This window comes from Schistocerca nitens, chromosome 8, assembly GCF_023898315.1.
Source record: "Schistocerca nitens isolate TAMUIC-IGC-003100 chromosome 8, iqSchNite1.1, whole genome shotgun sequence".
Lineage (NCBI taxonomy): Eukaryota > Metazoa > Arthropoda > Insecta > Orthoptera > Acrididae > Schistocerca > Schistocerca nitens.
Window position 1 is genome coordinate 552,415,699 of NC_064621.1, and position 72,089 is coordinate 552,487,787.

Here is a 72,089-nt window from a genome sequence, read left to right on the forward strand (position 1 = left end):
AGATAAAACAAATTATTCAGGTAGTGAAAGGACACGAAAATTTAATAGTCATAGGTGACTGGAATTCGATAGTAGGAAAAGGGAGAGAAGGAAACATAGTAGGTGAATATGGATTGGGGGTAATAAATGAAGGAGGAAGCCGTCTGGTAGAATTTTGCACAGAGCATAACTTAATCATAGCTAATACTTGGTTCAAGAATCATAAAAGAAGGTTGTATACATGGAAGAATCCTGGAGATACCAGAAGGTATCAGATAGATTATATATTGGTAAGACAGAGATTTAGGCACCAGGCTTTAAATTGGAAGACATTTCCAGCGTCAGATGTGGACTCTGACCACAATCTATTGGTTATGAACTGTAGATTAAAACTGAAGAAACTGCAAAAAGGTGGGAATTCACGGAGATGGGACCTGGATAAACTGAAAGAACCAGAGGTTGTACAGAGTTTCACGGAGAGCATAAGGGAACAATTGACAGGAATGGGGGAAAGAAATACAGTAGAAGAAGAATGGGTAGCTTTGAGGAAATAGTGAAGGCAGCAGAGGATCAAGTAGGTAAAAAATCGAGGGCTAGTAGAAATTCTTGGGTAACAGAAGAGATATTCAATTTAGTTGATGAAAGGAGAAAATATAAACAAGCAGTAAATGAAGCAGGCAAAAAGGAATACAAACGTCTCAAAAATGCTCTCTACAGGGAAGTTAAAGAGACCTTTGGAGAAAAGAGAACCACTTGTATGAATATGAAGAGCTCAGATGGAAACCCAGTTCTAAGCAAAGAAGTGAAAGCAGAAAGGTGGAAGGAGTATATAGAGGGTCTATACAAGGGCGATGTGCTTGAGGGCAATATTATGCAAATGGAAGAGGACGTAGATGAAGATGAAATGGGAGATATAATAGGCCCTACTGCGTGAAGAGTTTGACAGAACACTGAAAGACTTAAGTCGAAACAAGGCCCCGGGAGTAGACAATATTTCATCAGAACAACTGATAGCCTTGGGAGATCCACCCATGACAAAATTCTACCATCTGGTGAGCAAGATGTATGAGACAGGCGAAATACCCTCAGACCTCAAGAAGAACATAATAATTCCAATCCCAAAGAAAGCAGGTGTTGAAAGATGTGAAAATTACCGGACTATCAGTTTAATAAGTCACGGCTGCAAAATACTAACGCGAATTCTTTACAAACGAATGGAAAAACTGGTAGAAGCCGACCTCGGGAAAGATCAGTTTGGATTTCGTAGAAATATTGGAACACGTGAGGCAATACTGACCTTACGACTTATCTTAGAAAATAGATTAAGGAAAGGCAAACCTACGTTTCTAGCATTTTCAGACTTAGAGAAAGCTTTTGACAATGTCGACTGGAATACTCTCTTTCAAATTCTGATGGTGGGGGGGGGGGGGGGGTAAAATACAGGGAGTGAAAGGCTATTTACAATTTGTACAGAAACCAGATGGTATTTATAAGAGTCGAGGGACATGAAAGGGAAGCAGTGGTTGGGAAGGGAGTGCGACAGAGTTGTAGCCTCTCCCCGATGCTATTCAATCTGTATATTGAGCAAGCAGTGAAGGAAACAAAAGAAAAATTTGGAGTAGATATTAAAATCCAGGGAGAAGAAATAAAAACTTGAGGTTCGCCGATGACTTTGTAATTCTGTCAGAGACAGCAAAGGACCTGGAAGAGCATGTGAACGGTATCCACAGTGTCCTGAAAGGAGGATATAAGATGAACATCAACAAAAGCAAAACGAGGAGAATGGAATGTAGACGAGTTAACTCGGGTCATGCTGAGGAAGTTTGATTAGGAAATGAGACACTTATAGTAGTAAAGGAGTTTTGCTATTTGGGGAGCAAAATAACTGATGATGGTCGAAGTAGAGAGGATATAAAATGTAGATTGGCAATGGCAAGGAAAGCGTTTCTGAAGAAGAGAAATTTGTTAACATCGAGTATAGATTTAAATGTCAGGAAGTCGTTTCTGAAAGTATTTGTTTGGAGTGTAGCCATGTATGGAAGTGAAAAGTGGACGATAAATAGTTTGGACAAGAAGAGAATAGAAACTTTTGAAATGTGGTGTTACAGAAGAATGCTGAAGATTAGATGGGTTGATCACATAACTAATGAGGAGGTATTGAATAGAATTGGGGAGAAGAAGAGTTTGTGGCATAACTTGACAAGAAGAAGGGATCGGTTGGTAGGACATGTTCTGAGGCATCAAGGGATCACCAATTTAGTATTGTAGGGCAGCGTGGAGGGTAAAAATCGTTGAGGGAGACCAAGAGATGAATACATAAAGCAGATTCAGAAGGATGTAGGTTGCAGTAAGTACTGGGAGATGAAGAAGCTTGCACAGGATAGGGTCGCATGGAGAGCTGCATCAAATTAGTCTCAGGACTGAAGACCACAACAACAACAAAGGTATGAAATTTGTGACATCGGCACGTGTGGAAGAAAGCTAGTTTAAAAAGAGTTCATTACCGAACAAACCCAATGATTGATATTACGTTACAATATCTTCGATAAATATTAATTCACGCTGTCCCTTGCAGGGCAGGCAGAGAGGATCGAGTACTCAGAGCATTTTTGTTGCCAACTGTGAAATGAGATTTTCCGCTAAAAAACTTATTCAAACCCATTATAAACCATTATATTTTTATTGTGCCTTAACAAAACCATTGATTGTTATTTTTTAAGCACTGAGTATGTTGAGTAACCAACAGTATGAGACAATTCAGCTTATCCCTTTGTTTAAAGCTAGAACAATATTATGAAATGTGGCACAGCGAACTTACCTAAGAGAAAATGAAGAGCTCGGGTCTATCAACGTCTTCCTCGACAGAAGGTTCAACACCAGAGGCAGAGATAGTAGCGGATAAAGTATGTTCAGATGCCTTGCATGTCGTTAACAGTTCCTATCAGGTAACATGAAATTGAATGAAACTGCAAACAGCCGTTAATTGATGGTCTATTAACACTATCGGTTTCGCTGCCTTAAAGCAACATCTTCAGATGTAAGTGGTGTCACATAAATTAGCACATGGAGACACCCCAACGTTCGTAGTCAGAGAATCCAATCCCATGAAGAGGGGAAGTGCTCAACGAATAAAAATCGGCGAAAGTTTGCGGCGAGTAGTACAGGGCAGGCGGCAACTGTAGTCAATAGTCGTAGGGGTAAGGCACTAGTGGATTCTGTGACTGCGAACGTTGGAGCATCTCCATGTGCTAATTTGTGACACCACTTACACCCGAATACGCTGCTTGAACGCAGGGAAACCGATCGGGTCAATAAACCATCAGTTAACAGCTGTCTGTGGTTTCATTCAGTTTCAAGTCACCATGAATTTCAACGGCTGTGGCTGCCCGTGTTACAAAGTTGTAAATTCCTACCTGCGTCAGCGCTTCTGTTGGCAGTTCATTATTGTGGCAACATTGTTTCTTCCTTCCGATTCCTGCTCGAATCGACAAATGCGAATTCATAATTTCGGATTTCATTTTATTTCTCTATTTACTTTTAATAATGTTCGTCTGGCTAAAAAGGCTTTCCACTTCCGCGTTCGACCATGGTAACATTAGTTGTGACAGCGCAAAAGTTGTCAATTCGTTAAATATGTTAACGTCATTTGTATCTCTGTGTTGAAGCACTTCTCACCAGAAATTAATAGCGTCTGTTTCGGACCATTTGACAAGCGCTGAATTTTGTCATTGAAAATCAGTTTTTGTTATTGTGCCAGGATCAATATTACACGATTCAAAGCGAGGAATCAATGACTCTTCAACGATACGAAGACATTTTGGAACTGAAATAATTGAAATTCTCCTCAAAATTTCATTGTTGTCTAGAAGTCATTGCAACAACTGAATTATTAATTGGTACACAAACTGGATGCATCTCAGACGTAGAACATGTTCTTGTTCTGGGTATAATTCAGATTTTCTCAGTTCATTAATCGTATTTTCGAACAAATATCCTAGATATATTTTGGGATCTAAGTGGTTTTCAAAGTCTATAATTTTCTTTGCATAAGATATGTAGGGACAAATACTTTTTTTTTGTTAATGATTCTGTTAGCACAACGTGGTTATTTAACAGCTTACACTGATCCTCTGTGTTGGGTCCAAAATGTTATTAACCAGATGCAGATTTGAAAGAATCGTCTTGGAAAATAATTAAATACGCCAGTTGGATTCATCAGAAAACAATGAATACAGCATTTCTGCAGTGTAACAGTTGTGTTTGATTCGCGTTATTTCAACGTGCGTTCTAAGCTCAGACCGCTTGTGTGTAGTTTTTAGTACCGCAGGCTCTGTGGACAACCATCACGTTATCACATGCGCGTGGAATTTTAAGGGGTTCTGCTCTTTTGACAGTCTGATAAATATCACTATTCAACTTTTGGAGAGTTGAAGAATGCAAAAACCAATTAAATGTTTCCCAGATTTCCTAGAGCGTCTCACGTGCAGCAAAAGTAGGAAGTTGGACTGAATTGCTCACACATTTTATAACAATCAAATCCAGAATTACATTTTTCAAAATTTGACATCATTGTGAACACGTACAATTACATTCATATTGTCTGTGCCTATACCTTGCAGCTTGTTTAGATCTAATTTCAGTTCTTGAGGCTTGTCTTTAATTACTGTTACACTAGACTGTGCATTATAATATTCGAGATCGGCTAGTTTTAAAAACGTTAAAATGATCGCATTGGTTACAGCACCGTAATATATCATTTTTATTCCTAAAAAGTTGGTCACGCTAATGTCTGTTGATTTATTAATTATAATGATATGCATGCTGTCAACGATATCTTACCGCAAGTTTTCCACAAAATACCGCCTTATTAGATGTTTTATAGCTGTACTACATTTTGCTCTAAGTATTTTAAGTTTTCTGGCAATATTACTGTCTGTGAAATCAGTTAAGTGATGACATGACATGATCGGACAATGGGTGGAAACAAGTAATGCAAGGGAACCATCAGCTTGATTCACTTCTCAATACTCTTTCATTGATTTGAAAGGTATTTTTGTTTGTTGACAATGGTACTGCCGCTGTCTTGCGGTTTTTTTTTTTTTTTTTTTTTTTACTTCACTGTGGCTTATTATTGCGGCAGAACACGCTAACAAAATATTACGGCAAAACTTACAATATGCTCTTGTGTCATCGCCTCGAGTTCTTTCTAGCCAGTCTCTAAATTTACTATCGCGTAGCGATTCTGCACGATATTTCTGGGTATACTGTTCCTTTACTTTACATATGTTTAGCATTAAAACAACAGCAATTGATTTAAGAAACACTGCATTACCACTGGCACTGCAGATAAGCACTGTACATGCAATTCGAGATTTATTTATACTATAACGCATAACAAAACGGGTGCATAACAATAAGGCCACAAAACAACACGGAAACGAAGACAAAATACCGTGTATTATAAATGTATAGATGATATAAATTTAAGAGCAACGAGACGTTAGCAAATTAAATAGTGCTGTTTGCTGTGTGTAGAATGGATCAAGTGATTTTAAAAAATAATTTTACCGTAAAGCTCCCAAATCTTTTTAAAATTCACAATTCATACCAGCCAGTACATGCAAAATCTGCACATTAGACAGATACTCAAAACCACCGAATTTAGTGGGAAAAATCACTAACTTCAGATACTGATCCAGAGTCCAGTCCACAGCCAGCCACACCACACCGATCGAAAGATCAACGAAGTCAACCCAATAAAAAGTCACAAACACGACTGATCGTGTTTGAATGAATTTCATTAAGTATAAGGGGCGTTCAGAAAGAAATGAGCCGGAGGCATAATTACAGAAACCAGTACCTGTATGTTAGAAGTATTGACCCTGGCTGTTCTGACACTTGTCCCACTGTGACAGAAGGCGGTGAATGGCTGTCTCATAAAATTTCCAGGCCTGCGATGTTAACCAGTTCCGCACGTACAGCTGGACGTCGTCGTCAGACGTGAATAGTTTGCCCCTCAGAGCCTTTTTAAGGGGACCAAAAATGGCGTAATCACAGGGAGAGAGGTCCGGACTGCATGGAGGGTGGCCGAGAACCTACCATTTGAATTTCTGCAGGAGTGCCGCGACTGTGTTCGCCGTATGAGGCTTTGCATTGTCGAGGAGCATAACGATCCCATGGGTGAGATTGCCTGGTCGTTTTGATTTGATCGCTTGGCGAAGGGTGGTCAAGGTTTGCGAGAAACGCTGGGCATTCACTGTTGTCCCGTGCTGCAGGAAGTGAATCAGAAGGGGGGCATCTTGGTCAAAGAAGAACGTCAGCATAACCTTTCCTGCACTCGTGTGGGTGGCCTTAGCTTTCCTTGGTGGTGGCGACCCTGGATGCATCCACTGGAAACTTTGTAGTTGCGGGATGCGGTGGCAGTGCTGTGCGTATGAAACCGCATTCCGAATAGTTGGCGCGCGATTTCAAACTAGTCACATAAGCACCTTCTTAGAGAAACGCAAAATTTGAAAACATACTACATCTACTTAAAATGGATTATGCAACAAGCGATGAAAATTGTACTGTAGGTAGTATAGTACTAACAAGGGAACCTCCCCATCGCACCCCCCTCAGATTTAGTTATAAGTTGGCACAGTGGATAGGCCTTGATAAACTGAACACAGATCAATTGAGAAAACAGGAAGAAGTTGTGTGGAACTGTGAAAAAATAAGCAAAATATACAAACTGAGTAGTCCATGGAACACGTAAGCAACATCATGGACAACGTGAGCTCAGGAGCGCTGTGGTCCCGTGGTAGTGTGAGCAGCTGTAGAACGAGAGATCCTTGGTTCAAGTCTTCCCTCAAGTGAAAATTTTCTTTCTTTATTTTTGCATAGTTATTATCTGTCCGTTCGTTCATTGACGTCTCTGTTCACTGTAATAAGTTTAGTGTCTGTGTTTTGCGACCGCACCGCAAAACCGTGCGATTAGTAGACGAAAGGACGTGCCTCTCCAATGGGAACCGAAAACATTTGATCGCAAGGTCATAGGTGAACCGATTGCTCCACAGGAAAACGCGTCTTATATGTTATATACGACACTGGTGACGGCATGTGCGTCACATGACAGGAATATGTTGTCGACCCACCTAACTTGTACACTTGGCGAATGGGTAAAAAGATTCTTCTACCTTGCCCGATTTAGGTTTTCTCGTGGATGTGATAATCACTCCCAAAAAAGTGATGAAAACATAAGAGTTTGTCACATAAACTGAAAATAAAAAGTTAAACTTTTCACTCGATGGAAGATTTGAACCAAGGACCTTTCGTTCCGCAGCTGCTCACGTTACCACGAGACCACGGCGCTCCTGCGTTCCCAGTGTCCTTGATATTGCATATCTTCCCATGAACTACTCAGTTTGTATATTTTGCTTATTTTTTCATAGTTCCACACAAGTTCTTCCTGTTTTCTCAATTGATCTGTGTTCAGTTTCTCAAGCCCTATCCACTGTGCCAACTTACAACTAAATCTGAGGGGGCTGCGATGGGAAGGTTCCCTTGTAAGACAAAAAGATAATATCAAGTTTAATTTGAGATTTGTCACGGGTGAATCCAGATGCTTTTGGGGGGCCTTGAGCCTCTTAGCCACCCCTCCACCCCCCTGAATCTGCTACTGTGACCACCTGTTTAAAGCGTGTTGTTCTGCTTTTCAACCACGGTACAACAGAGATTCTGCTTGGCATGGATTCTACAAGTATGTTGTACCAGATATCTACGAACAAGTATAGCAATTACCGCAAATTACGGGACAGTGGTTTACGGGCACGGAGCTGGCGGCCGATGTGTGTTCCAATGGGTACAGATCAGGCACATTTTCTGGCCAAGACATCAGTGTGAGTTCACTTTAATGCCCCCCAGACCACTGTAGCACGACTCTGACCTTCCAACACGGAGAGTTATCCTGCTGCAAGATGTCACCGCTGTAGTGGGAGACTTCAAGCATGAAGCAACGCAGGTGGTCCGCAATAATGTTCACTTAGTTCACTGCCGATGACATTGTAATTCTGTCAGAGACAGCAAAGGACTTGGAAGAGCAGTTGAACGGAATGGACAGTGTCTTGAAAGGAGGATATAAGATGAACATCAACAAAATCAAAACGAGGATAAGGGAATGTAGTCAAATTAAATCGGGTGATGCTGAGGGGATTAGATTAGGAAATGAGACACTTAAAGTAGTAAAGGAGTTTTGCTATTTAGGGAGCAAAATAACTGATGATGGTCGAAGTAGAGAGGATATAAAATGTAGACTGGCAATGGCAAGGAAATCGTTTCTGAAGAAGAGAAATTTGTTAACATCGAGTATAGATTTAAGTGTCAGGAAGTCGTTTCTGAAAGTATTTGTATGGAGTGTAGCCATGTATGGAAGTGAAACATGGACGATAACCAGTTTGGACAACAAGAGAATAGAAGCTTTTGAAATGTGGTGCTACAGAAGAATGCTGAAGATTAGATGGGTTGATCACATAACTAATGAGGAGGTATTGAATAGAATTGGGGAGAAGAAGAGTTTGTGGCATAACTTGACAAGAAGAAGGGATCGGTTGGTAGGACATGTTCTGAGGCATCAAGGGATCACCAATTTAGTATTGTAGGGCAGCGTGGAGGGTAAAAATCGTTGAGGGAGACCAAGAGATGAATACATAAAGCAGATTCAGAAGGATGTAGGTTGCAGTAAGTACTGGGAGATGAAGAAGCTTGCACAGGATACGGTCGCATGGAGAGCTGCATCAAATTAGTCTCAGGACTGAAGACCACAACAACAACAACAGTTCACTGCTACCATGAGGCCTTCGATCACCACCACAGATCCCATGGAGGCCCAGCCCACAAGGAGAAGATAACTGCTCGTCATCGCCGAATTCGTCCAGATTCATGGTACAAATGGCTCTAAGCACTTTGGGACTTTAACATCTGAGGTCATCAGTCCCCTAAACGTAGAACTACCTAAACCTAACTAACCTAAGGGTATCACACACATTCATGCCCGAGGCAGGATTCGAAACTGCGACCGTAGCAGCAGCGCAGTTCCGGAGTGAAGCACCTAGAACCGCTCGGTCACAACGGCCAGCTTCATGGTACATGCAGGGCGTGGTGAGACATGAAAGTGCCCCAAGTGGGTACTCCAGATGGCCAAGCGTTTGGAAAATAAAACTTATTTTGATACGGATCTGTCACTATGTGCACCTTATCAATTGTCCATGTGACAATGTGTTTAGCAAGCGGTGTTTCGCTCAGCGTTAAGAGAACAGACTGGTATTGAAAGGGTCACGGGTTCGACTCCGTCCAGCGGCAAATATTTTTGTGCTCCTTGGCAAAGCGTACACCACTGACGTCACATTTAACCCGCATTTCATACTATGTCTATAATTTTTGTGCTCATATAAATTAATAAAATAACCTGTATTATGTTGCGGTTAATTGTGATGTCAGTAGTGTACGCATTGCCTTGACCACAAAAATGTTTGCCACTGGGCGGAGTCGAACATGCGACCCTTTCAATGCAAATCCCATCTCTTACCGCTTTTTTTTTTAATCTCATTTTGTTCGATATTGTTCGTTGCATTCGTTCAGGGCGGACGTCCAAGACACCCGTTCAAGTTCATAGATGATCCATTACCTCAGTTTTTTATTGCAGAGGGCAGCAAACTCTCCGACCGAACACGCTGAACTACCATGCCGGCGATTTTTTGTTCTATATTGTTCGTTGAATTTCTTCGGGGCGGACGTCCGATAACACTCGTTCAGGTTCTTCATTGAACAATTCACTCACTTTCTTGTTTTTATTACAGAGGGTAGCTAACCCTCTGACCGACCACGCTCAGGTACCACTGAGCCAAACAGCGCTTCCTCATCACAGTCTCACAGGGGCAACTGATACGGTGTGAAACTTCTTTATTTAAATCAGAGTGGCTGTACTTAAATTGCTGAATGACTGAGACCCACAATATCCTAGCGCAACGCAATCTGACTGCTCAAAAAAAAGATAACCTGACTTCAAATAATTAATTCAAATGAATGGCCCTCACTAAAAAGAAATGCAAACAATAACCTATACATTTCATTAAGCACTTACCTCACAAAAACCTTCATTACACGAACTACTGCAATACAGCGAGCGTCAATACTGCCAGCTAAATAAAATATTCTAACTGTTAAAGCCACTAACTACTAATAGGCATGTGGTTAGTAAAGGAAAGATTTTGTTGCAAACCAAATAATGTATTTTTTACCTTCATAATTTGACATCCATTTCAAACACGAATATAAATCGTCATTGACATCCAGTACAAAGATATATAATCTAACATACACAAATCGTTAGCCTATGCTAACACTTTAGACCTCTACCCCCCATCAATGCTAACTTCTCACATTTAACATCCATCACTGCTGGCTGTTCACCTCCAACTGCCCAACAGCACCCACCACTGCTGACGACTAACTTCCAACTGCCCAACACTACTGGCGATTAACTTCCAACAACGAGTCCAACCATCCACAAAGTCTCTTACAAAGAAAGTGCAGTCAGACATCCAATACAAAGCGCTACACAGTGCTGCCAACACAGAAGCAACTCACTTACAGGTGCTCATGGTGATAGACTCGTATCAAATTCCTTTTATTTCCTAAACGCTTGGCCACCTGGAGTTTCCACTTGGGGCACCTTCTTATCTCACCACGCCCTACATGTACCATAAATCTGGACGAATTCGGCGATGACGACTAGGCGTCCTCTCCTCGTCAGTGTGCCACATAGCATGACTGTGTCCACAACGGGCCCGCAGCTGTGGCGCATCCATTCGCCTGGACGACGGCGTATAAGACCCAACCGTCGACCCGGTGTAACAAGAAATGTGATTCATTCCAAAGGCAACACGTTTCTATTGATCTACGGTGAATACTCAGTGATGCTGTGCCCATTGCAGCTATAACTGACGATGTCTTTCGGTCAACACGGAAACTCGTAGGGATCGTGTGATGTGAGCTCCATATTCAACAATGGCCGTGGAACGCTATGCTCCAAAACACTTGTGGTTGCACCAGCATTGTACTCTGTCGTCAGATTTGCCACAGATCGCGTCCTATCCTGGATTACACGGTGGGGTCCCTCCAACGTCTACGTTTTGTGATGAGACCTGGTCGCTGCTCGTCCAGCACCACACAGCCAACGCTTTATTCCACCATCCTTCAGCCACTTTCCATAGGTGCTCACGACAGTAGAGCGCAAACAGAAGACCAGCTTCGCCGTTCAGACATTCACGTTTCCAGCCGCTGCGCCTCAACAATGTGCCCTTTGTGAGAACCCCTTATATCAGTGTAGCGGCAGCCGCCGAGCCGAAAGGGCGCGCACCAGAGCAGCAGCAGCACTTTTGTGATAAACTGTAAATTAATTTAGTCTTTGTTTTTTGTTCACATGCTTCTGTGTAGACTAGTGGTTAGAAAATTATTCGTAGTCTTTGTTGTTTCATAAGTCTTGTGAATATCCTTGTGCAGGGCGGGTTCCCAGTGTAAATTTTCCGTGTAGAGAAATTTATTTCTGTTTAATAGCATGCGGCCTAAGAGTACAGTGAGAAATCTGCACAGTGACTTATAGTGTTACTTTATTCTCCTTTGGTATATTTTCAAACACAGTAGCGCCATTTGAGACCTCATATCTATTTTCTACACAGTACGATATGGCTAGGGACTGTGCTTGTTGTGAGCGGACACAAGAAGAGTTGGCTGCTGTCCGTAAACAGCTGGAAGCTGCGTTGGCTACCGTCGACAAGCTCCTAGCTAAAGCTCGAAGTTGCGGTGACGCAGGGGCGCCAGTGACGAGACCTGCGACACCTTTGGTGCCACTGGAATCCCCTGGTGACCCGGACGTCGCTGCGGCTTCCGATACGCAACATCTGACCGGTCCGTCCTCACTCCAGAGTGGGTGGCAGACAGTGGTGGGTTTTCGTGTCACTGGGAGGAATGCGTAAGAGGGAGCAAGGCGTGCGGCTGCCTCCCTACTTCTTAGCGCCAGGTACGAGGTGATTCCCAGTGTTGATGATAACCCTGAGTCAGCACGGGATACCTCTCCTATTGGGCCAGCGGTCGATTTTCCTGTCCAGTCTGGACAAGTGCAGAGGGTGGGTATGCTAGTCATTGGGAGCTCCAATGTTAGGCAGATGATGGAGCCCCTCAGTGAATAGCAGAAAAGGCGGGAAAGAATCCAGTGTGCATTCGGTATGTTTGCCGGCAGGTCTCATCCGTGATCTGAAGGTGGCCCTGCTGGCGGCAATCGAGCGCAGTGGGTGCAACCGGCTACATGTAGTGGCACATGTCGGCAAGAATGATGCCTGCCGCTTTGGTTCTGAGGCCATCCTTGGCTCCTTTTGGCGGCTGGATGATTTGGTGAAGGCAAGTAGCAACCCCCCCCCCCTTCACCTCCCCCCCTCCCCCTGGTTCAGGCTCAGCTGTCTGCAACGGTATCGGATGCGAATTTCTCGAACTCCGCTATCGGGTGCAGAATTGTAGGATTCCCCTAATAGGTCAGGCGTGCACTACACGCAGGAAGCGGCTACTGGGGTAGCGGAGTACGCGTGGAGTGCACATGGGGCTTTTTAAGGTTAGAGAACCCCTTCCTTGGAATCAAAGACAATTTGCCTTTTAAATCAGCCACAGCGACCGCAGAGAATCTTGGTTCTCGCAGATCAGAGATAGAAAAGATTAATACGATTTTAGTAAACTGCGGGAGCATCCAAGGAAAGGTCAAAAAATTAGTATCACTTACTGAAGGCTATAATGCACAGATAGTACTGGGAACAGAAAACTGGTTGAAGCCAGACGTCAATGACAGCGAAAGCCTAAGTTCAGACAGGAATGTTTATCGTAAGGGTAAGCTAGTCACCAATAGTGGCGGCGGGTTTATTGCAGTAAAAATACGATAAAATCTAGTGAGGTTATCACCGAATGTGAATTAATCTGGGTGAAACTGAGTATCAAAGAACGGTCAAAATGGTGATCGGGTGCTTTTATACTGTAGTGATCTGTAGTTGTAGAGCGCTTTAGACAGAACTTGCAGAATGTCATTAATAATTTTCCTGATCATGCCGTTGTAATAGCGGGTGACTTCAACTTGCCACGTGTAGATTTGGAGTGTTATGCCATCAAAACAGGTGGCAGAATTAGGGAATCGTGTGGCATTGTTCTGGATGTCTTGTCCGAAAATTACCTTGAGCAGACAGTTATAAAACCAGCTCGTGAGGGTAGCGTCTTAGACCTATTGGCAACAAAGAGACCAGAACTTATCGAATCAGTTAACGTAGAGCAAGGTATCAGTCATCGTAAGGCTGTGACAGCATCTATGACGACGGGTCCTACATGGAATGTTAAGAAAGGTAGGAAGATATACTTGCTCAGCAAGGGTGACAGGATACAAATTTCAGAGTATCTCAGCAGTCAGCATCAAATATTCGGTGATGAGGACGAAGATGTGGAGAACAAATGAAAAAAATTCAAAGGCATCGATCACTATGCTCTAGACAAGTATGTTACGAGTAATGTTTTAAGGAATGGGAAAGATCCACCATGGCTTAATAGCCGTGTTAGAAAAGCGCTACGTAAACAAAGAGCACTTCATCTCAGATTCAAGAGAAGTGAAAACCTAGCTGACAAACAAAAGCTGAACGAAGCGAAAATGAGCGTAAGGAGAGCAATGAGAGAAGTGTTCAATGATAAGTAAGACATTGTGTACCGACCTGAGTAAAACCCCTAAGAGATTTTGGTCGTTTGTTAAATCAGTAATGGGTCGAAGTCATCTATTTATTCTCTCAGCGACCTGTTTCACCGCGTAACATCCTAACACTGTCGCCGGCCGCGGTGGTCTAGCGGTTCGAGGCGCTCAGTCCGGAACCGTGCGACTGCTACGGTCGCAGGTTCGAATCCTGCCTAGGGCATGGATGTGTGTGATGTCCTTAGGTTAGTTAGGTTTAAGTAGTTCTAAGTTCTAGGGGACTGATGACCTCAGATGTTGAGTCCCATTGTGCTCAGAGCCATTTGAACCATTTAACACTGTCCCTCCTTTCAATCGTCGTACGAACGTCGAAATGGCAGTTATTGAGATAACCGATCGCAGAATTTAAAAGCAGCTACAATCGCTTAGCAGTGGAAAGGTTTCAGGACCAGATGATATACCTATAAGATTCTAGAAAGCTTATGTGAAAGAACTTTCTCCCCTTCTAACAATAATTTATCGTAGATAGCTTGAGCAACGAAAAGTACCTGACGACTGGAAAAAGCGCAGGTCAATACCGTTTTCAAAAAAGGCCGTAAGATAGATCCACACAATTATAGACCTATATCGTTGACGTCAATCTGTTGTAGAATTATGGAACATGTTTTATGCTCAAGAATTATGACGTTCTTGGGAAATGAACATCTCCTCTATAAAAATCAACAAGGATTCCGCAAATAGAGATTCTGCGAAACTCAGCTCGTTCTGTTCCTCCATGAGATCCACAGCGCAGTGGACAACAGTACTCAGGCTGATGCCGTTTTCCTTGATTTCAGGAAGGCATTTCACACCGTCCCGCATTGCCGTTTAATGAAAAAATCACGAGCTTACGAAGTATCGGAGCAGACCTGCTACTTGATTCAAGCCTTTCTTGCAGATAGAACTCAACACTTCGCTCTTAACGGAACTAAATTGACAGACGTAAAGGTAATATACGGATAGGACCGTTGCTGTTTACAATATAAGTATATATATAAATGATCTAGTGGAAAGCGTCGGATGCTCTTTTAGCTATTCGCAGATGATGCACTTGTTTATCCCAAACTAGCAACGCCAGAAGATAGTATGAATTTGCAGACTGACCTGCAGAGAATTGAATGGTGCAGACTCTGGCAGTTGACCCTGAACGTAAATAAATGTAACATCTTGCGTATACATAGGAAAAGAAATTCACTACTGTACAGCAACGCTATTGATGACAAATAGCTGGAGACAACGTCTGCCGTAAAATATCTAGGCGTAACTATCCAGAGCGACACCAAGTGGAAAGACCATATAAAACAGGTAGTGGGAAAAGCAGACACAAGACTCAGATTCATCGGAAGAATCTTAAGGAAATTTAACTCATCTACGAAAGAAGTGGCTTATAAGGAACTTGTTCGCCCGATTCTTGAGTATTGTTAACCTGTCTGGGATCCCTATCAGGTACGACTGATGGAGGAGATAGAGAAGATCCAATGAAGAGCGGCGCGTTTCGTCACGTGGTCGTTTGACTGGCGAGAGAGCATTACAGAGATGCCAAACAAACTCCACTGGCAGACATTTCAAGAGAGGTGTTGTGCGTCACAGAGAAGTTTACTATTGAAATTTCGGAACAGCACTTTTCAGGACGAGCCGGACAACATATTACTTCCCCCGATATACATCTCGCGTATTCACCACGAGGAGAAAATTCGATAAATTAGAGCCAATACGGAGGTTTACCGACAATCATTCTTCCCACGCACATTCGCGAGTGGAACAAGGTTGGAGGGATGAGATAGTGGTACCGAAAGTACCCTCCGCCACACATCATTAAGTGGCTTGCGGAGTATGATGTAGATGTAGGTGTAGATTTCCGCATTTGCGGGCCATATCTTCGCTATAATGACTGCCCATTTGTCTCTCTTCCGCTTACATTCTATATTACACCTTCCTTAACGTGGTTATTAGTTATTATTATTATTAAGTGAAACACAAGAAAGGGATAATATAAGAAATATATATATATATATATAGTGATTTGTAGTTGGCCAAAGATAAATATTAAATTATGTTTGAAATGAGCGCCAGGCTCCCTTCAAATTATTTCAAATGCTTTCGGCAAAATGTAATGCAGGCTAAGTTCACTGACCTAGAATAAATCGTATTTTTGAAAGTATGCATTTTTTGACGAAATAAAATTAGTGAAGCTTTGCACTTTAGTTAACTGAATAACTTGAAATGATTTTTTCTGCTCCAGCTGTGGTGATATGTTACACAAAAAATAAATTTAAATACGCCGCGTAATGGCGGCCAATTGTTGCCAGTCAAAGATCACCGCTGCTCGCTTCGCAGAGACTGAAAAAATGCTAAATAACTTCTTGCAATTATTAATTCAGGAAGAATTGTTTGCAAGGGTTCTTTAAGTAACACAATGCACTCACTTTTTGTAAATATATTTCCACTAACCACAGAATACACACTTGAATTATTCGCTACGTACGAGAACAAATAGAACAAAAGCTACTGCTTTACAATAGCAGGAGTACCTTACATACTGCAGAAGAAATGATCTGACTCGAAGTGATTTTAAATATCTTTTTTCTCTTATACCGGGTGATCAAAAAGTCAGTATAAATTTGAAAACTGAATAAATCACGGAATAATGTAGATAGAGAAGTACAAATTGACACACATGCTTGGTATGACATGGGGTCTTATTAGAACCAAAAATATACAAAAGTTCAAAAAATGTCCGACAGATGACGCCTCATCTGATCAGAATAGCAATAATTAGCATAACAAAGTAAGACAAAGCAAAGAAGATGTTCTTTGCAGGAAATGCTCAATATGTCCACCATCATTCCTCAACAATAGCTGTAATCGAGGAATAATGTTGTGAACAGCACTGTAAAGCATGTCCGTAGTTATGGTGAGGCATTGGCGTCGGATGTTGTCTTTCAGCATCCCTAGAGATGTCGGTCGATCACGATACACTTGCGACTGCAGGTAACCCCAAAGCCAATAATCACACGGACTGAGGTCTGGGGACCTGGGAGGCCAAGCATGACGAAAGTGGCGGCTGAGCACACGATCATCACCAAACGACGCGCGCAAGAGATCTTTCACGCGTCTAGCAATATAGGGTGTTTTTTTTTTTTTTCGTTCTCATAAAACCCCATGTCATTCCAAGCATGTGTGTCAATTTTTACCTCTCTATCTACATCATTCCGTGGTTTATTAAGTTTTCAAATTTATGCTGACTTTTTGATCACCCGGTATATAATGACAAAGATAGTAATGTTAGTTTCGAGAACGTTATGCACTACGATCTCATCTAATATAAATAATGTCTTTTAATTACATTGCAATCGATATAGTCTTTCTTTGAAGCTAATTTAATACATTTTAATAATTAATTTGTCGTTTATATCCATATAATATTATTCAGAGTTCTTTTATTATCTACTTCAAATATATCGGCTTGAATATTACAAAAGGGACACTATAATTCCTTCCTTACTGCGTCACGTGCCCGCAACACCACCAGGAAGCATTCAGCCTCGCCGTGGGAAGTGGTCATAACATTTTGGCTCATCAATGCATTTCCTCTCTGGGACCAAAGAGATTACACGTAGCCCTTCTGCCCTATGCTATGCCTTTCTTACATATTTCTTCATTATCAGTTCTCCTTGCGATAGAGCAAAATTCACTGACATCTTAAAGGATCTACGCAGGTTGAGCAACGAGCCTGTTCTCTGCCTTGCGCCACTACCTCCGTTGTACCGACATATCAGAAGCAAACTCCCATTGATGCGAGCGTCGTCTCTGCGCCGTACCGAACATTTTGTCGGTGGCGTCTCCTTGGCACAGGCCTCGCACACACAGTGGGACGGAGGATGGAGAGCGCCAGAGTGTTGCAGCTCTGTGCCCGTGGGCCGCAGACGAGCCCCCGTCGCTTCCTTTCAGAACGCAATTCGCGGCGAGACTTCCCGCGCCTAATGAGGCCGCTGTCGCAAAACCCACTTCTGTGCCGCAACGGAACAGCGCGGGCGGAGAAAATGTTTGTCTCATTTGCGCAGGCGTCAGGACGCAGAAGCGGAGTAATTTTCCTAGCGGCATCTGAGGGGGTCTATCTGTGGTTATAACCGAATACAGCGCTGCAGTGAAAGATAGCTGCAACCCAATCTTCTTCTCGCCTCTGGAGCCTAAAGGGGACGTATTTTCTCTTGACGTCGGTCGGTTGTCTCTGCGTGTAGAAGCTGGGGTAAATTGATACCTTCATCTGTATTCTACAAAACACAAAGTTTATAGCAGAGGTTCCTTTTTCTTTTTTTTTACTGAAGCATATGTTTGCTCGCCTCCTCATTTCATTCGCAGATGAAACTTGTGAAGATATTGCCAACTGCGATGGCTAAATTTTTGCTTCTTTCTTTTCTTTTGCTTCATTTTCTCTGTACATATATGTTTGATGGTCTACAATATTTTCTTGTTTTGTTTTACAGTATGAAATGTTACTTAGTTTTGCTTTGTTAATATTGCTACGCGGGTCACCTATTAATTGAGTATGCAAAAGTTTCAGCATATCTTTGATCTTCTTTGTTATAAAAATGGTTCAAATGGCTCTGAGCACTATGGGACTTAACATCTGTGGTCATCAGTCCCCTAGAACTTAGAACTACTTAAACCCAACCAACCTAAGGACATCACACACAGCCATGCCCGAGGCAGGATTCGAACCTGCGACCGCAGCAGTCACGCGGTTCCGGACTGAGCGCCTAGAACCGCACGGCCACCGCGGCCGGCTTCTTTGTTATACTTTTGTTAAATACATCATGTAAAACTAGATGTAATATGCAGCACTCACTATGTTTACATGCTACACATCTTCTGAAAGACGAAAACCGAACTTCAGAAACCATTTTTCGCTGTCGTTTTTACATTTTAAGGTCAAATATGGCCTCGGGAAAACAGAAGTTCCATTTCGTGATATAGTCAGCACAATCGCTATTTCTCTTCGGTTAAATGTTAGAGGTAGGCACTTTCATGCTCAGTCTAATATTTCAGCTTCTCCTTCATTGCACAATAAGTCACTAGGTCATAGTCGAACATTTTGACAACAATACATAACCTGACAAAAAATTGTTCAAATGGCTCTGAGCACTATGGGACTTAACATCTGAGGTCATCAGTCCCCGAGAACTTAGTACTACTTAAACCTAACTAACCTAAGGACATCACACACAGCCATGCCCAGGCAGGATTCGAACCTCCGACATAACCTGACAGCCCAAGCACGTTTCAAAAACGGTTGTGCGTTTGCATGGGAACGAAAATCGATTGTGGAAGTGGAAAATGAGCAGCTAGAAATGAATTTCCAGAATCGATTTTCGAGTGTTTACATGAACAACCAGGAACGGTGTTGGTAAATCGTCTTACGAAATTCTGTTTTGGGAGCGCATGTGAACACAGTTACTGTTGTATGAAATGTCATGCGAAGGTGATATCGGTAGTTCCAGTTAGTGTCAGTGCGTGTGCAGTGATGTGGCGTGTGTAACCGTGCTAGACAGAAACACACAAAAATTTATGTTTTAAGTGGGGGTTTTGAAAGAAAGTTTTATACTGTTTGAACATTGAAAGCCGCGTGGAGTAGTACAAACAGCAGTGACAATGTACATGCGAATGGACAGTGATTGTTATTATTAGATATGAACTGTTCCGTGTAATTGAGTTATATAAACTAATATCATTGAATTTTCTTGTCACGTTTGGAAATTAATGAACTGTCACACGAGGTAAAATAATAACTTTGGTTGTGGGAACATTTAAACTGTGTATTCCGTGTGGTACTGCTTGTGCCGGAACCAAATTCGCGATTGTGGTACTCATGCTAAAAGCGAATGGGCTGTAACTTAAAGACTGCGAGTTCAAGTGAACTTTGTTCTGTTTTAAAACTGTGTAGGGAACGTTTATATAGGAATAGTGCGTGTAAGGAACGTTGTATACGCACACATGCGAATTCGGATCTACTCAACAACAAATGTGCCCGACCGGCCTATGACAAAGGCTACGGATATACAGGGTGTACATGAAGGCCGGGAACACTCTATTATTTATTCCACGAGAAGCAAACATTGTACAGATATCATAAATATGTCATTTTGAAGAGAAACGCTGAAAGTTTTTTTTTTTTCATGTATACCGCCACAGCGTAATTTGGCAATTTTTCGGTAGTCAGTGTTAGTCGCAAACATGGCGAGTTCAGATGCTGAGCGAGCTGTTTCATGAAATGGCCTCCCCGGTCACCAGCTCTCACTCCGTGTGACTTTTTTCTGTGGGGACACATCAAAGATCTGGTGTATGTACCGCCGCTACCACGTGATGTAACAGAGCTACGGGAGAGAGTACGGGAAGTAACTGCCACAGTCGACGATGCCATGCTGAGACGGAATGACAAGAATTCGATTACAGTATTGACGTCTGCCGGGTCACTCATGGTTCACATATCGAATTTTTGTCAAAAAAAATCTTTCAGAGTTTCTCTTCAAAATGCAATATGTATGACATCTGTGCAACGTTTAGTTCTTGTGCAATAAATAATTGAAAGTGTTCCCAGACTTTATGTACACCCTATAATATTTTCACCAGGAGAGGCTGTGTCTACGGCAATTTCACGACAGATAGAGTTACAATAATAACGCCGCCAGCAGCAAGCCGCCGTCGACGTCACAAGACACAAACCAGGCACAGATAAGCTGCAGAGAAAAACACGCGCTCTTCGTATGGCTTACAAAGACTAAAGGCGTTTTAAACAGTTCCAAATGTAATTTCTTTTCTTATTGTGAGAAATTTTTCTTAACCCTTAACTCGCGAAGTGATTTTTCTGTAACATATACCGCGAGGTGAGCCGGCCGCTGTAGCCGAGCGGTTCTAGGCGCTTCAGTCCGGAACCGCGCTGCTGCTATGGTCCACGGTTCGACTTCTCCCTCGGGCATGAATATGTGTGATGTCCTTAGGTTAGTTAGGTTTAAGTAGTTCTAAGTCAAGGGGACTGATGACCTCCGTTGTTAAGTCCCATAGTGCTCAGAGCCATTTGAACCATTTTTTTATACCGCGAGGTGGTCTCTCTGGAACCCCTATGTTTAAACAGAGGTTTAAGGCACAAATCGTCTGAAATTTAGTTTATGCTATATAACATTTATTTTTACAATTATTTAAGCGTTGTTTAAATGCTTCGAGTTAATTTTTTTGCACTAAACAAATCCTGCAGCATTTTACTATTTATCACACAAAAACAAAAGCACATAATTTTGTGTGGTTCTTTTAAATAGTACACATAAATAGACAGTTAGAGTACTGAATTTCACATTTCGAAACATTATACAATTTCGGTAGGAAATAAATTTCCAAATAAAACTAAATTCCAGGGTTTAAATTTGCACATAAAAATTCCATCCGATAGGCACAAAAAGAAAATCTGGCAAATTGACATTCATTGTTGGGAACTACATTTTTCTTATCACCACTCAAAACACATTCGATTTTAACAGACACTTTAAGTATTTCATTGAAGAAACAGACAAATCCCCATCACAACTTTCCTGAAGTTCTTCCTCTGAATGATACTATCGTTCGATGGCAGAACTGTGATCACTGGCTAATGTAAAGTCGTCGTCTTTTTCGTTTATTTCTTCATCTATATCACTGACACCTTCCTCCATAGACCAACTAACGCTTTCATCAAACTCGAGAAAGTTAAAAATGACACATTCGTGCCAACACATTTTGAGCTATACGGTACCGTACTAAAGGAAACAGGCACGTAGCTCACGAGGCACGGTCTAGGAGACTGCAACACCTATCAATAACATGTGTCAACAATAAACACAGAAGGGGACAACGCAACCGACAGCAAAACATAGGCTTGGCAATAGCATCCGGCACAACTGGCCTTGGAGAGCGAGTTCGAACATTTTCGCGCGGTCTGAGAGATCACAGCTAGTGAGTTGAGGGTTAACATCTGCTTCTCTTAAAATAAATGTAGCTTCTCCAAAGATTGTTTCTACGTTGACGTTGTTTCCACAATTAACCGTCAAACTGAGTTGTGGGGTTCTTTTCGATACTAGTGAAACTATACACCCCTGCGATTCCTCTGTTGGTCATTCTGTTGTTCGCGGTTCTGTACACTTTGTCGGCAGTTGATAACCAAACTCTAGACAAACTAAAAGCATTGTCGAGTAGTCTTCTTTTTCAGTGCACAGTTGTAAAGTTTGGGTGGTGCCTTTATTGACCCCACGACACGGTAAGTCTGTTTTCTGTAAGGTCAAAAGTTATTTATCAACTAAATATCATTTCATTTCTGGGCTTAAATAGTGTTTCCCTTTATGTTCAGTGTTCCTATGGCTTCGAACTCTCATTCATTTCTGTCAGTGCTTGATGCAAATTTTCTGGACCTTGTGAGGTAAACGTAAGAAGAAGATAAAGATGGAAAATATGATCTCGAAGATGAAATTGAGCCTTCTTACAATGGTGAACATGAAAGTACTTCAGCCCAAAGCTGTGATTCAGACGATGAGAGCGAAATGAATACAGAGAGGAGGCTCATTGATGTGTAAAGAGTGTGGAGAGGACTACTTTAATGTTGAACATTTGTGAAAAAAATTGTATCAATTCATATATGAAGTTCATTATATACTGCTAATTTTTCACACCATGTATGTTTATCTTACAGTCATGTATTACTGTTTCATGTTACTCCTAAGACAATAAACTAGTTCGAATTTATTTCTATGTTTCATTTCACTTCACTGTTTTGAAGGATTACATAAACTTTGTCTCATTTTGTGACTTATTTTGAGTTTTTGTCTGCTAAGCTGACGTTTCGTATTATAATATACGCAGATATGAAAATGACGAACAAACATTATTTATGATGAAAGTAAAATAAATTATTTTTCATGACAAAAACAAAAGCAATGTCTTTTCGACCACACGGCGCATCTTATGGTACAAAGAAGTCACAACTCCGTTGAGGATTAACAGTTCTCAGCACTATTTGCTATCTCTCGTTTTCTCTTTTGTTTTGTTGTAGCTGTCGTTGCATGTGGTTTTACATGTCTTTTGGATGGGTGTGCTTGTACATATCAGGGCATTGTTTTATCGGGTACAGTTACATTATATGTCGTGATTTGTGTAACCCGTGTAACTTGTGACGTCCGCCATTAAGCGGCTACTTGACGGTCTCATCTATATCATACTCCGCAAGCCACCTAATGGTGTGTGGCGGAGGGTACTTTCGGTGCCACTATCTGATCCCTCCAACCCTGTTCCACTCGCGAATAGTGCATGAGAAGAATGGTTGTCGGCTAGCCTCTGTATTGGCTCAAATTTCTCGAATTTTCTCCTCGTGGTGAATACGTGAGATGTATAGGGGGGGAAGTAATATGTTGTCCGACTCCTCCTGAAAAGGGCTGTTCCGAAATTTCAATAGTAAATCTTTCCGTGATGCACAACGCCTCTCTTGTAACGTCTGTCAGTGGAGTTTGTTTAGCGCCTCCATAACGCTCTCTCACCAGCTAAACGATCACGTGACGAAACGAGCCGCTATTCATTGGATCTTCCCTATCTCCTCTAGCAGTCCTACCTGATAGGGGCCCCAGATAGATGAACAACACTAAAGAATCGGCCGGCCGCTGTGGCCGAGCCGTTGGTTCTAGGCGCTTCAGTCTGGAGCCGCGCGACCGCTACGGTCGCAGGTTCAAATCCTGCCTCGGGCATGGATGTGTGTGATGTCCTTAGGTTAGTTAGGTTTAGGTAGTTCTAAGTTCTAGGGCACTGATGAGAGCAGATGTTAAGTCCCATAGTGCTCAGAACCATTTTGAACCAACTAATGAATCGGGCAAACAAGCGCCTTATAAGCCACTTCTTTCGTGGATGAGTTACATTTACTTAAGATTCTTGCGGTGAATCTGAGTCTGGTGTCTGCTTTTACCATTATCTGTTTTATATGGTCATTCCACTTAAGGTCACTTTGGACAGTTACGCCCAGATATTTTACAGCAGACGCTGTCTCCAGCTATTTTGCATCAATAGTGTTGCTGTACAGTAGTGGATTTCTTTTCCTATGTATGGGCAATATATTACATTTATTTACGTTCAGAGTCAACTGCCGGAGTCTGCACCATTCATCAGTTCTCTGCAGGTCGTTGAGCAAATTCTTAGTATCTTCCGGCGATGCTACTATGGTATAGACAACTGCAGCTACTCGCAGTTTTTCCCTGATGCGCAACAATATCCATCGTCTACGAGTGAGATAGACAGGTAGCACAATAATACTGAGAACATCAAAAACTTTGGAAATATACGGTGCTGCTTGGAAATATTTGCCGTCTGTGGGCAGTATTGATAATATCCTTGACAGTCTCTCACGTGCTACACATACCAAGCAGATTAGGTCAGGTTAGGATTGTTTTTGTGTAGAAAATGAGTTCAAAACAAGCAGCATTGTTAAAGCCCACAGAACCGTGTGAATCATCGCTGGCGGATGTTAAGGTAGATGAGTCCAAAAATAAAAGTGTGAGGAACCGTATGATCTGTTGCTCAGAAAGTAGAGGGAATGGCCACGATGGAAAATGTTTTTAAAAAATTTAATTAATGCACTGTTATGAAAAAAATGTATGCACAGGGTCTCCGAAAAATCCCGTTACAAACTTCTAGGACTTGTAGTCGGTTTCAGTTCAGATCTGTAACGCATCCACGTCTGCTGAGGCAAGAGACCTGCTTGTCTGAGTGTCCAGTAGGGCAGGCAGTAGAATTGTTGATAAAATATCGACGTATTTCCTAAAAAATAAAGATACTTTTGCCAGTGATATACCCATATAGCGATATCAAAATGGCAGTATCGAGTGCTGATATTTTTATTTTATATTATATTTTTTCCACAATTTTTGGTAAATATTTGAACTTGTTCTTTTCAAGTTGCAGTAGAACATAATTTTAGTTTCACTGTGTGAAGCAGTCTGGGCTACCTTTTGAGCTTTCATCACGTCCACTCTTTCTCTTTTTCCTGTGTAAAGCAAGTATATGTGGCACGAAACAAGAAGTTCGAATGCACTGGGATTGGCGGTGGAATAACAAGATTTCCGATGAGAAGAAATCGCATACCAGTTGCTATGTCTTGACATCCGCATTCTTCAAAAACAATTGCTCAAAATGATGAACAAAAATCTGAATGACAAGATTATTCTTTGCAGTAGGTAGAGACGCGTGAGGGGAAACTCTGACGTAATTGGCACTCGGTGCTACCAGCAGAAACGCCAACGCGTAGCTACAGTACGCAATTTTGACGCTGCAGCTGCTGGGTCGCTGGCAGAAGATGTCGACATGGAGTGGTCCGGACAAATCCGATATGTGACGGAACCGAACGACGTACCCATCGGACACCTTTTATTGTGCCACTTGCATGCAGTTACCATTGTTAGCACAGTGGTTATCGTCAAACGTAAACGTGCATTGTTTTCCTTTCAATTCTTGCTCTAAGGGGGATAGGCAGTCTGCTACCTTGGTGACGTATAAAATATCTAATAATAAATCAATTCCTAAATACGCAGCTCTAAAATCTGCAGTATATTTACAATGTGCAGCCGATATTGTTATAGGCGGGCACGACGATATTTTTTCCGTTTATATATTGATACTTTTCTCTGATATATCGAGAGCCGATAACGATATATTTTTTAAATATCGCTATATCGCGTCACCCCATATTTTTAAAAATATCAACAGTCCTAGTATACAGGATGACAGGTACTACGTTAGACGCTCATCTGACGTCACCTAACATATGCTTTGCAAAGTTTAATTTACGATTCTGTAGAGACAGAGGAAGATCTGCTGGCACGAGTTCCGACCGCTGCACTAGAAACTGAAGAGGCACCAGATGGGTTGGACAGTGTGTTCCAGAACATGCTTCGTAGGTACAATGTCTGTAATAACGTAAACGGCTCTCACGTCCAGCGCTGTTGTAATGCATCAGTACTGTTCTGCACATACGGTATGTTGGGCTGTTGGGTACTTTTATGTTAATGTTTAAGTGTGGTTGCAAATGAGCTTAAATGATAAATGGCTCTTTCCTTACGTTTGCTTTCGAGCTGTTACTTAATAACTGTACTACGTCACGTCTAATTTAATTCCTCAAGCTGAAATGGATAACATCTGAATTGAAGCCATCGTGAAACGGAAACGGTACATTTCCGGACATGGATTCCTATTCAAAATGTTATGCACTGTGCTCAGTGCCCCCTACATATCCTAGAAGTTTGTAACAGAATTTTCCGAACTCCATAAAGATATTTACCACTATGTATGCATTACTTACGTGAATACTATCCTTTAGTGCACGCATTATTGCATGACACCTTTCCATAACAACGTCTCAAATACTGTGAAGCGAAACAGCTCTTGAATTTCAAGTCATCGAAATAATTGCCGGTAGCAAGGAATCTTACCTTAGTAGATAAGCCCTGGCTTGGTGGAACTGCGTCTGACATTATTGTTTTTTGATGTTGGGGATACGGGTGTTAACAGAAATTTATTCAGGGGGGTCGGCCAAGTGCCTATGTATGGGGAGGCCAATGTGTGGGAGGAATCATTTCCAGTAATGTATCAAATATTTGACCATCAACACACGAAAAGTTATACAGTAATCTATATTTTTCCTAATTACCTCAGGTTTTTGTGACTGAGTTTTGACGGTCCTTGATACTGTTTTTCATCCACATTTTGTTCTGCTTGCAACAAAGTAGAGCAATTATCACACAAGCAGCGTCCTTATTGTCCAACACTTCGAACCACAGTATTATTTCATAATAATATTCACAATTTGATTGACAATATTATTGCCCAGTTAAGGCAGGACGTCAATAATTTACATTATATTATTGTGCTTAATTAGTGACCGTTTGAGGACTCCTTAGATTCCGAGCGCTGACCAATCATAGGAACGCTGCTCGTTCGCTATTCGTGCAACGCACATATTAGCGGGAACTTTAAATCAGACAGCTGTCCAACCACGCAAACCGTATATACGTTCAGTAAAACGTCATAATATTGTCGCATACTCATAACCAAGTACGAACTTCTTAGGCTTTCCATTTAGAACTGAGTATAATCACAACCTGTTTTTATTAATATTTACGAATTACTTACGGCACTTTTTTGTATTTTTGTGTTCTTACGGAGTTCGACACAAAAACTTTGACATGGTTGCTTTCGCTAACATTGGAAATAAAACGGGCTCTTTTGAAACAAATAACTAAAATTCACACACAGTAAATCTCTTAGAACCGTTTTCTTCACAAGCTTGGTAAGAGTGATCGCTTATTCGTCAATGTGTAACCTCTTATTAGTATAATTTTATATTCACATTGAATGATGGGCTAAAAAATATTCAGAGTCTCCGCTCTTCAGCACTGTTGTTACCCTTCTTCGATAGTCCCAGCTAATTAACTTTCATTGGTTGTATGAGAACCACATCCGACTTCCTAGAATCTATTAGGACCCATTTTAAATACCCATTGAACAGAGGTCGTCATTACTGCATGATTTCGGAGAAGCAATGCTTTTAGGGCTGTCATTTAGGTGCAGCATAATGTTATCAGCATATAAGTGATAGTTTCAGAGATGTACCACGAATGAGATATCACTGATATGCAGAAAGAAAAGCGACGGGCGGAGGACAGAGCCGTGGAGGATCCGTGATAGCTCATGTTTCCACAACGATTTCTCAGAGCCACTGTCGACTCGTTGGCAAAGATTTTCAAGTTGGCTCTGAAACCACAGTATTGCGCTGTATGACAAATTCAGCTGCTTCATTTTCGTATGTAACTAATCTAAGTCATTGGTCATGTCTGCAAAACCGGACTAGCAATTGCGGCTAAGTTTTTAATCACGACTTGTCTCACCCCCCATCGTTACCCACTTCCCCAGAATGAATTGTCATAGTAGTTATCCTACTGTGCGTACACAGGCAGATTTTAACCATAACACATTTGTCGTGAAAACACTGTCTTGTAGCTAACAATTCATCATCACTTGAGAGCTGACTGGTCTCGAGAGAAAGTTCGGCACAATTTTGACAAATATGCGCAGTTATTTCGACAGTGCAGCAGAAGTCGACTCGCTTGCATTCAACATAAAGGATAACTCTGATTTTGGCGTTGTGTTCATTTTCCTTCACTTTGTTCCGCAGTTTTCTTTATGCTTCATAAATATCACTTTGTGCTTCATGGGTATCGCGGATGACGTGACTGCGCATAGCAGCAACTGGCGGATGTGATGACGAATTGTGCCGACAAGGAAAGGAGAGCAGATTATGTGGCACTCATGGTTGCCAGTCAGCTCGCTCGGTTCACTTTTATGTTGCACAACTTGGTAACAACACTCGTCAGTGAAAGCTAATCACTGGTATGAAATTGTCTGAATCAACGGCTATGATCAATGAAACGCAATAATATGAACATTTGACAACCGAAATTCTAACCAAGACGTCAACGTCAGGTTGTTCAGTGCGAAAAGTCCTTTATAAAGGATTGTTAACGTACTTTTTGTTTTATAATGAACAGTGAAGGAAACATGTAAAATGTACTCAAACATAGTGTTGTAGTCTTCTTTAGGAAAACTTTTTATTTGACAAGATAGCAAGGAAGGATATATCGATTACTGGTTTCAACCACTTAAAGGGACATCTTCAGATCACATAATAGAATGCAGTGTTTAGACACTGCTTTCTGTTATGTGATCTGAAGATGGTCATATAACTGGTCGAAACAAGAAAATAGACGTGTCCCTCTTGCGATCTTACCAAATAAAAACTTTTCCTACAGAAGACTACAACACTATAATTAAAGATCGACTCCCACAAAACTGAAATGTCAGGTAACTATAGTTCTCGAACATGGTTTTGAATATATGGGTTGCTTTTATAAATACACTGCCATGAGCAAAGTCATAGGATAGAGATATGCTCATATACAGATAGTGGTAGCATCGCCCACACAAAGCATAAAAGAGCACTGCATTAGCGCAGCTGTCATTTGTGCTGAAGTGATTCGTGTGAAAACGTTTCCGGCGTGATTATGGCCGCACGACGGAAGTTAACAGACTTTGAACGCGGAGTAGTAATTGAAGCTAGACGCGTAGGACATTCCATTTCTGAATCCTTAAGGAATTGAGTATTCCGAGACCCACAGCGTCAGGAGTGTGACGAGAATACCAAATTTCGGGCATTACCTCTCACCACGGACAACGCAGTGGTCTTCACTTAACGACCGACAGCAGAGGCGTTTCTGTAGAGCTGTTATTGCTAACAAACGCGCAACACGGTGAATGTACGACGACAGCATCCGTTAGAACAGTGTGGCGAAATTTGGCATTAACGCCCTGTGGCAGGTGACGACCGACGCAAGAGCCTTTGCTAACAGCACGACATCGCCTGCAGGGGCTCTGCTGGCCTCGTACCATATAGGTTGGACCCCACACAACTGGAAACTGAGGCCTAGTCAGACGAGTCCCGATTTTAGTTGGTAAGAGCTTATGGTAGAGTTCGAGTGTGGCGAATACCCTAAGACGCCATGGACTCAGGTTGTCAACAGGGCACTATGCAAGACTGTGGTGACTCCACAATGGTGTGGGCTGTTTTAATGAAATGGGCTGTGTACTCTGATCCAACTGAACCGGTAATTGACTGGAAATGGTTACTTTTGGCTACTTGGACACTATTTGCAGTCACTGATGGACTACATGTTCCCAAAGACCTGTAGTTGTTGTCGTTGTTGTTGTTGTTGTGGTCTTCAGTCCTGAGACTGGTTTGATGCAGCTCTCCATGCTACTCTATCCTGTGCAAGCTTCTTCATCTCCCAGTACCTACTGCAGCCTACATCCTTCTGAATCTGCTTAGTGTATTCATCTCTTGGTCTCCCTCTACGATTTTTACCCTCCACGCTGCCCTCCAATACTAAATTGGTGATCTCTTGATGCCTCAGAACATGTCCTACCAACCGATCCCTTCTTCTAGTCAAGTTGTGCCACAAATTTCTCTTCTCCCCAATTCAATTCAATACCTCCTCATTAGTTATGTGATCTACCCATCTAATCTTCAGCATTCTTCTGTAGCACCACATTTCGAAAGCTTCTATTCTCTTCTTATCGAAACTATTTATCGTACATGTTTCACTTCCATACATGGCTACACTCCATACAAATACTTACAGAAACGACTTCCTGACACTTAAATCTATACTCGATGTTAACAAATTTCTCTTCTTCAGAAACGCTTTCCTTGCCATTGCCAGTCTACATTTTATATCCTCTCTACATCGACCATCATCAGTTATTTTGCTCCCCAAATACCAAAACTCCTTTACTACTTTAAGTGTCTCATTTCCTAATCTAATTCCCTCAGCATCACCCGACTTAATTCGACGACATTCCATTATCCTTGATTTGCTTTTGTTGATGTTAATCTTATACACTCCTTTCAAGACACTGTCCATTCCGTTCAACTGCTCTTGCAAGTCCTTTGCTGTCTCTGACAGGATTACAATGTCATCGGCGAACCTCAAAGTTTTTATTTCTTCTCCATGAATTTTAATACCTACTCCGAACTTTTCTTTTGTTTCCTTTACTGCTTGCTCAATATACAGATTGAATAACATCGGGGAGAGGCTACAACCCTGTCTCACTCCCTTCCCAACCACTGCTTTCCTTTCATGTCCCTCGACTCTTATAACTGCCATCTGCTTTCAGTACAAATTGTAAATAGGCTTTCGCTCCCTGTATTTTACCCCTGCCACCTTCAGAATTTGAAAGAGAGTATTAAAGTCAACATTGTCAAAAGCTTTCTCTAAGTCAACAAATGCTAGAAACGTAGGTTTGCCTTTCTTTAATCTTTCTTCTAAGATAAGTCGTAGGGTCAGTATTGCCTCAATTGTTCCAACATTTCTACGGAATCCAAACTGATCTTCCCCGAGGTCGGCTTCTACCAGTTTTTCCATTCTTCTGTAAAGAATTCGCGTTAGTATTCTGCAGCTGTGACTTATTAAACTGATAGTTCGGTAATTTTCACATCTGTCGACACCTGCTTTCTTTGGGATTGGAATTATTATATTCTTCTTGAAGTCTGAGGGAATTTCGTCTGTCTCATACATCTTGCCCACCAGATGGTAGAGTTTTGTCAGGACTGGCTCTCCCAAGGCTGTCAGTAGTTTTAATGGAATGTTGTCTACTCCCGGGGCCTTGTTTCGGCTTAGGTCTTTCAGCGCTCTGTTAAACTCTTCACGCAGTATCATATCTCCCATTTCATCTTCATCTATCTCGTCTTCCATTTCCATAATATTGTCCTCAAGAACATCGCCCCTGTATAGACCCTCTATATACTCCTTCCACCTTTCTGCTTTCCCTTCTTTGCTTGGAACTGGGTTTCCATCTGAGCTCTTGATATTCATACAAGCGGTTCTCTTTTCTCCAAAGGTCTCTTTAATTTTCCTGTAGGCAGTATCTATCTTATCCCTCGTGAGATAAGCCTCTACATCCTTACATTTGTCCTCTAGCCATCCCTGCTTAGCTATTTTGCACCTCCTGTCGATCTCATTTTTGAGACGTTTGTATTCCTTTTTGCCTGCTTCACTTACTGCATTTTTGTACTTTCTCCTTTCATCAATTAAATTCAGTATCTCTTCTGTTACCCAAGGATTTCTACTAGCCCTCGTCTTTTTACCTACTTGATCCTCTGCTGCCTTCACTACTTCATCCCTGAGCTACCCATTTTTCTTCTACTGTATTTCTTTCCCCCATTCCTGTCAATTGTTCCCTTATGCTCTCTCTGAAACTCTGTACAACGTCTGGTTTAGTCAGTTTATCCAGGTCCCATCTCCTTGAATTCCCACCTTTTTGCAGTTTCTTCAGTTTTAATCTACAGTTCATAACCAATAGATTGTGGTCAGAGTCCACATCTGCCCCTGGAAATCTCTTACAATTTAAAATCTAGTTCCTTAATCTCTGTCTTACCATTATATAATCTATGTGAAACCTTCTAGTATCTCCAGGGTTCTTCCATGTATACAACATTCTTTCATGATTCTTGAACCAAGTGTTAGCTATGATTAAGTTATGCTCTGTGCAAAATTCTACCAGGCGGCTTCCTCTTGCATTTCTTAGCCCCAATCCATATTCACCTACTACGTTTCCTTCTCTTCCTTTTCCAGCTGTCGAATTCCAGTCACCCATGCCTATTAAATGTTTGTCTCCCTTCACTACCTGAATTATTTCTTTTATCTCATCACACATTTCATCGATTTCTTCATCATCTGCAGAGCTAGTTGGCATATAAACTTGTTCTACTGTAGTAGGCGTGGGCTTCGTGTCTATCTTGGCCACAATAATGCGTTCACTATGCTGTTTGTAGTAGCTTACCCGCACTCCTATTTTTTTATTCATTATTAAACCTACTTCCACCTATGGTTGTGATATTGCTATTACGAACAGACATCTGCATTTTTAATGTAATCAATTGCGCCGGTCATTCCCATTAGAAAATCGTCGAAAGTACCACGATATGCCCTGTTGGAATATACTGTAACAATGTTACGAACGGTTTGCCTCACTGCTCCACAGTCGCATTTTGGTGATGCAACCTTACCCCATCTATGAGGGGAGACCATGTTTCTGCCATAATTGTTACGTATTCTTTTGATCGTTGTCAACGTTCTGCGCTTTTGGTCGAAGGCAGGGGAAGTTCTGGCAACGTGAACGGCAAGCCTCTATCCGGTCTCGTTCCCACGAGTCTGTTAAGTTGAACTGAGATGTGTGCAGTTCCGTGGTTGTTTCCATGAGTGGGTATCTTGGTCGAAGTCGGTTTCTTTCTAATGCAACCGATGGATATGGAATTGCAGATTGCCTTTTATGGGTTTATACTCACTGAGAAGGGCTGCTTTCCGTTGAAGCCTATGGGGCGTAATATGGTTCAATATGGACAGCTATTCTGCAGGGGTTGTTCTTAGTGTATCACTGACGTTCTCACTATATTTTTCAGCTGTGCCTCGAGCGATTTATAGTCGTGTATAAAGGTATGACTACGCAAGGTAGTTTCAGTGTCATCCAAAATAGACCTTTTTCTTCCAACTTCAAGTGGTTCACACATTTTGCACTAAATGAAGCGAAAATTAAAAACGGATCATTTAGGAGAAATCGATTATCAAAATAATTACTTTCACTGCTCTTTCCTTACGAGGCACCAGTTGTGTATTATGTGCTGCTGTTCAAATATCATCGTTCGTTATAGAGGAAATTTTGCGGCGAGTGTACTGAGAAAGAACTCGCAACAAGGTCATGTTTAGAGTACAAAAAGTGATCTATTGGCCTCGAAGAGCGATAGTAAGAATAGTAAGTACTGTGTTATTTTACTGCATGTAATTTGCTGGTTTATTATCGCTAGAGACTACAGTGTTTCCCCCATAAATTTATTGTTTCTCTTTTGGAATCGGCTACTGGAAGTACGTCGTAGTTCCCGAGTGGGAGAAAACAGCAGTCCATGGGACCAGATCTGGGTTTTCCGTGGTTTGGCTGATTCACGTTAAAGAGAATACTGAGATGGTTCCTTTGAAAACGACACGGTTCATTCCGTTCTCAATTCTTCCCTAATCAGCGTTAGTGTCGTCTTTGCTGACCTCGTCGTGGACGGGGCGTTAAGTCAGCATATTATTTTTTCGTTTCATTCATCAGTCAGCAGAGTTGCACAGCAGACTGTATGTTCTAATGATCCAGCTTCACTCATTAAAAATTTAAGATACGTCTTTTCGACGTCTGTCTCATCAAACGAAACTTTTTTAGCCTACCTTCATAAAATCAGAAGTTGGTCACGCCAGTCGAATTCCATGATAACTGCCACATTAGTTGGTTACCAAAAAGTTCCTTCGGTGTATTGCAAGATGTGGAAGAAAAGTAGTGAGATAGGTGTCAATGAAAGCGATTTGGAAAAGCTGAAGACTTCCTCTACCTCGTCGACGTACCTTCGTACGAGTTTCCATTGCGTCCGCTGCCTTCGCGGCCGCATAGAGTGTGTTACTTGATGTGTTTTTGTTGTGCGTTTCGAAATAAGGAACTGCGAAATTTCTGGTTGCGGTATGTGTTATCGCGTTTTGTTTGCCACATAGTTCATTTTCTGCATCCGACCAAACTAAATTGCTGAACGCTTATTAAGTCACTGGCGTTTGAACTATTCCTTTTGTAAGTAGGCTGTTTAGGTTTTTATGTTGGTAACGCCACGTAGCGCTCTGTATAAAAATCAGTGACTGTGCTGTGTGCAGCCTGTGGCTGGTTTGCATTGTTGGAATATTTGCTATTGTAGTTTTGGGCAGTTGGAAGTGAAGAACGCGTAGCGTTGTGCAGTTGGAGGTGAGTCGCCAGCAGTGGTGAATGCGGGGAAAGAGATGGCAGAATTATGAGAGCGGACGATCTGGACGTGTGTCCGTCAGAAAAAGGAAATTTGTAAGACTGGATGTCATGAACTGATATATATATATTATGACTTTTGAACACTATCAAGGTAAATACATTGTTTGTTCTCTATCAAAATCTTTCATTTGCTAACTATGCCTATCAGTAGTTAGTGCCTTCAGTAGTTTGAATCTTTTATTTAGCTGGCAGTATTGGCGCTCACTGTACTGCAGTAGTTCGAGTAACGAAGATTTTTGTGAGGTAAGTGATTCGTGAAAAGTATAGGTTATTGTTAGTCGGGGCCATTCTTTTGTAGGAATTATTGAAAGTCAGATTGCGTTGCGCTAAAAAAAAAATATTGTGTGTCAGTTTAGTGATGATCAGAATAAGTAAAGAGAAAAATGTCTGAGTACGTTCAGATTTGCTCAGCTGTTTGAAAATCAAATAACGTAGAGGTTTACCAGCACAGTAGTTTATACTTTATCTAAGGGGACGTTACAGTTTATCACTTCCAGTTTGGAAAAGCTCGATTCGTCTGATACAACGCTTACTGGTAATATCAGAGTAATTTTCAGTACAATAAGCGTATTGTGGACTCGCAACACCGTGATTCCAGCATAACACTAATTTATTTCTTACAAAAGGAATGTACATCATGGAGTATACAACAAACATCAAATTATAGATAGTCAATACCATTAGAGTGTCTTTATACAGGTATCATCCCTCATCACCCCTCCCCACCTTGCTCAACTTCTAGAGGGATGACCAGTTGAACCGGACGTCAGATTATGGACCCTTCCGAAGTTCGTAAGGTTTCTTCCCTCTTGAAGATCTTCTGTCAGCGCTTTGCTCTACACCTTCCATGGACAAATATCCTTCTGTAGAAGAACGACATCACCTAGCTGGGGTCCTTCTGAACTTGCACTTGACTGATGAGCTTCAAGGAAGTTTATAAGCAGGATTAGGTACCCTTTCCTCCACCTGTTCCAGAAGTGCTCTGCCACATCACGCTGTCGTCGAAACTGCTTGGACAAATCAGTTCCAACTGGTGGTTCTGGACCTGTGGCAACTGTTGTAAGTCGATCACCTACAAGGAAATGGACAGGCGTCAGTTGTTCAGATTACTCTCCCTCTTGCGCAATTTGCCTTGATTTAAGTGCTGCTTCATTGCTGAGCAGGATTGTGTTGAGACCTTCATCGTACGGGGCGATCGTACTAAAATGTTTCCCAGGCAGCTCTGGACGGATCCTACCACCCGTTGCCACCACCTTCCCCACCAAGGCGCGTGTGGGGGTGATGAATTTCCGTGTGATTGCTTGCTGGGCGAGGTACTCGTGCGTCGTGCTTGCCACGAGAGCCTGCCACAGGCCCTTCAGCTCTGTATGTGTGGAATGGAATAAAATAGCGTTGCCAGTGTTTATAGTGCTGGGCACTCCTCGTCTTCTCACAAACTCACATAGAGCTTGAACAACACTGTCAATAAAACTCTTCTGGGCTATTGACCGCATTATCAATATATAAAACTGTCCAACGTTCCGGCTGGTGTTGCCAGTGACCTCCCTCAGGGCTTTGTGCTGAGGTGACTGCTGAATAAGAGAGACTTTATATCATATACAGGGTGGTCCATTGAATGTGATCGGGCCAAATATCTCACGAAATAAGCATCAAACGAAAAAACTACAAAGAACGAAACTCGTCTAGCTTGACGGGGGAAACCAGATGGCGCTATGGTTGGCCCGCTAGATAGCGCTGCCATAGGTCAAACGAATATCAACTGCGCTTTTCTAAATAGAAACCCCCATTTTTATTACATATTTGTGTAGTGCATAAAGAAATATGAATGTTTTAGTTGGACCACTTTTTTCGCTTTGTGACAGATGGCGCCTGTAATAGTCACAAACATATGACTTACAATTTTAGACGAACAGTTGGTACCAGGTAGGTTTTTTAAATTAAAATACAGAACGTAGGAACGTTGGATCATTTTATTTCGGTTGCTCCAATGAGATACATGTACCTTTGTGAATTTATCATTTCTGAGAACGCATGCTGTTACAGCGTGATTACCTGTAAATACCACACTAATGCAATAAATGATCAAAATTATGTCCGTCAAGCTCTATGCATTTGACAATACGTGTAACGACATTCCTCTCAACAGCGAGTAGTTCGCCTTCCGTAATGTTGGCACATGCATTGACAATGCGCTGACACATGTCAGGCGTTGACGGTGGATATACCCTTCAACTTTCCCCACAGAAAGAAATCCGGAGACGTCAGACCCGGTGAACGTGCGGGCCATGGTATGGTGCTTCGACGACCAATCCACCTGTCATGAAATATGCTATTCAATGCCGCTTCAACCGCAAGCGAGCTATGTGGCGGACATCCATCATGTTGGAAGTACATCGCCATTATGTCATGCAGTGAAACATCTTGTAGTAACATCGGTAGAACATTACGTAGGAAATCAGCATACATTGCACCATTTAGATTGCCATCGATAAAATGGGGGCCAATTATCCTTCCTCCCATAATGCCGCACCATACATTAACCCGCCAAGGTCGCTGATGTTCCACTTGTCGCAGCCATAGTGGATTTCCGTTGCCCAATAGTGCATATTATACCGGTTTACGTTACCGCTGTTGGTGAATGACGCTTCGTCGCTAAATAGAACGCGTGCAAAAAATCTCTCATCGTCCCGTAATTTCTCTTGTGCCCAGTGGCAGAACTGTACACGACGTTCAAAGTCGTCGCCATGTAATTCCTGGTGCATAGAAATATGGTACGGGTGCAATCGATGTTGATGTGGCAGTCTCAACACCGACGTTTTTGAGATTCACGATACTCGCACAATTCGTCTGCTTCTGATGTGCGGATTAGCCGCGACATCAGCTAAAACACCTACTTGGGCATCGTCAGTTGTTGCGGGTCGTGGTTGACGTTTCACATGTGGCTGAACACTTCCTGTTTGCTTACATAACGTAACTATCCGGCGAACGGTCCGGACACTTGGATGATGTCGTCCAGGATACCGAGCAGCATACATAGTACACGCCCGTTGGGCATCTTGATCACAATAGCCATACATCAACACGATATCGACCTTTTCCACAATTGGTAAGCGGTCCATTTTAACATGGGTAATGTATTACGAAGCAAATACCGTCCGCACTGGCGGAATGTTACGTGATACCACGTAGTTGTCACTATTACAGCGCCATCTATCACAAAGCGAAAAAAGTGGTCCAACTAAAACATTCATATTACTTTACGTATTGCACGAATATGTAATAAAAATGGGGGTTCCTATTTTTAAAAAACGCAGTTGATATCCGTTTGACCTATGGCAGCGCCGTGTAGCGGGCCAACCATAGCGCCATCTGGTTTCCCCCCTTCAAGCTAGACGAGTTTCGTTCTTAGTAGTTTTTTCGTTTGATACATATTTCGTGAGATATTTGGCCCGGTCACTATCAATCGACCACCCTGTATAGTAGCGGAGGAAGCTGGTTACGTAATTTGGTAGGGTACTTCGACGCGCAACTCGCCGAAGTGGCGTCAAATCGAAAACTTGCACCCGGCGAACGGTCTATCCGATGGGAGGTCCTAGTCACACGATCTTTACTTTAGGGTACTTGAGGATAGGAGGAGAGATGTTAGGCGTTCTCTATTGGACTTTATATTATTCCTTGCCGTCGGCAGATAAAGATGTGCTCGATTGATGTTTATATCATATCTTGCCATTGTTGGAAACGGACGAATTAGAAACGGGTAGCAGCTGTGACGTAGTGTTGTTTACTTGTTGCCAGGTGCGCGTTGCGGTGTGCGTGCGATCCGTGTATGTACCACTCCAGCGGTCTTCCGCCCGCCTGTGCGAGTTGCTTTGCTCGCGCTGTCCTCCCGTAGCGTTGTCGCTGCTGGCAGCCAGGAAGCCGAAAACTGTACCCGTTCACTCTATTTATGTTTGCGGGTCGCTTGGCTGTTTCTGTCACCTCTTTAATCTCACTCTTCAACGTAAATGACTGTTCGCCAGTACTCGGGATTCACGGAATACTGTCTCTTTATCACATAGACTGTGGGAAAACCGGAGCAGAAGAGTATCGAAGCAATTGAGAGTTGGTGCTACAGACGAATGTTGAAAATTAGGTCGACTGATAAGGTAAGGAATGAGGAGGTTCTTGCGTAGAATCGGAGAGCAAAGGAATATGTGAAAAACACTAACAAGGAGAGAGATAGGATGATAAGACATCTGTCAAGACAACAGGGAATGACCTCCATGGCTTTAGAGGGAGCTGTAGAGGGCAAAAACTGTAGAGGAAGACAGAGATTGGAATACATCCAGCAAATAATTGAGGACGTAGGTTGCAAGTGCTACTCCGAGATGAAGCGGTTGGCACAGGAGAGGAAATCGTGGCGGGCCGCATCAGACCATTCAGCAGACTAATGACTCAAAAGAAAAAAAAAAAACAATAATAATCGCACTCATCCTGGTGTTCCGCCACCGCTGAACTGGTGCGCTGTATATATTGACGATGCGGTCAACAGCCCAGAAGAACTTTATTGACAGTGACAACGGCCGCAGAAGCCTACGCTTACACTTGTAGAAAACTGATAGTAGACATATCTGAGCATGGTTTTAGGTGCATGCTGCATGCGGATGCGCATGTGAAGAGAGCACTTCTTCGTAATTTGCCCCTTTCTGACGTATAACTACTACTACGTGATCAGGCCCAGTGGACCGCACGCATCTACAAGTTTCCTCCTCCACTGTATTCTGTCCATTGCTGCTATCCGCCATTCGTCCACACCTATTGACACTTGGTTTAAATCTTCATGGAGTCCATCCCTCCAACGCTTCTTGGGTCCCCCTGGCGGTCTCTTTCCTGTAGGTGTGAAATCCAGGAGCTTCCGAGGCCATCTGTGATCCTCCATCCGGGCCACATGGCCGGCCCACTGCATTCGTTTGGCTTTGAGAGTTCCTGCTATGTTGGGCTGCTGGTATAGTTCCTCAAGCTCTTCTGACGTATAAAGGGCCACCAAAGGCGACGCCTGTGTCTTCAAATGGTCTGAGGGGCGAGACTCGTTCAGCCGGTAACGCAGCTCCTGTTGAGTAATATGAGTCTTCACCATCTTGCAAGGCAGGCAGTGGTGTGCAACATGTATGATTGCCCGTGGAAGTCTAAGAACTCCAAATTCTGCTCTCATTTCAGGTAGCACTGTTTACTCCAAGGTGATGCAGACGAATGTGAATCTACTGGATGAGTAATTAGATGAAATAAAGCTGTCCATCGAGATGAAGTGGGTGGAGTAATTGTCTCGGAGTAATTCTGCTAACTGCAGATGTCAACCGAGACGAATAAGATCATTATCCAAAAAACAGTTGAGACGAGTTATCTCAGAATTTTGTGGCAGCGGTGCGAGCTGTTGGGCATAGCATGCATTTCGACTGCGGGATGTCGATTTTGAACAGCCTGACTCCAGTAATTACGTGCTTCGCGAAAATTTGACGCTGTCAGTTCTGCAAATGTCCTACTTTCTTTCGTTAACTGCCGTTTGAAGTGAAGTATCCATCCTGTGATTCGCGACAGTTCGTAGTAGTTACTGTCCTGTAGCTGTTAAAATAGGGAGTGACGTTTTTAACCAGAAGACTTGGCCTGTTAATTTCTTCTTTTCTGGGAAGGAGTGTACTTTTGTCTGTACAAATAGTAGGCACTGTGTTCGGTTAGGCAACGGCCTTGCCGCAGTGGTTGCACCGGTTCCCGTCAGATCACCGAAGTTAAGCGCTGTCGGGCGTGGCCGGCACTGGGATGGGTGACCATCCGGGCCGTCATGCGCCTTTTCCATTTCTCGGGGTGCACTCAGCCTCGTGTTGCCAATTGAGGAGCTACTCGACCGAATAGTAGCGGCTCCGGTCAAAGAAAACCTTCATGACGACTGGGGGAGCGGTGTGCTGACCACACGCCCCACTTATCCGCATCCTCAGCTGAGGATGACACGGCGGTCGGATGGTCCCGATGGGCCACTTGTGATCTGAAGACGGAGTGGTTTTTTTTTTACTGTGTTAGGTTCTTTGTTAACAAAGCAGGCCCATGGAACCATATAGTAGCATGCTGAAGTTCGTCTGCTATGGCACTTCTTCAGACACCAGGGCAGTGTCTCCACTGTGATGCCTTCGTTAGTCTTCGTATTTCCATAACACGGTTTGACACAAAGATCTTCCGTCCAGTAAGGTCACGTCGTATCCATCCTAAGGCCACGATCATTTTCCACCTTTGTCCATAATACGTGATCTAGGCGGGTGCAATAAAAACAGTTTACAGCGTAGCGAAAGTCAGCTCGCCCTGTTCATCTGCGAAATCCACAGCGCCTTAGACAACAGCACCAAGGTTGATTCCGTGTTCCTTGACTTCACGAGGGAATTTGATACAGTTCCACGATGTTGTTTAGTGAGCAGAATATTAACTTATCGACCAATCCGGAGAGGTAAAGATAATTTCGAGAGAAGCGAATTGTAGGAAGGCTAGCAGAGGATTGATTATTATTGATCCTGAACGTAAGTAAATGTAACCTGTTGCGAGTTAATAGGTGAAGATAAGACGAACGAGACGAACGTTCAATAAGTAACGGGGCAGAATGAGATTTTCACTCTGCAGCGGAGTGTGCGATGATATGAAACTTCCTGGCAGATTAAAACTGTGTGCCGGACCGAGACTCGAACTCGGGATCTTTGCCTTTCGCGGGCAAGTGCTCTAAAAGCTGAGCTACCCAAGCACGACTCACACCGCCTCCTCACAGCTTTACTTCTGCCAGTACCTCGTCTCCTACCTTCCAAACTTGACAGAAACTCTCCTGCAGAATTAGCACTCCTGAAAGAAAGGATATTGCGGAGACATGGCTTAGCCACAGCCTCGGGGTTGTTTCCAGAATGAGATTTTCACTCTGCAGCGGAGTGTGCGCTGATATGAAACTTCCTGGCACAGATTCTGTAAAGTTTGGAAGGTAGGAGACGAGGTACTGGCAGAAGTAAAGCTGTGAGGACGGGGCGTGAGTCGTGCTTGGGTAGCTCAGATGGTAGAGCACTTGCCCACGAAAGGCAAAGGTCCCGACTTCGAGTCTCGGTCCAGCACACAGTTTTAATCTGCCAGGAAGTTTCAAGTAACGCAACACTTTTTTTTTCTTTTGAAAGCACGTTGGCTTTATTCAGGATTCTAATACACCACTTTATTTCCCACTCTTTTGACTGTAAAATCCTGCTCTTCAACATAATCTCCATTCAGTGCGAATGCCTTAAGCCAAATTATTGTTAGGGCCTTCATGCTAGCATGGTACCGCTTCACGGGTCGACGTCGAGGCCAAGGTCTTGCTGCAGCAATAACCTCCCCCATCATCCAAGTACTGCTTCCCGCGGAGTGCATCCTTCTTTGGGCCAAAAAGACAGAAGCCGGGAGGTGCGATACCCGGGCTGTAGGGTGGATGAAGAAGAACAGTCCCATGGCCTTACGTTGTCATGGAGAAGTTCGTTAACATTTTTGTGGCGACGCTGTAGTCGTTTCTTCGATTTCCTAAGCGTAGCACAATACACTTCAGAGTTGATTGTTCCACCATGATGGAGGACACCAGAGTAACCCTTTCAGAGACCCAGAAGACATTCGGCATGGCCGTACCAGCTGAAGGGCGGCTTTGAACATTTTCTTCGGAGGAGAGGTTGTGTGGTGCCACTCCTCGGATTGCCGTTTTGTTTCCTGTTCGAAGTGATGAACCCATGTTTCATCACCTCTGACAATGTTCGACAAAAATTGTCACCATTAGCCTTGAAACGAGCGAGCAATTCTGCACAGATGGTCCTTCGTTGCTCTTTATTGTCTTCTGTTAGGTGGCGACACACCCAGCAAGTACACACAGAGAGCCCCAACTGGTGGACGAATGTGTCAGCACTACCAACAGAGACGTCCAGTTGAGCAGCGACGTGTTTGATTGTGGCCTGTCGCTCACCTAGAATGAGAGTGTCCGCACATTTCAACATTAGAGGTGTCACAGCTGTGTGCCACCGACGGGAGGATTTGCGTGACTTTACAGCAATGATGACAGACGCCTCGCCCAACGATTCAGCGTGCTTTTGCTCACCGCCACATCTGCGCAGACATTCTGCAAGCGCCTACGAATATCTGCGATGCTCTGGTTCTCCGCCAAAAGAAACTCAATCACAGCTCTCCGCATGGAACGCAGCTCCATTAGAGGTGCTACTTTGAAGCCTACATATAGCGCCGCCACCGATCAGAACTTCATAAAACTACAGGGGTTGGAGCGGGATTATTCCACGATGTCCGACTACAAACTGGGCATTTTCTCAACCGAAATTAGCCGAGGAAGAAAACTGGGTTCAGTCACTTACAGAATGCCTCTCGTATCCATTACTGCACGATTACGATATTCGCGACAAATCACTGGAAATATTAACTACTGTAAAATAGCCAGGAGTAATCATCCGGAGCAATGTAAAAAGGAATGACCAGATAAGGTAATTGACTGGATAGCAGAGGCAGAGATTCATTGGAAAAATCTTAACGAAATGTACTTGATCCACGAAAGAAATATTCAGCAGCAAGAGCGTTACGGAGATGCTCAACAAACTACAATGACACACGTTGTAAAGGCGGCGTTGTGTATCGCGGAGAAATTTATTTTAGTGGAAGATACGTTCTAAAGATAGTCGCCACCACGATGAGAAAATTAGAGAAATTAGAGCTTACAGACAGTCATTCATCCCAAACGCAATTCGCGAGGGACTTGGAGGGGTGAGGGGGTGGAGGGGGAGGTGTAGATAGTGGTACGAGAAGAAGCCTCCGTCACAAACAATAAGAAGGTTTGCCGAGTAAATTTATATGTAAATTAATTGTCGTGGATGAGGTTTTTAAATATCTCTTATGTCTAACATCCGCAGTCGCCTCCTCCTTATGAGTTCACTCACATCCATTAGGAAATCATACTCTTTTTATACACTAGTGGCCATTAAAATTGCTACACCACGGAGATGACGCGCTACAGACGCGAAATTTAACCGACAGTAAGAAGATGCTGTGATATGCAAAAGATTAGCTTTTCAGAGCATTCACACAAGGTTGACGCCAGTGGCGACTCCTACAACGTGCTGACATGAGGAAAGTTTCCAACCGATTTCTCATATACAAAACAGCAGTTGACCGGCGTTGCCTGGTGAAACGTTGTTGTTATGCCTCGTGTAAGGAGGAGAAATGCGTACCATCACGTTTCCGACTATGATAAAGGTCGGATTGTAGCCTATCACGACTTGCGGTTTATCGTATCGCGACATTGCTGCTCGCGCTGGTCGAGATCCAATGACTGTTAGCAGAATATTGAATCGGTGGGTTCAGGAGGGTAATACGGAACGCCGTGCTGGATCCCAACGGCCTCGTATCACTAACAGTCGAGATGACAGGCATCTTATCTGCATGGCTGCAACGGATCGTGCAGCCACGTCTCGATCCCTGAGTCAACAGACGGGGACGGTGCAGGAGAACAACCATCTGCACGAACAGTTCGACACGTTTGCAGGAGCATGGACTATCATTTCGGAGATCATGGCTAAGGTTACCCTTGACGCTGCATCACAGACAGGAGCGCCAGGGATGGTGTACTCAGCGACGAAACAGGGTGCACGAATGGCAAAACGTCATTTTTTCGGATGAATCCTGGTTCTGTTTACAGCATCATGATGGTCGCATCCGTGTTTGGCGACGTCGCGGTGAACGCACATTGGAAGCGTGTATTCGTCATCGCCATACTGGCGTATCACCCGGCGTGATGGGATGCGGTGCCATTGGTTCCACGTCTCGGTCACCTCTTGTTCGCACTGACGGCACTTTGAACAGTGGACGTTACATTTCAGATGTGTTACGACCCGTGGCTCTACCCTTCATTCGATCCCTGCGAAACCCTACATTTCAGTAGGATAATGCACGACCGCATGTTGCAAGTCCTGTATGGGCCTTTCTGGATACAGAAAATGTTCGACTGCTGCCCTGGCCAGCACATTCTCCAGATCTCTCACCAATTGAAAACGTCTGGTCAATGGTGGCCAAGCAACTGGCTCATCACAATACACCAGTCACTACTCTTGATGAACTGTGGTATCGTGTTGAAGCTGCATGGGCAGCTGTACCTGTACACGCCATCCAAGCTCTGTTTGACTCAATGCCCAGGTGTATCAAGGTCGTTATTACGGCCAGTGGTGGTTGTTCTGGGTACTGATTTCTGAGGATCTATGCACCCAAATTGTGTGAAAATGTAATCACATGTCAGTTCTGGTATAATATATTTGTCTAATGAATACCCGTTTATCATCTGCATTTCTTCTTGGTGTAGCAGTTTTAATGACCAGTAGTGTAGAAAAATAGTAGTAATGTCGAAACTCTCCTCATCATGTTGATGAAATCGGAACAGCTAATTTACAGACACCATTCGTGTAAAGCAAACTGATGCCCGAAAAAGCGATATTTGATTGGGCTCGCATAATCGCGTGAGGCACACGTCATCGAAGATCGGTTCCTGAAATTCGATCTTCGTCTTCCGTGAATTGCATTGCACGTAAACTTGGTGGGTGTCGGGGTCGGCGTTACCCCACATGAGCTACCGCGGCCAACAGACCAGGTTTCCAGCGAGGTCGTCGGACCGCGAAGACCTCGTCGCGCCACGAAATTTTCTAGCCTAGCCGCCATCAGAGACGACAATGGGGCCAGCGTGTCGCTGTTGACAAACAAGTTAGTCGGCTGCTGTGACGCTGGCAGAGCGAAGTCCGCAGTGTCATTGTGCCAGAGTTGACCGCAATCCCCGCAGACAATGGGCGCGAGTCTGCCAAGGTACGCCGCGTGCTCGCTGTCGGCACCATTGTCCGCGGCTGGGCGGCTAAACTGCAGGCCACCGAGGTCTCGCCGTGTCTCCGCCGCCCATAGTTTCCAGCCAGTAGCACCTCCGAGGTACAGTCTTGTTCTCCTTGTTTATTCTCGTATAAAATGTTCAAAAAAGTAATGCACCACCTATCACCGAAAGTGAGTGCTCTGCGTCAGGTTTCCCTGAATGGAGAAGCTAGCAGTTGAAGGAGTCTAAATAATGTCCTATCTCAGGTGTCAGTTCTGGCATGACATGCCAGACACAGACTTCACGAAAATCTAGTATGAAGACGATGCAGCATTAGTTCTTCAGCTGTTATTGTATGAAAAGTAATGGAGCGTCTTTATTATCAAAACGGCGTAATGAATGACTGCCTGTACCAGTAGAGGTTGGAACGCCATTGGAAATGAAACGGCAAGCGTAACTCAGGCTCTGGGTGGAAAAGCCCGTACAGGTGTGTTGGTCCTTCTTAAACAAGGGAAGTAGCCAAGACGGACGGACCTGAGCGCTGAAGAACAATACAGTGGCGGCCGGCCGATATTGTAGTGGGGCCAGAAGAATAACCGGATAATACTTCGGAAACTCTGAAAATCATTTACGCAACGGGGAGGAACAAGGAAGCGTTACCTCGGAAATCACGCCGGCTGGGTTATTTTCGAGGAGTTTTTACTCTGAGAAGCGTACCATTGTATGTATTCCTAATTAACGAGGATAGGTATTTCCTCTAAAACTTTCCGCGCTGGAGGACAAAAGACTAAAATATGGTTGGTCGGCGTTTGGAAGAATCTGTAGAGAGGGAGAATATTCCGTGGTTTCGAGAATATGATTCGCCTTCTGCAGTTACGATGGAGGGGAGCCGAGCTTTGCTGGGAAGTCAGCAGTGGAGAGAAAGACGTCTACCGTTTTGAGCGCCCTAGTTTGGCGGTCGCTCAGTATCAGATTTTGTTGGTACAGACGGACTTCTTGTCTTTGCTCTCAGGAGATTTTATAGTTAGAATGGTTAGGCACTGTATCGTTGCGAACTTACACGATTCTAGAGTTCGCCTCCTGGTAGGGAATCTTCGATGAGTATGCAGCGTTCAGTGATTGACAGCACTTTTTCTGCCTATACTCATCTTGAGACATTATGTGAACGCCGTCCTTGTGGCTGGGAGTCCGCGTTTCTCGTCTGTAGAGCACAGAGAGAAGAAGACAGTATTAGATTATACTAGTCAGAGGACCGTCTTCTACCGTCCTAGCGTTTGAATTAGGGTTTCTTTTATATTTTGTGGCTGGAGTTCTTCCGTCGTCGCAGACGTGTACGAGAACCATCACTCCGACGCACCGGACTCAGTATGTACCATGATTCTGCTGATTTCTTCGGCTTATTAGTGCTATAAAGCTAAACAGCTGTGATCACGTAAATTTTATTTCCACTGAGGTTTCACACCACTGTAGATCATCGTTGAAAGTAGTGACTCGTAGTGTTTGGTATGTAGGTGATGTTAGTCAGCTCGCGTAATTTATATTAGATCGCATAGCCATAAAAAGGGGCAGATTTGGGCATTTGGTCAATGTATCAATTAGGAAATCCTTTTTTATCTCTGTATGTCCGTTGGACATTGATATATAAACATTTTTAATATATAAAGGGGTTTTATCCACAATAAATGTATAAGAAAAACCAGCATTTATCATTTGTAGTTACTAGTTCCCTTAATCATTCATATATGTTGATGTTGTAATTTATATGTTAAAGAGCAACAAGGAGGAGATAATATTAGCATTAAGAGATTCTAAGATCTGCTTCAGGGGGTAGTCAGACAGGGCCAAATCTTCAATTTCCCCTTCAGTATTTTCCGTTGCGCACATTCATTTTACACCCACCTGGAGTAGCATCTTGGACAGTGTAAAATCTTATACACTGTGAGAATGAGTTGAGAAGCGATCTCACGAAATTGAATCATTGCTTCCATCAATGGAGACATCATCCTAATCCAAATAATACTGGGGTACTGCATCCTACCTAATAAAGAAGCCCAGCCATGTGACTTTCGACTGAATCTAGGAATTACTCTGGACTGGTCCTCGACATTCAATAGTGCATCAATCTAAGAAACTTGGCTCCAGAGGGAACCTACTTCGCGGCTCCAGAGTGAGTCTACTTCGCAAGACTGCTGGAAGCAGTTGGGATGCGGACGCCAATACTCCACGCTCTGCTGCATTCAGTCTTGCGTATTCTGCTGACGAATATTACGGTACTGCATTGGAAAACAAAACCCACACTACAAAGATTGATGTGCCATGAGACGTGTCACTGGTACTGTTCGATCGACTCCCCAGTCAGTAATTCCCTTTCCTAGCTAATACTGCTCCGCAAGACCTAAGGAGGATAGCAGCTCAGGTAAACTTGCTCAAACAGACTACTCCCGCAAAAACTCTCCCTTGTACAATACCCTACAAGATCCACCAACAACTCGTTTGAAATAAAGCAAACAACCCTAGGTTGACTTGGGAAGTGGCAGTTCTTTCGACGTAACCTCCAAGTGGCGATAACGCTGGAACCACCATCAACCCAACACTCCCCAATTGGTTCAAAATCAACAAAGAAGGCTGAGGAATTAGAACTACTACGCCAAACCTAGTCGTAGCTGAATCGAGACTGCAGAGCAGAGGACCAAACAATGGAACACATTGTTAAGGAGTGCCCACTTTGACCATTTGACGGTCATGTGACGACTCTGCACCAAATGACACCCGATGTTCCGGACTGGTTGTCAAGTTTGGTCACATCCAGTTGACTGTAGATGCTTTCATGTAGTTATAAAACCATATCGATGGGCCTCCCCCTCCCTCCCCTTCTCACCACTACCCAAAAAAGCGGTCGCCTAGTTCTTGGCTCTGCATTCCCCTGAGTTCTAGTGGGGTCATGTGTAAATATTAGTTTAGGCTTCTACCAGTCTGTACCAGACTACACAAGTGGCCCACTCCACTTGTTCCTTATCAGTTCACCATTACGTGTCCAAATGGTTCAAATGGCTCTGATCACTATGGGACTCAACATCTTAGGTCATTAGTCCCCTAGAACTTAGAACTACTTAAACCTAACTAACCTAAGGACATCACACACACCCATGCCCGAGGCAGGATTCGAACCTGCGACCGTAGCAGTCGCGCGGTTCCGGACTGCGCGCCTAGAACCGCGAGACCACCGCGACCGGCCACTTTTATTCTCTTGAATTATATTACAAATTCGAAGAAGATAATGGGGTAGGTTGATTGAAGAAAGTGGAGACCTTCTAAAATGACTAAAGCTATTTATGTAGTTCTGAAAAAAAATATGGGCTGGAAGAAGACTTAATCGACTTCATGTTAAAAAAAAAAAAAAAGAAACACTTACAAGGTTGTCCAAATGAAGCTCGGTACACCAGAGGGAGCAGAAAAAAGAAAGGGAAATCTACAATTTTGGGTGGAGATTCTGAGGAGGAGCTAGTTTACTCTTCTCTTCCTATGAAAGTTTTTTCTTTCGGCTTACTCGAATCGACTTGTGGAAAATAGCCGTACAGAGATCTTGGGTTCAGCAAGGAATTTCTGCAACTAACTGGAAGCTGTTGTATATAACAATGTGTTTTAGATGTGACTAGGTCAAAAATATGATTGTATGAAAGAAAATGGACTTCGAAAAATAATTCCAGAATAGAATTGTCGGGGAAAAGCAATGGACCTTACGAAGCAAGATAAGAATAATATTATAAGAAAGGAGGGACCTCGTAGCGTAAATTAATACTTATTTCGTCTGAGAAAAGAAACATTCGTAATGGTAACGAACAAAAAAGTAACTTAGCTACTAGAGAATTCTTTCAGACCTATACTTTAATGGACAATAAATTTGTACGTACCTTCGAACCTTTGTTTAAATGTAGATCTATATCATCATTATAGTACTAAGCAAACCGGAATCACCTTGCTCAGTGCGTATCTGTGTTCAACACTGCGTACTGATCTGATAGAAATACAGATCTGAGCTAAATACAGAAAGAATGTCAATTTCTAATACAAAACCCCCCTTCAAAACACTTTGCTCTGCAACCCAGGCCCAAGGGAGTCACTGATAACCACTGAACATGTTTTTAATTTAGTACTGAAAAGTTAACAATTAAATGCATTGTGCAGTACTCATACAGTACTATTGATGAGTGCATTATATCAGTGTAGACATGAATTTTAATTTCTTATTGTGTCAGGATGTGTACTGCTTTGTTTTTCTTTCAGTAAATTAATCAGTTTATGCGGCAGCGAGGGGGGGGGGGGGACTCAAAAGTTGGGAAACGCTGCCATAGGTTATTCCGGACGACGAAAGTTCGACAGCAACGAAAGAAACATTGGTTGTATCCCAGTAATACGAATATGACCTCTAGGGTTGTCAATATATTCAAACGGTTAGCCCATACGAAAGTGTAACAGAAACACCGCGGTAACGTAACCCCTTAATTCCTGAATAAATTTCTATATGAAGGATAAAAATCAAAAATTGTGCCACTTTAGAGGTACCCGAAACTGTCAGGAGAACGCAACACTTGTCAGAAGCGTTGGTAGCTTCTCTCAGAATCGACACCTACCGACACTGGCGTTCAAACACTGTTAACTTTCCAATTACAAGCGAAACATTGGTACGATGCGAAATCGCGACGTTCAGCTTTAAAGGTTTAACTGCGAATCTTCGGACAAATGGCAGCCGGCCGTTGTGGCGGAGCGGTTCGAGGTGCTTCACTCCAGAACCGCGCGACTGCTACGGTCGCAGATTCGAATCCTGCCTCGGGCATGGATGTGTGTGATGTCCTTATGTTAGTTAGGTTTAAGTAGTTCTAAGTTCCAGGTGACTGATGACCTCAGGTGTTAAGTCCCATAGTGCTCAGAGCCATCTCAACCATTTGAACAAATGGCAATTCAGAGGCGATCCGCTGGATTGTTACCGGCAGGTTGGGTCAGCAAGTCAGCATTACGTAGATGCTTCGTGAACTCAAGTGGGAACCCCTGGAAGGAAGATGACATTGTTTTCTCGAAACACTATTGAGAGCCAGCAGCATAATATAAGTCTGATACTGGCATGATTATTAGAATAGATGCACCGAAGTAGCTGCTTGTAATAACAATCCTTTATTTACGACAGACTGTTTCGGCATTTATCGTCATTGTCAAGTACGAGGTGCATTCAACTTCTAAGACCTCCGATTTTTTTTTTCTAATTAACTACTCACCCGAAATCGATGAAACTGGCGTTACTTCTCGACGTAATCGCCCTACAGACGTACACATTTTTCACAACGCTGACGCCATGATTCCATGGCAGCGGCGAAGGCTTCTTTAGGAGTCTGTTTTGACCACTGGAAAATCGCTGAGGCAACATCAGCACGGCTGGTGAATGTGCGGCCACGGAGAGTGTCTTTCATTGTTGGAAAAAGCCAAAAGTTACTAGGAGCCAGGTCAGGTGAGTAGGGAGCATGAGGAATCACTTCAAAGTTGTTATCATGAAGAAACTGTTGCGTAACGTTAGCTCGATGTGCGGGTGTGTTGTCTTGGTGAAACAGCACACGCGCAGCCCTTCCCGGACGTTTTTGTTGCAGTGCAGGAAGGAATTTGTTCTTCAAAACATTTTCGTAGGATGCACCTGTTACCGCAGTGCCCTTTGGAACGCAATGGGTAAGGATTACGCCCTCGCTGTCCCAGAACATGGACAACATCATTTTTCCAGCACTGGCGGTTACCCGAAATTTTTTTGGTGGCGGTGAATTTGTGTGCTTCCATTGAGCTGACTGGCGCTTTGTTTCAGGGTTGAAAAATGGCATCCACGTCCCATCCATTGTCACAACCGACGAAAAGAAATTCCCATTCATGCTGTCATTGCGCGTCAACATTGCTTGGCAACATGCCACACGGGCAGCCATGTGGTCGTCCGACAGCATTCGTGCCACCACCTGGATGACACTTTTCGCATTTTCAGGTCGTCATGCAGGATTGTGTGCACAGAACCCACAGAAATGCCAACTCTGGAGGCGATCTGTTCAACAGTCATTCGGCGATCCCCCAAAACAATTCTCTCCACTTTCTCGATCATGTCGTCAGACCGGCTTGTGCGAGCCCGAGGTTGTTTCGGTTTGTTGTCACACGATGTTCTGCCTTCATTAAACTGTCGCACCCACGAATGCACTTTCGACACATCCATAACTCCATCACCACATGTCTCCTTCAACTGTCGATGAATTTCAATTGGTTTCACACCACTCAAATTCAGAAAACGAATGATTGCACGCTGTTCAAGTAAGGAAAACGTCGCCATTTTAAGTATTTAAAACAGTTCTCATTAGCCGGCCGCGGTGGTCTCGCGGTTCTAGGCGCGCAGTCCGGAACCGTGCGACTGCTACGGTCGCAGGTTCGAATCCTGCCTCGGGCATGGATGTGTGTGATGTCCTTAGGTTAGTTAGGTTTAAGTAGTTCTAAGTTCTATGGGACTGATGACCACAGCAGTTGAGTCCCATAGTGCTCAGAACCATTTGAACCATTTGAACAGTTCTCATTCTCGCCGCTGGCAGTAAAATTCCATCTGCCGTACGGTGCTGCCATCTCTGGGACGTATTGACAATGAACGCGGCCTCATTTTAAAACAATGTGCATGTTTCTATCTCTTTCCAGTCCGGAGAAAAAAAGTCGAAGGCCTTAGAACTTGAATGCACCTCGTATGTCTAGACTGATGTTACTTTGGAAACACATAGCGCCGTAAGAGTGGCACTGTCAAACTACTGTCACACCGTAATTAACGTTTTATTTTCTATACATGACGTCATTGACCATCTTATTAAAAAAGAGACAGTTATAAGACAGTTCGCTAACGACGCAACATGGATGTCACATCAGTCTAGAACGTACCAGACAGTGGCGATAAACGGCGAAACAGTCTGTCGTAAGTAAAGATTTCTTATTATAAGCAGCTATTTTGATGCATCTGTTCATGTGGTTATCAGACACTATTGAGCAAATTTAGTCAGCCAACATTTGAAGCTGACTATAGAACGACTCTACTGCCGCCGACACACATTTCGTGTGCCCGTACGGGGACATATAGAGAGTCGTTTTTCCGTCGGTCTGAAACAGGAAAGGAAATGACTAGTAGTGGTACAAGGCCACCTCCGCCACGTACCATATGGTGTCTTGCGACGTATGCATACAGACGAAGATGTTCTCCCGAAATCCTGTAGAGTAAATTTAGGGGACCTGTATTTGCAGAAGACTGTGCAACTATTATGCTGTCAACATTATGTGTCTCTCGTAGGCACCCAAGAATAAGACAAGTGAAACCAGGGCGCTCAGTATGAAAATCTAATAGGAAAGAAAATCGCTAATATTAGCCATGCACTGCACCGTGGTATGCAGAGCATTTATGTAAATGTAGAAGTAGTGGTAATTCTATGATGCTATATAAAATAAACATGTGAAAGAAATGGTATGGAAGCCGAATGGAAGACTAAGATTTGTTGGAAGGATTGTGGGAAAGTGCAGTGTACCTGTTAACGAAACTGTACAAAAAACTAGAGCGGTCTATTAAGAGTGCTGCCCCTGGATTTTGACTACTTACCAAGCGCGTATATATGGTGTCCGAAGAATTCGGAGACGCGTTCCAAGGCTCGTAGAAGGTCGGATACGCAGGTGATATAACTGGGGAGCAGCTGGAAGAGATGCTGTTTGCTGTGTACAACGCAGATATTCACCAGAAGCACAGGGACGCTAACCTTGATTTGTTATATTTATGCGCCACCCATATTGCGACCCCTCCTGTTTACCATGAGCAGAAACAATTTAACCATCTGCACGAGACGACAGGCTGTTCCAACGTCGGTGTCTGAAGGCCGCAGCCAGCTTATTCGTCCTGAACAGGTCGTTACGATGGGCCACCGAGCTGCAGCCATCGGACGCGCTTCTGAATGGCCGGGGCGTGTGGTTGAATGCAAAAAACACCACCTCAAGGCCGTCATGCGGTCGCTACGCCACTTTTCGCCGATCAACTGAGATGGAACGTCACCACAGCCAGTTTAAGCGTACTTCGTTTTTCTGTACTGGTACCGCCTGACGCTACGTAGCCTGCGACTATGCAGCGCATATAGTATCGCAGATTGTCAGCCTATAACGAGCAACAAAACAATCTGTAACGCAATTAAGGTTAATAACACACGTGTGAAAATTACCGAACTATCAGTTTATAAGCCACGGCTGCAAAATACTAACACGTATTCTTTACAGACGAATGGAGAAACTGGTAGAAGCTGACATCGGGGAAGATCAGTTTGGATTCCGTAGAAATATTGGAACACGTGAAGCAATACTGCCCCTACGACTTATCTTAGAAAATAGATTAATGAAAGGCAAACCTACGTTTCTAGCATTTGTAGACTTAGAGAAAGCTTTTGACAATGTTGACTGGAATACTCTCTTTCAAATTGTGAAGGTGGCATGGGTAAAATACTGGGAGCGAAAGGCTATTTACAATTTGTACAGAAATCAGATGGCAGTTATAAGAGTCGAGGGACATGAAAGGGAAGCAGTGGTTGGGAAGGGAGTGAGACAGGGTTGTAGCCTATCACCGATGTTATTCAATCTGTATATTGAGCAAGCAGTAAAGGAAACAAAAGAAGACAGCAAAGGACCTGGAAGAGCAGCTGAACGGAATGGACAGTGTCTTGAAAGGAGGTTCTAAGATGAACATTAACAAAAGCAAAACGAGGATAATGGAATGTAGTCGAATTAAGTCGGGTGATGCTGAGGGAATTGGATTAGGAAATGAGACACTTAAGTAGTAAAGGAGTTTTGCTATTTGGGGAGCAAAATAACTGATGATGGTCGAAGTAGAGAGGATATAAAATGTAGACTGGCAATGGCAAGGAAAGCGTTTCTGAAGAAGAGAAATTTGTTAACATTGAGTATAGATTTAAGTGTCAGGAAGTCGTTTCTGAAAGTATTTGTATGGAGTGTAGCCATGTGTGGAAGTGAAATGTGGACGATAAATAGTTTAGACAAGAAGCGAATAGAAGCTATCGAAATGTGGTGCTACAGAAGAATGCTGAAGATTAGATGGGTAGATCACATAACTAATGAAGAGGTATTGAATGGAATTGGAAAGAAGACAAATTTGTGGCAGAACTTGACTAGAAGAAGGGATCGGTTGGTGGGGCATATTCTGAGGCATTAATTTAGCGTTGGAGGGCAGCGTGGAGGGTAAAAATCGTAGAGGGAGACCAAGAGACGAATACAGTAAACAGGTTCAGAAGAATGTAGGTTGCAGTAGGTACTGGGAGATGAAGAAGTTTGCACAGGATAGAGTAGCATGGAGAGCTGCATCAAACCAGTCTCTGGACTGAAGACTACAACAACAACAACATCACAGACTAGCTAAAACAACAAGGGGAAAGATGGGGTACTGAAAAAAATAGTAAACAACAATTGAAAAATGAATTACGAGATCTCAGCGGGTCAATACGCATATTTAAAAATAAAAAAGGACCCTCCTCCCCAGAAAAAAATTGATTAGTTTCTGTTAGACAGCAGTTTAATCCTATGCTTTTCTGTGCGTTGAATCCCTGTCTGACCGCATTTTCTCCCACGGACAGTACTGTCACAATGTGAATAAACCGGAAAATCAGAAAATACATATAACCAGAGGAACCGTGCGAAACATTCGCGCTTTTATACACTGAAGAGCCAAAGATACTGGTACACCTGCCTAACATCGTGTAGGGACCCCGCGAGCACGTAGAAGTGCCGCTACACGACGTGACATGGACTCGACTGATGTCTGAAGTAGTGCTGGAGGGAAATGACACCATGAAACCTGCATAGCTGCCCATAAATCCGTGAGTGTGCGAGGGAGTGGAGGTCTCTTCTGAACAGCACGTTGCAAAGCATCCCAGATATGCTCAATAATGTTCATGTCTGGGAAGTCTGGTGGCCAGCGGAAGTGTTTAAGCTCAGAAAAGTGTTCTTGGAGCCACTCTGTAGCAATTCGAGACGTTTGGGGTGTCACATTGTCCTGCTCGAATTGCCCAAGTTCGGCAGAATGCAGAATGGACATGAATGGATGCAGATGATCAGACAGGTTGCTTACGAACGTGTCTCCTGACAGAGTCGTATCTAGACGTTTCAGCGGTCATATATCACTCCCACTGGACACGTCTCACACCAGTAAGGAGCCTCCACCAGCTTGAATATTCCCCTGCTCACATTCAGGGTCCATGGATTCGTGAGGTTGTCTCAATACCCGTTCACGTCCGTCCGCTCGATACAATTTCAAACGAGACTCGTTCGACCAGGCTACATGTTTCCAGTCATCAACAGCCCAACGTCGGTGTTGACGGGACCAGGCGGGGCGTAAAGCTTTATATCGTACAGTCATCAAGGGTACAAGAGTGGTCCTTCGGCTCCCAAAGCCCATATCGACGATGTTTCGTGGAATGATTCGCACGCTGACACTTGTTGATGGCCCAGCATTTAAATCTGCAGCAGTTTGAGGAAGGGTTGCACTTCTGTCACGCTGAACGATTCTCTTCAGTCGTCGTTGGTCCTGTTCTTGCAGGATCATTTTCCGGTAGCAGCGATGTCGGAGATTTGATGTTTTACCGGATTCCTGATATTCACGGTGCACCCGGGAAAGTCCCCACTTCACCGCTACCTCGGAGATGATGTGTCCCAACGCTCGTGCGCCGACTATAACACCACGTTCAAACTCACTTAAATCTTGATAACATAATACTGTAGCATCAGTAACCGATATAACAACTGCGCCAGACCCCCTTGTTGTCTTATATAGGCGTTGCCGACCGCAGCGCCGTATTCTGCCTGTTTACACACCTCTTGTATTTGAATACGCGTGCCTATACCTGGTTCTTTGGCGCTTCAGTGTAGTTTTAAATAATAACAGCATTTGAAATAAGGGCAGTCGTTGGGGTAAGTTTAGTTGTGGAAATGAAGAGAAAACATCTTTAAAACTGAACCGAACGACGAGAAATAATAATCATGAATTTATTATACATCCTCGTACATTTATATTTCCACGTGTCGAAAAATGTGTTTTGCATTCTGAAAGTATGTCCCCGATTATACGACAGACAGAGATCAGGGACTACAGTCGGGGCACATAACCTATAACTTCAATTCAACAAACATTTTCGATCAAGATAAGCACGATTCCCCCAATCCCCACCCCAACCCTCACCCCTTTGATGAGTGGTCAGCGCGCCTGACTGCCCTGCAACGGGTCCAGGTTAGATCCTCGGTCGAGTTGGAGATTTTCACAACTCGGTGACTGGGTGTTGTGTTGCCCTCACATCATTTCATCACCACCGACACGCAAGTCGCCCAGTGTGGCGTCAACTGAAAAGACTTGTAACTTGGCGGCCGAAATTCCCCACGTGGGGACTCACAGCCCTCAATTCCATACGATCATTTCATTTCACAGTAAGTACATCAAGCCGTAGTAGCAACAGGTAAACCACAATTCAAGACAATAACGATAAATACGTTTGTCGTTTCGAAAATTATATTCGCTTAGAAAAGTCAGCTTGTGTGATGGGCAGAGATAATGGACTACGTCAGGGGTCATGATTGTTATCTATGACAAAGCTATACGCAAATTATCCAGTTCATAACTATGCTGAACCAAATAAAATGAAGTTTGTAATAAAGTTATATGAAAAGGCAGTCTCTTATTGCGATTAGTAAGTTAGCTTCGTAAAATACAGGCAAGAAGCTGGACGTCCATGATGCTCTCTTGTCTATTAAAGCTAAAAGTTTCTTTTATGTTAAAACTTTCCACAGATAGCAAGTTTTAGCTCAAAACGGCATGCAATGTCAGAATTCGGTTAAAAAACCTTCCTATGGATACCTCATTCATCCCTGTCCGATTAATATGTGTTGAGAAAAAGGGATGTTGACTTGAGAAATAACATGTATGATTTGAGTGAAAGTAATAAAAGTAATATTAACTTTTCAGTATGGACAAATTTCTTATTGAAGTATTAGCACGAAAACTCCTTTTTGTTACACAGAAACTGTGTGTCCATTGGTTTATATTTCCTTTCTCTCTTCTTTTTAAACATCTGCTAAAACTTTTTTTCGCTGATTAATTACATTTTGTACGTCTCGGCGATATATCCAATAATAGTCTCGCATCCTACTGCTGTTACAGTGGCTTTGATACCGCCTTTGCATCACTTTGATGTTTTGATGAAAATGCTCACCACGACTTTCGTATATATCACCCAGTTGTTCAAGGAAAAAAATCAAGGCGGCTGTTCAAAAGGTGACTCTCGAGGTTCGTCAAAAATACAAACTTCTTGGACTTTTCCAGCGCATGTTAGCTACAACAGAAATTTAATTTCGGTCCTATTTGCTACCTAATAACTTAGTAAGAAGCTCTTTGAATGACGACCAAGGCTCCCTCTCAGTCACAGTCTTATTTTATTCAAAGTTTGACAGTAACATTATTTTGCGAATGTCAGATCTACCGAACACGAGGTTTTTCAGCATCGCTTCTGATATATGAGTATCACAGAGGTAATTGAAACATTCTTCATCTCAGGGTAGGGTTGTCAGATATTGTTTCATTTGGTCCAACTGAATGTTTAGTGGTGCTAAGAGACTTCATTTCCCGAATCTGCTGGCTTCTTGCAAAAAGCGAAGTGTCGAAGTACTTGCCATAGCAGTAACGATATTCAGGGTCTTAAAAACCAAATTTGTAGATTTATTAGAGGATATAAAAAGAAATACTTCTTCTATGTGACACAAATGTCACAAGCTCATCGTTTCCACGCTAGGGGTCCGTGAAGGTTTCGACGCTGGACTTTCCTTAGACCAACATTCACTACTTCGTATGAAACACGTTGATATTGGAATTTGATTTGCAATGCAATTACATCTTACTGACAGAAAGGTAAGTTTTCATTACTGCTAGCAGTGTTCACGTCCCTGGATAAACAGTTACTTTATTGTTGTATGTTTTATTGTGCTTACATGGCAGTTTCTCCAGACGCTTACAGGTCCACGGTGCCTGCTGTCATGTATATCAGTTGTGGGGAGGCGCGACGCAACAGTCGAGTAACAAGGTACCTGTATGCAAAAGGATTACGGGGGAGCAAGTTACCAAACCAAGTCACATTTCAAAAACCTGATGCGCGACAGTGGTGTCTAAATACACGAACTGTCTCAGATTTAAACATTCTGACGGACATATCGGTGCAGTGACATCATGCGTGCTTGGGCCTGAGGACTTTAAGGGTTTTTGAGTTACCCTTCGAGATCCCAGAGGAAGTTGTCAAAGTAGCCTTCCGACCACATGGCAACGTCATCAGCCACGTTGCAGAAAAGTGGCAAACTTTTTCGACGTATAAAGTCTACAATGGTGTGCGCCAAATTAAACTTGAGCTCAAGAAACATGTGCCGTCCTATATGAACATTGGTGGCTGTCGTGCAGTCATAATGTACGAAGGTCAACCGCGTACCTGTTCCGGATGTGGGCAGGAAGCCCATTTTAGATCGGGCTGCTTACAACGTAGACTTACGCAGACACCAATGGGAGACTCCGTTTTGCCGACGGGGACGACAATCCTGCCCCTCACATACGCTCATGTGACGATGCGCGCCATAGATGAGGAAGAAACGGGCGGTCGGGCACATCCATCGACGTCAGAAGGACCAAGGGAGGAAGATGAAGGGCCCCCAATGCCAACCCAGATGTCACCCCCTCCACAGCAACAACAGCAGCAAGAGTACCAAGGAATCCAGACGCAACGTAACATTCAGGACGCGATGGACGTGGACCTGAACACTGTCCCGACCGCTGCTTTCCTAGCTGAAGGTGATAACGACTCTGGATTGCCTCCCACATTCGGATACGGATGTCCACGGTCGTAAGCAACGTTCGCCTCGACGATGCAAGCGACGTCGGCGGACCCCTTCTGACGATTGCCTCCTACGCACTGCCGGTCAAGAAGGTGACATCTCGTGAGACAGCATGGATGCTGCGCCTGCAGAGGATCTAAGTGGTGTAGACGGTTCGCTTGCCCATACCACGAGTGCCCAGTTACTTCTTGCACCACAGATGCAGCAGGTCGCGTCGATGGATGGCGCTCCGGCCATCACTTTCAAAGACGACGTGGGTGAAAGAGATTTAGGTACCGACCAGCTACACATCATCATGTTGCACCCACAGTGGTCGGACGATGTTGAGGAACTTCCTGGACAGGGAACTATCCTAGGTGAAGAGGCTAGGCAACACATCTTTCGCCTTGCCACAATCAGTATCAATGCAATAAGGGCACCACACAAACTGACAATGCTACAACGCATGGTCGACGCTACTTGGCCGAGCGAGTTATGTGCTTGACTAATGCTGTGTGCAACGCGTTATACAGGGTTATTACAAATGATTGAAGCGATTTCACAGCTCTACAATAACTTTATTATTTGAGATATTTTCACAATGCTTTGCACACACATACAAAAACTCAAAAAGTTTTTTTAGGCATTCACAAATGTTCGATATGTGCCCCTTTAGTGATTCGGCAGACATCAAGCCGATAATCAAGTTCCTCCCACACTCGGCGCAGCATGTCCCCATCAATGAGTTCGAAAGCATCGTTGATGCGAGCTCGCAGTTCTGGCACGTTTCTTGGTAGAGGAGGTTTAAACACTGAATCTTTCATATAACCCCACAGAAAGAAATCGCATGGGGTTTAGTTGGGAGAGAGTGGAGGCCATGACATGAATTGCTGATCATGATCTCCACCACGACCGATCCATCGGTTTTCCAATCTCCTGTTTAAGAAATGCCGAACATCATGATGGAAGTGCGGTGGAGCACCATCCTGTTGAAAGATGAAGTAGGCGCTGTCGGTCTCCAGTTGTGGCATGAGCCAATTTTCCAGCATGTCCAGATACACGTGCCCTGTAACATTTTTTTTCGCAGAAGAGAAAGGGGCCACAAACTTTGAACCGTGAGATTGCACATAACACGTTAACATTTGGTGAATTGCGAATTTGCTGCACGAATGCGTGAGGATTCTCTACCGCCCAGATTCGCACATTGTGTCTGTTCACTTCACCATTAAGAAAAAATGTTGCTTCATCACTGAAAACAAGTTTCGCACTGAACACATCCTCTTCCATGAGCTGTTGCAACCGCGCCGAAAATTCTAAGCGTTTGACTTTGTCATCGGGTGTCAGGGCTTGTAGCAATTGTAAACGGTAAGGCTTCTGCTTTAGCCTTTTCCGTAAGATTTTCCAAACCGTCGCTGTGGTACGTTTAGCTCCCTGCTTGCCTTATTCGTCGACTTCCGCGGGCTACGCGTGAAACTTGCCCGCACGCGTTCAACCGTTTCTTCGCTCACTGCAGGCCGACTCGTTGATTTCCCCTTACAGAGGCATCCAGAAGCTTTAAACTGCGCATACCATCGCCGAATGGAGTTAGCAGTTGGTGGATCTTTGTTGAACTTCGTCCTGAAGTGTCGTTGCACTGTTATGACTGACTGATGTGAGTGCATTTCAAGCACGACATACGCTTTCTCGGCTCCTGTCGCCATTTTGTCTCACTGCGCTCTCGAGCGCTCTGGCGGCAGAAACCTGAAGTGCGGCTTCAGCCGAACAAAACTTTATGAGTTTTTCTACGTACCTGTAGTGTGTCGTGACCATATGTCAATGAATGGAGCTACAGTGAATTTATGAAATCGCTTCAATCATTTGTAATAGCCCTGTACATACTCTCGGAATTACGAGATTTCTAGTCTCAACTACGTATGCTAAACTGATTGGCTGACATTAGAAATACTACGAGTACAGAAGCGCTCGAGATGATCTGATTGGCTGCTTCACATACTAGCCAATAGGAATTCAGCATTTCCCTCGATTTTGAGGAGGGCTTAGTGCCTCAGATCTATAAGTCGATATAGTCGCTCGGGAAACGCCTTCTGGTAAATACCTATGTTAACTCGCGCTGATCAAATTTGTACCAAAATGAAGAAATCCGCGCGATTGATAGGTTCTTGTGTAGATGATGAAAAGCGACTACACTGTTGAGTATTTTGAGAAAGTTTGAGCTGTGTGAGTGATTTCTTATAAGAGATTTCGCGTGTGGACCTTTCAAGTTGTACATAAACTCTGCGTGGCGTGTTTCGTACAAATTACGAGTCACTATGGCGAGCACTTCTGTACAAGAAGACTGCTGAACGACTGACTGTGTTAACTCGCGAACAGTCGTGATTGAGTCACTGTTTAGGACGTTTAAAACATCGGGTCTGACTAAATATCTCCTGGCTTCTTTTCGGTGTGAACTTCTTACAGAGACCATCTGTAACACTGCATAATTAGCGTCGGGAGATTAAATACGGACTTGATAGACGTTTGCCTTGTATTAGAGACAATAAACCAACTAAAAGGAAATTTTAGACATTTTTTCATGCAAGAATCCCGATAGTTTAACTAACTTTCAGTTCCTGCACATGAACTGCAGTTATGTGACCTAAATGATGAATACCGCACTATGTCCCCCTTCAATCCATGTACCTTTTGCTTGAAAGATTTTCTTCTGTCGCTAGAAGTGGCGGAGTTATTTAGGTGGCCTGTTTTTAGGGGCCTCACTCTGTATACTTACGTGATGACATGAGTGTGATGCACTCACACTGCAAGTAGCGTGAATAAAAGGTCGCTATGTTCAAAAATGGCTCTGAGCACTATGAGACTTAACATCTGTGGTCATCAGTCCCCTAGAACTTAGAACTACTTAAACCTAACTAACCTAAGGACATCACACACATCCATGCCCGAGGCAGGATTCGAACCTGCGACCGTAGCAGTTGCGCGGCTCCGGACTGAGCGCCTAGAACCGCGAGACCACCGCGGCCGGCGGTCGCTATGTGTAAGAAGCGTGAAGCGCACTTTGAATGTATCCTGATGGCTAAAAGAGCCACGCTCAATTGGAATAAGAAAATGCTATCTGACATTGAAATCAACGTAAAAGATTGGGTCGCCACCAACTCTATCCACACGACAAATAAGAGGTTCCGCTGAGTCGGAAAATTACTTAATTTATTCATAATAAAAACTCACAAAAGAACATTCATGGTGAAGTCACTGATAAAGAATGGGATGTAATTATTAATATGATCCAGGCATTGTTCCCGTGAATATTGAATATGGTTCAAATGGCTCTAAGCACTATGAGACTTAACATCTGAGGTCATCAGACTTAGAACTACTTAAACCTAAGGACATCACACACATCCATGCCCGAGGCAGGATTCGAACCTGCGACCGTAGCAACAGCGTGGTTCCGAAGTGAAGCGCCTTGAACCGCTCGGCGACAAGCGGCCGGCAATACTGAATAAAGTAAAGAGTGTGCGAACACTGTGCGTAAGTGCAGCTTGCAGCAACATTCCTCAAAACAAGATGTATTCGAGAGCATTTGTTTTAAATAAAAGAAAGGACACTAAATATTGGGCCTGTTCACATGGAAACGGTATGGGTGGGCTAATAAGGAAAACTACAAGGTAAATGGCGTAGGTATCGGAGACGTAACATCGGTACACTGGATAAGATTTGAGGTAAAATTATTTATTCCTTAAAACATTGATGTAATGCAGCTATAGAACTGCTGTTGCCTGGTAAATAAGTACAAATGCTTGTGAAGCGCTATACGTTTCACAACAGACTCGTGTGGCCACGTGGTTCGCGGAGACACAATTGCTACCTACCGTGGCGAAATTTTAGTAACAACAAACGACGCAGTCGCGAACAATTAACATTTGACAGAGGACACATTTGAATAGACAAAGGATAATGGCAGAGGGCCAACAAACTCTAATATTAATCCATGTGGATGGTTTCCACCAGACATAAAGTAATGAGCCAAAGAAAATTCACAAAGAAGCAAAAATTACCAAGATTCTGAAAAGATTAGAATGCATACACACGCAGTTGCAGGCACACAAACATTCACACTGAACCGAGGGCGCTTCAACAAAAAATAGCTCTGAGCACTATAGGACTTAACTTCTGAGGTCATCAGTCCCCTAGAACTTAGAACAACTTAAACCTTACTAACCTAAGGACATCACACACATCCATGCCCGAGGCAGGATTCGAACCTGTGACTGTAGCGCCTAGAACCGCTCGGCCACTGCGACCGGCGGCGCTTCAACATATACAACACCTTTTTGCTACGTTCTTCTTGAGGATCAAAGGCAAGTCTGCATTAGGAATCAAACTGAAAGTCTGCAAAAGCCTTACATTCCTTGCAGCGACCCAGCAAATCAGTCTTTATAAGATGAAACGCGAGACCAGAAGCTAAAAACTCCTCTCTTGCTATGATACAACGCGCCACGCGGTTAAGTCAACTCACCCTTCTTCGAAGAGACTTCGGCTGCAGACCCTCGGCGACCTGGAAGCAGACTGACCGTCTCACACACACCATCGTCTCACACGCGACCCCGTGGCCCGGAAAACCCAGAGATGAGGATTCCGCCACCAACCTAACACCGGTAACTTTCACACGAGGGGAGAAAACCTCTTTGCCTACCTGAAAATTACACTCCTGGAAATGGAAAAAAGAACACATTGACACCGGTGTGTCAGACCCACCATACTTGCTCCGGACACTGCGAGAGGGCTGTACAAGCAATGATCACACGCACGGCACAGCGGACACACCAGGAACCGCGGTGTTGGCCGTCGAATGGCGCTAGCTGCGCAGCATTTGTGCACCGCCGCCGTCAGTGTCAGCCAGTTTGCCGTGGCGTACGGAGCTCCATCGCAGTCTTTAACACTGGTAGCATGCCGCGACAGCGTGGACGTGAACCGTATGTGCAGTTGACGGACTTTGAGCGAGGGCGTATAGTGGCATGCGGGAGGCCGGGTGGACGTACCGCCGAATTGCTCAACACGTGGGGCGTGAGGTCTCCACAGTACATCGATGTTGTCGCCAGTGGTCGGCGGAAGGTGCACGTGCCCGTCGACCTAGGCCCGGACCGCAGCGACGCACGGATGCACGCCAAGACCGTAGGATCCTACGCAGTGCCGTAGGGGACCGCACCGCCACTTCCCAGCAAATTAGGGACACTGTTGCTCCTGGGGTATCGGCGAGTACCATTCGCAACCGTCTCCATGAAGCTGGGCTACGGTCCCGCACACCGTTACGCCGTCTTCCGCTCACGCCCCAACATCGTGCAGCCCGCCTCCAGTGGTGTCGCGACAGGCGTGAATGGAGGGACGAATGGAGACGTGTCGTCTTCAGCGATGAGAGTCGCTTCTGCCTTGGTGCCAGTGATGGTCGTATGCGTGTTTGGCGCCGTGTAGGTGAGCGCCACAATCAGGACTGCATACGACCGAGGCACACAGGGCCAACACCCGGCATCATGGTGTGGGGAGCGATCTCCTACACTGGCCGTACACCACTGGTGATCGTCGAGGGGACACTGAATAGTGCACGGTACATCCAAACCGTCATCGAACCCATCGTTCTACCATTCCTAGACCGGCAAGGGAACTTGCTGTTCCAACAGGACAATGCACGTCCGCATGTATCCCGTGCCACCCAACGTGCTCTAGAAGGTGTAAGTCAACTACCCTGGCCAGCAAGATCTCCGGATCTGTCCCCCATTGAGCATGTTTGGGACTGGATGAAGCGTCGTCTCACGCGGTCTGCACGTCCAGCACGAACGCTGGTCCAACTGAGGCGCCAGGTGGAAATGGCATGGCAAGCCGTTCCACAGGACTGCATCCAGCATCTCTACGATCGTCTCCATGGGAGAATAGCAGCCTGCATTGCTGCGAAAGGTGGATATACACTGTACTAGTGCCGACATTGTGCATGCTCTGTTGCCTGTGTCTATGTGCCTGTGGTTCTGTCAGTGTGATCATGTGATGTATCTGACCCCAGGAATGTGTCAATAAAGTTTCCCCTTCCTGGGACAATGAATTCACGGTGTTCTTATTTCAATTTCCAGGAGTGTACAAGGGTTGGCCATTTTGTAAGAGTACCGCTGGTTCTGTGCAGCAGACTAAACCACTGTATAACAAAATGAAACACACCCACATTCATTCGCCGTGCGGTTAAAGGCGCTGCAGCCTGGAACCGCGAGACCGCTACGGTCGCAGGTTCGAATCCTGCCTCGGGCATGGATGTTTGTGATGTCATTAGGTTAGTTAGGTTTAACTAGTTCTAAGTTCTAGGGGACTAATGACCTCAGCAGTTGAGTCCCATAGTGCTCAGAACCATTTGAACCACATTCATTCGCTCACTCATGCCAGAGTTTTCTGTATCATGGGAAAGCAAATAAAATGATAATGAAAGGGGACTACAGGACGCTTCCAACACATTCCAGCTTAGGTGTGACAGGCAGTAACATTTAGAGCTCACAGCCGTGCTAGAGGTGAGACCGTGAACTCCGTTTTACGAAAGAACGACTCTGCCCCGAGGTCATGGTGATGATAACATCTGGTGCCAATGCTCTGCTGTCAAACATGAAGTCCTCTTTGGCAAAGTGGAGCTACGGGTGTGAGGGTGCAGGCGCGATAGAGGCGCGCTGCGCCTTAAGCCGTCGTCACACGGACCGTGCTGTCGAACGTTAACGTTGAGCGTGCCTAGTTCAAAGTGCTGCTGAACGCTCAGGAACGATGCGACTTGTGCATACGGTACGTATACGTGATCGCAACGCACTCTAGCGGCAGTTGAGGGATGTTTCTAGTTCGTAAATCACACTGTTTACTCAACGGGCGGGCGTAAAGTTCCCACGTTAGCTCTACTAAAACGCACATTTCCTCCATCGTCCACGAAAGGGAAAGTACCGTGTCCAATCAATAAGGACACAGGCTTATAAAAGTTCCATTACAAACAGTGCGTTACAAATTTGGTGTACTTCTCTGCATAAGATAAACATTATTTCATAATTCCCACATTTTAGTAAAACCCCAAGGTCAGTCTTACTTGATCACTGTTCCTGCCCAGTAGCAGAATCTTTGCAACATGTGAATTACGAAGCGTAAAAGAAAAAGGAGCAAAATATCTTTATACAAATAGCGCAAGCTATCCTTTAAATTAAGCCAATCGAACAGTCACCCTTCAAAAAGAGGTGAACTTATATTTACATAACATCAAATATTACAGTATATACTTATATTAAACTAATAATAAAGTATCAGAACCAAATAAAAACGCCAATGTTAGGAAAAAAACTTGGAAGGATCAAGACGCGAATCTCCGCCCAAGCTACAAATTATCAATGGACAGTGCGTTACTCACTACGCTAAACTAACATCAGATTCTTAACGTCTAATCATATTATCTTACCATTGCTGGAAGCCTTCATCGTAGGTATGTTACTGATTGAAATTTAATTATAGCAAATTGAGCCAAGAACAATGCGTTTTGGGTGGATCTTCAGTGAGTGGCTGCCTTCAAATAGCCTACGCTTATAATACGCAAGTTACAATAATTCTTTTGCCACGAATATGATGTTTCTCATTATTTTATTGTAACGAATCACACAGTTAACAACGCGTTTTCCAGTGATTCTCAATTTGCTGGTGCTCAGAAACGGCATGTATACGTATAAGCTTGAAATGAATGCCAATATGGCGCCCCACAACTCTGTTCTGAAGGGAGACGGCGTGCGTGTGACGTAGGTGGCGTTGTGCCATCTCATTGGTCAACGCTCAGACGCACGCTCAGAATATCTGACATGCCAGATATTGCTCTGCACGTTCGAAAAGAGTCCCGAGCGTGCTATTCCACGCTATGACGTCAGAAACTCGACACGCTCAACGCTCAACGTTCGGATGCACGGTCCGTGTGCCGACGGCTTTACGTCGCCGCCTGCCCCCTCGGGATTAACGACTCACGCTGCGGCCCCGGGCAGGCGCCGCGTCTGTTGGGTGCCTCGTCTGAGGAGGAGCAGCGGGTCTGTCAGCCCGGGGAGCTGGCGGCCGCTCTAACGAGCCGCGTGCGACCGCATAATGTTCTGCCGAGGCACTCCAGGGCAGCGGCGGGAAGGCGCTGGCGTGGTGGGCCAACACTTAGCCCCGGCCACTTCCAGCTGTGTCGCGGGGGCTTAGCGGCAGCGTTGCCGCAAATTCCTGAAAAAGGCATGAACTTCGCAAAATATTACACTGTTGTGTTTACCTTCCCTGCCGTAAGAGACTTGCACTACTGGCCATTAAAATTGCTACACCACGAAGATGACGTGCTACAGACGCGAAATTTAACCGACAGGAAGAAGATGCTGTGATATGCAAATGATAAGCTTTTCAGAGCATTCACACAAGGTTGGCGCCGGTGGCGACACCTACAACGTGCTGACATGAGAAAAGTTTCCACCAGATTTCTCACACACAAACAGCAGTTAACCGGCGTTGCCTGGTCAAACGTTGTTATGATGCCTCGTGCAAGGAGGAGAAATGCGTACCATCACGTTTCCGACTATGATAAAGGTCGGATTGTAGCCTATCGCGATTGCGGTTTATCGTATCGCGACATTGCTACTCGCGCTGGTCGGGATCCAATGACTGTTAGCAGAATATGGAATCGGTGGGTTCAGGAGGGTAATACGGAACGCCGTGCTGGATCCCAACGGCCTCGTATCACTACCAGTCGAGATGACAGGCATCTTATCCATATGGCTGTAATGGATGGTGCGGCCACGTCTCGATCCCTGAGTCAACAGATGTCAGTCAGTTTTACCCCTGACGAAGATGACGGAGGCGGTCATCGGAAGCTTGGGATTTTATCCAGATTTGACGCGGCAAGTAAACCGAGAACTTTTTATGCAGGGACTCCGTCGCGGAAGACTTCTTACTCAACAGATGGGGACGTTTGCAAGACAACAACCATCTGCACGAACAGTTCGACGACGTTTGCAGCAGCATGGACTATCAGCTCGGAGACCACGACTGCGGTTACCCTTGACGCTGCATCATAGACAGGAGCGCCTCCGATGGTGTACTCAACGACGAACCTGGGTGCACAAATGGCAAACGACATTTTTTCGGATGAATCCAGGTTCTGTTTACAGCATCATGATGGTCGCAACCGTGTTTGGCGACTTCGCGGTGAACGCACACTGGAAACGTGCATTCGTCATCGACATGCTGGCGTATTACCCGGCGTGATGGTATGGAGTGCCATTGGTTACACGTCTCGGTCACCTCTTGTTCGCATTGACGGCACTTTGAACAGTGGACGTTACATTTCAGATGTGTTACTACCCGTGGCTCTACCCTTCATTCGATCCCTGTGAAACCCTACATTTCAGCAGGATAATGCAAGACCGCATGTTGCAGGTCCTGTACGGGCCTTTCTGGATACAGAAAATGTTCGACTGCTGCCCTGGCCAGCACATTCTCCAGATCTCTCACCAATTGAAAACCTCTGGTCAATGGTGGCCGAGCAACTGGCTCGTCACAATACGCCAGTCACTACTCTTGATGAACTGTAGTATCGTGTTGAAGCTGCATGGGCAGCTGTACCAGTACACTCCATCCAAGCTCTGTTTGACTCAATGTCCAGGCGTATCAAGGCCGTTATTACGGCCTGAGATGGTTGTTGTGGTTACTGATATTTGAGGATCTATGCACCCAAATTGCGTGAAAATGTAATCATATGTCAGTTCTAGTATAATATATTTGTTCAATGAATACCCGTTTATCATCTGCATTTCTTCTTGGTGTAGCAATTTTAATGGCCAGTAGTGTACTAACCACGCTAGTTGTTGCTTGCAGAAGACTGCCTGTGGAGAGCGGAGTCAAATGAATCGGCGACGTAAATTCTATCAAACTGTACTCGATTTTTCCTTAGACGCCCATGTGGAGGTCTACTTACCTCTCAAACTTCCAAAACTGTTTCGATACCCATACTGTATATCTCATCCGTAGGCTGCGACGGCTTCTAATATGCGATTTAAAATGGTGAAGTCAACAGTGGTCTTTGGAACTGCTGTTATGATGCTAATACAGGCAATGCACCTCATTTATAAACCCTAGACTACACGGTCAAGTCTCATTAATGTCACCACCGCCTATGCCCGACATCAGAATGCAGTAATCACTCACAAACAGCAGGTGACAGCACTGGCAGTGGAGGGTATACAAAACTCTGTCTTCGGGACGCACAAAACACTACAGTGGTTGTCATAATTCGGAAACCGAGCGATTTATCTGACTTTCAAAAGACTCTGAGGCAAGGGTAAAAGCATTTCCGAAAACGTTAAGTTTGTAAACTGTTTGCATGCCGCCGTAGTTAAAATATGCTATGCATGGCGAAATGGCGCTGTCCAACACCGGCGACGTGGCAACCGCGGTGCGCCATACAGGAGTGAACGACGGCTGCGGAGATGTGTACGGGGGAATAGACGTGCAACTGTTGAGCAGCTGCAAGCCCTGATGAGTCAGGGGCTACCAACAGTGCCTCCTCAACAAATGCGAATGTTGTTGTGCATCGGCTACGAAGGCTGGAGATTGCATTAGAGATGGGTCGTTCGTGAACTAACGGGTCCAAAGGAAATTTCATCAAGACGAACGGAACGAGTGCGGAACAAATTCTAAGGAACGGTCTTTCATAGTTCACTTCGGTTGCAGCTTTCTGCTTATAGTTCCTGGGAACGGGAAACGGTCAGTCTCGTTCCCGCAACGGCACGTCAGCCGGTTCGCTCCAGCCTCAGTCAGGTTCCCGTCTGTATCAGTTTCGGCTGCGGATTTCTACTTATAATTCCCGGGAACAGGAAACGGTCGGTCTCGTTTCCGCAACGGCACGTCGGCCAGTCGCGTTCCAGACTCGGTCAGGTTCCCGTCTGTCTCGTCACGGCTGCGGATTTCTAATTATAGTTTCCAGGAATGGGAATCGGTCAGTCTCGTTCCCGCAACGGCACATCGGCCGGACTCGTTCCAACCACGGTCCCGTTCCACTCTGACTCGGTCTCAGTCACGGCTTTCTACTTATAGTTCCCGGGAATGGGTATCGGTCAGTCTCATTCCCGCAACGGGACATCGGCCGGTCTCGTTCCAGCCTCAGTCAGGTTCCCGTCTGTCTCGTCTCGGCTGCGGATTTCTACTGATAGTTCCCAGGAATGGGAAAGGGTCAGTCTCATTCCCGCAACGGCACAGCAGCCGGTCTCGTTCCAGCCACGGTCAGGTTCCCGACTCTCTCAGTCCCGGCTGCGGATTTCTACTTATAGTTCCCGGGAATGGGAATTGGTCGATCTCGTTCCCACAATGACACGTCGGCCAGTCTCATTGCAGCCTCGGTCAGGTTCCCATCTGTCTCGTCTCGGCTGCGGATTTCTTCTTACAGGTCCCGGGAATGGGAATCAGTCGGTCTTGTTCCCACAACGGCACATCGGCCGGTCTCGTTCCAGCCACGGTCAGGTTCCCGTCTGTCTCGTCTCGGCTGCGGATTTCTACTTAGAGTTCCCGGGAATGGGAATCTGTCAGTTTGGCACTTCGGCCGGTCTCGTTCCAACCATGATGCAATTCCCGTCTATCTAGGTCTCAGTCGCGGCTTTCTATTTATGGTTCCCGGGAATGGGAATCGGTTGGTCTCGTTCCCGCAACGACACGTCAGCCGGCCTCGTTCCAGCCTCGGTCAGGTTCCAATTCCTCTCGTCTCGGCTGCGGATTTCTACTAATAGTTCACGGGAATGGGAATCGGTCAGTCTCATTCCCGCAACGGCACATCGGCCGGTCTCGTTCAAGCCTCGGTCAGGTTCCTGTCTGTCTCGTCTCGGCTGCAGATTTCTACTTATAGTACCAGGGAATGGGAATCAGTCAGTCCCGTTCCCGCAACGGCACATCGGCCAGTCTCGTTCCCACCGCGGTCCTGTTCCCGTCTGTCTCGGTCTCAGTCGCGGTATTTCTACTTATAGTTCCCCGGAATGGGATATCGGTCAATCTCGTTCCGGAAACGGCACATCGGCCAGTCTCGTTCCAGCCTCAGTCAGGATCCCGTATGTGTCGTCTCAGCTGCGGGTTTCTACTTATCGTTCACGGGAGTGGGAATCGGTCGGTCTCGTTCCCGCAACAGCACATCGGTTGGTCTCATTTCAGCCTCGGTCCGCTTCCTGTCTGTCCCGGTCTCATTCGCCGCTTTCTACTTACAGTTCCCAGGAATGGGAATCGGTCAGTCTATTTCCCGCAATGGCACATTGGCAGGTCTCGATCCAGCCATTGTCAGGTTCCCGTCTGTCTCGTTTCGGCTGCGGATTTCTACTTATAGTTCCCGGGAATGGGAATCGGTCGGTCTCGTTCCCGCACCGGCACGTCATCCAGCCTCCGTCAGCTTCCCATCTGTCTCGTCTCGGCTGCGGATTTCTACTAATAGTTCATGGGAATGGGAAACGGTCAGTCTCATTCCCACAACGACATGTCAGCCATCGCCTGGTCTTGTTCCAGCCATGATACCGTTCCCGTCTGTCTCGGTCTCAGTCTCGGCTTTCAACTTCTAGTTCCCGGGAATGGGAAATGGTTGGTCTCATTCCCGCTACAGTCTCGTTCCAGCCACGGTCCCGTTCCCGTCTGTCTCGGTCTCAGTTGTGGCTTTCTGCTTATAGCTCCCGGGAACGGGAAATGGTCGGTCTCGTTCCCGCAACAGTACATCTGTCGGTCTCGTTCCAGCCACTATCAGGTTCCCGTCCATCTCGTGTCGGCTGCGGATTTCTAGTTATAGTTCCCGGGAAAGGGAATCGGTCGGTCTCGTTTCCGCATCGGCACATCGGCCGGTCTCGTTCCAGCCACGGTCAGGTTCCCGTCCGTCTCGTCTCAGCTGCGGATTTCTACTTATAGTTCCCGGGAATGGGGATTGGTCAGACTCATTCCCGCAACGGCACATCGGCTGGTCTCGTTCCTGCCACCGTCCCATTCCCGTCTGTCTCGGTCTCAGTTGCG

General features: G+C 44.4%; 1 pseudogene; it reads left to right on the forward strand.

Moving 5' to 3' along the window:
• Window positions 1–39,966: 39,966 nt before the first annotated feature.
• Window positions 39,967–40,084, forward strand: LOC126199994 (5S ribosomal RNA; annotated as a pseudogene).
• The last annotated feature ends 32,005 nt before the right edge of the window (window positions 40,085–72,089 follow it).